This window comes from Gordionus sp. m RMFG-2023, chromosome 3, assembly GCF_954871325.1.
Source record: "Gordionus sp. m RMFG-2023 chromosome 3, tfGorSpeb1-WG-v2, whole genome shotgun sequence".
NCBI lineage: Eukaryota > Metazoa > Nematomorpha > Gordioida > Chordodea > Parachordodidae > Gordionus > Gordionus sp. m RMFG-2023.
The window spans coordinates 44,789,884-44,856,671 of NC_088777.1; the positions used below are offsets into that span (position 1 = coordinate 44,789,884).

Genomic DNA, 66,788 nt, shown 5'->3' on the forward strand with positions numbered 1-66,788 from the left:
GTCTATGACCTAAATATTAAATATATAATTTAAACTTTCGTAACTTAACCGAAGTTTTTCTCGAATTTATGAAAAAAGTTTATATAGTTGTGAAATTTTCACAGTAAGCTATATTAATTTATATTTTTTAAGTTATAATAAAAAATTGGCAGTTATATTAATCAAAATGGGATGGAGATGTTTCATAATTTTACAAAAGTTTTGAGGTTTTTTAAAATTTCTTTCATGTGCTTAACCAAGGGGTGAGTAATTTCCCTCCCTATCGAAAATTTGCCTTTTCTCATTTAAAAAAAAAAATTTCCCCTACAAATACATGATAAGTTCAAAATCTTCTAAAACTGTGCCCAAAACCATTTTAAAAAATTTCGATAAGTTTCAAAACTTTCTCAAATTTTTAATGAAATCGTAGTGTTAAATTTTATAGAATTCGGACATGTTTTTAATTTGATATTTAAAATTATGGCTTTCAATTTTATTAAAGTTTATCAAATTTAGTTTTTTTTTTATGATTTGGACACAGCCTAAAATAACGAATAGCGGTATTTTATTAAAAAAGTGAACCAAACCTAAAAAATTTAACTAAACCCCCCCCCCCCCCTCCCTTCCCCATAGGAAGATCTTAAATGGATACGCTTATGATTTCTATCTCCTTTTTTATTTTATTTCATTCATATTATAATTTATTGATATGGCTTTTATGATAATTTAAATTTCTCTTCTCCATATCATAAATTTTAAATGTAAATAAAATATAAAAATATCAACAATGGCAAAAATATTTATTAAAAATAAATAATTATAATAAAAAATAAAATAAAATAAAATAATGAAAAATAAAATACATTATAATTTTAAATAATAATAAAACAATTTTTAAAAGTGAATTTTTTTTATTAACGCCTCTTTTATGGCTGATAAATTTGAATATTTTTTTAATCAATTTTACGATTTCTTCAAATTTATCAATTTATAAACAATTTTTTATGATGTTAACTTTATAATTGATAACATCCTTCTAAATATCAAAGATAAATGGAGAAAAATATAAACTTAACGAAAATGCCTATATAATAGGCATAGGAAATAAAAATGCGATTTTCAGCTTACTTTAATATAGATGACACTATTTTCCTATTTATCCAAATCATATGTTTCTGCTTACAATTCTACGTTTCATCCATCAAAAATTTGGATCCGCTATATTCCTTTGATCTACGTGAGTTTTATTTCTTTCCAAATTGATTTTTTTTAAGAGAATTTTATTTTCATGCTATTACCAACCCCAAAATCATAAATAACACGTGCTTGAGATTAAACTTTTTTTTTAAATTATGAAGGGAAGATGTTTCTAAAATGTGAATTATAATTAGTTTTGTTAAACGGCTCGGTTTAAGCCGATTTTTAAAAATGGCTAACTCAATATTTTATCCAGAAAAATATTGTCCAAGCCTCAAGATTTCGTTAATTGATGTTCAAACCTTTGTGCCATCTTATGAGCAAAATCATAAGGCTTGCTTAATATTTTTCCTTATAAAATATTGAGTTAGCCTTTTTTTTTAAAAAAAATCGGCTCAAAATGAACCCTTTAACAACACTAATTAAGTATATAAATTACAAAATTAAAATGCTACTTATTCACGAATCCCATTTTAAAAAATGCCCAAGAATAAATATTATTGGGTAAAAATTGTGCAGTCGTTTTAGCTTTGTGGTACAAAGCGCTTAGTTGTTATATAAATGGTATTTTTTTTTTATATGTTTGAAAAAATAATATTAAAAAAGAAAAAACAAATTTTTTCGCCTTTTTAAGGCCATCTCCAAAATCTTTTTTAAAAAAATTCGAGGAGTTTTAAAATTTTGAAATCCTATCTTAAATTTTTAAAATTTTCTAGAATTATATTTTGGACATGTTTTTATTTTTATATAAAATAACTTATTTCTTTTTTTTTTCGATAAAGTTTAAAAAATTTTGAGAATCGAATTTTTATTTTGAACATAGTTTTAACAAAAAAAAAACAGGCGTAGCCAGGAATAGTGTTGTTAAACCACTCGATTTGAGTCTATTTTTAAAAATGGCTAACGCAATATTTTATCCAGAATAATATTACGCAAGCCTGAAGATTTTGCTCATAGATGGCGCAAAGGTCTAGACATTAATTAGCAAAATATCGAGGCTTATTTAATATTTTTCTAGCTAAAATTTTGAGTTAGCCGTTATTAAAAATCGGCTCAAAACGAGCCGTTTAACAACACTAGCCAGGAATTTTCTACAGGAGGGGATAATTTTCTTTATATTTGAAATGGTTTTTTTTGAAACATTAAAAATTTATTAGAACTAATCATAATATAAAATTTATTATATATCCAATCATATTTTAAATATCAATTTATAATACAAATAAAGAATATTGGGAAATACAAAAATATTAGAGCGCATATGATATTATTAAAAAAATTATAGATATATAAACAGGTATATCAGCGTAAAATATAGAATTAAACATTATCAGATTTAAAAAGTTAATCAAAATATCGTTTATAAATTAAAATTTAATCTTTTTTACCGATTATGCTAATATTTCAATATTTATTAGGGATTAAATCTCGATCTATTATTAAGCTATGATCCATTCAATTTATTTTATTGAAATTTATTAAATATCGAATTTCAAAAATAACAATTCTATAATATGAAAATAGATTGCAATTGTTAACAGTGAAAATATAATTTGTAGTATTAATCTAATAATTAAAATAACACTTCATTTAAAAATTTTTTATGTAGTCTTTAAATTTTTAAAAAATAATATCAAATCTATATGTTATACATAACAGAATTTTAAAAAATAATCGTTCTAAGGGTTTAGAAAGCCAATAAAAAATTTCGCTCAGGGAGTTATTCAAATTTTTCTGCTTGCACCACCTTAGACGCTACTGAATTAAAGGGTTTCAGATAAATTTATATTCTTCGAATAAAATTTAGCCAAAATGTTTATTTTTTCCTAAGATTTAATATATCCCCAGCAGAAGAATTTATAGGTAATAATATTAGTAAATTGGAGAGAGTTATTTGATGAATCAGAAATTTTTCATTGATATGAGGTAAAAATTTATCCAAAATTCAAAGTGAAAAACGGTTATTTTAGTAATCATCAATTGTCCCTTTTAATATTTGAAGGATTTGTTTGTCTAGGTGCAAATCGAAGCACTAATCTAAAAATCATATAATTTCGCTTTCGCCTCAACAATCACATAAATCTCGGGATATTCATCGTCTATTATCTCTTAATTTTCTAAGTTATAAGATAATAATATTCGCGATTCTCATTACCTCACTCAAATTCAGATGATTTTTTTGAAAAATACTGCATAAAATTGTGCAATTAAATAATTTATCAATACATTCAGATGCAAAAAAAAATAGGCTATCGATTTGTTTCTAATAACGTATCAGCTTCAAGTAAAATATATGGTTAAGGCCATTACGATATTTCCTTAAGGCACACAAAATAGTTTATTCTAGATCCAAAAATTCTGTAAAAGTTTTATGCCGACGTCTCCATCTTGTCTAGCATGTTTTTGCAATTTCTTTTTGTAGCACAAGAAGTCTTAGTAATAATTTTATTAAGCAAATTCCTTATCTTTGGATATCTGAACTTTTTACATACTATAAATTTTGCCTAATCATAAGTTATTCGAAGAGATAAATTAAATATAATTTTTTATAATAAAATCTTATATAGTTTTAAAAAATAGCAAGACAATGATATACTTTAAATTTTTATGGGATAAAATATTAATACACAAGGAAGAAATATTTTTAATTTTAACCTTTTGCTAAAATTAAAATTGAATACAACCTATTTGAAATCGAATATGCAATTTAAAATCCATAAATCTTTTTATATATATTCAAAACACCCCTCCCCTCTCCCTCACCACTGGCAATGCGCCTAGAAAAAAAACGATTCCATTTAAAATACATTAATTTGAAGAAAAAAACGCAAAATACAAACACCTTGATTTTGCTAGTGTTGGCAAAAGCCTTTATCAAGATTTTAGCCAATATTACTAAGCCTCGAGACTTCGCATTTAGATGTTAGAAAGATTTTAGCCAATATTACTAAGACTCGAAACTTCGAGAAAGATTTTAGCCAATATTAATAAGCTGAGACTTCGCATTTAGATGCCAGCCAAATCTTTAAGGCTTATGTAATATATTTATTTGGCTAAAAAATATGTCATTTATATTTGAATTAAAAAACAAAAACTTAGTATACATTTTAAATTAATAATTTTTAAAATTATGATTTATAAATTATAAAATTATGGGAGTAAAAAGTGCAAAACTAAAATTCTATTAGAAAAATTATAACCCGCCCATTAGTATTGTTAAACGGTCCAATTTGGATCGATTTTTAAAAACGCAAAATAATATTTTGTAAACCTTGAGATTTGGAAAATAGATGTTTAAACATTTCTGCCATATATGAGCAAAATCTCCAGGCTTATAAAATATTATTTTGACTAAAATCGTAATTACACTATCGTCCTTAGACCTGCAATAACTTGCATAAAGTTCTTCAATAAAATTTATATAGCAACATTTTGGCTCCCACATACATTATACTTGAATTTTTTTTATTCTAATTTCATTATGTATGAATATGATATGATAAGTAAAATATTTTTTTCAAACCAAACCAACTTTAATAAAAGAGAATGATTCGAATATGTACGTAATATTTAGCGCATCGTGTGTATGTTGTGTGAATTACTATGTTTGGTCTTTCGATTATTCCTATCTAATTGAGTTTAAAAATTTTAAATGGATGTACTGAGAAGAGGTAATCCACCTTTTTTGGACGGAATGCAACTACATGCACGCATATGTAATATAGACTAGCTCATAGTTAAAAATAACGAAAGTGTTCTTATTTTAAGTGGCTAGGAAAAAAATAGCCCGTACTCAAGAAAATATGGAAGCTTGTGTCATAAATAAAATGGTGGAGAGTGTACAAAAGTTAATTTTAAATATAGTTTATGGTATATTTGGACGGTACGTTGTTTTTTGCGAGGATATGAAGATAATAGTAAGTATGCCCTTATTTGTAGTATATTTCTAAATTTTTTTATATCCATTAATGAAATTTATGTAAATTTTTTATTGCCATATTCTACAAATCAAAAGCAATTGCTTCATTAGTTAGTATCCAATTGAATCTTTTTATATTTTAGTCATCGGGAGAGAGGGCTTAGCTTCATTGGCTTAGGCATCTTTTAGTCTTTAACATCAATTACAAATATTATAATAGTGCTTTAAATAAAAGCTTTCTAGTATCTTCAACTCATAAATCCCATTGGATCTCCGGTTTCCCACCATTTCAATTTGTTTTCCTGATATCTTTTAGGGTTAGTCATCAATTCTTTTGGGCCAATGGGCGAAGACATGATGTATGCTAGGGTCAGACTATACGAGATAGTGAGAGTTAAATTAAGGCTATATTTTTAATTTTTAAAAGATATTGAAAGTTCTATTGAATCTTATCAGCAATATAAGATGTGCAATCTAATTTTTAAATAGTTTAAATTCAAAAGTGGGTATAGCAATAAATTATTTTTCTGGCATCCCCTTCCTTTATATTCCTACAAGCGTCGTTCGATTGTATGATATAAAAATAGCAAGCCAAAAATCACGTTGCAAAAATCGATTACAAAATTAGAGATATTTCGAACGTTTATACATTAAAAATTTGTTATCATCTGCTTACTAAATGTATTAATTCCGAATAATTTCCACATTTTAAAGTAATAGGTGAATTTGAATATTTTATAATATGTTTAATATCGCAAACGCTATAATTTTTGGTATATCTATAGACTATATTTATTAATAAATAATATGATAGATATGCAAAGGTCTATTAATTTTCGGGGCCGGCCTGATTTTAGTTTTTTTTTCTTCTCCCATCCTATTTAATAAATGATTTATTCAATTTAAGTAACAATCTTTTATCCTGTTTTCCAACCATTGTAAAAAAAAGAAAAACGAATCAAACATAATTGTTTTGTATCCATGGATTAAGAAGAAAAATAAATCCTTATTTTTTGAAATAATTACACAAAGGCTCCATTAATTTTGAAATAATTAAACAATGACTTCATTATTTTTGAAATTAACATTGATTTTATCGCATCCAAGATTCAACAACATTAATTATCTTTCATCGTATATCTTAAATTTAATTTAAATTATACATAAATAAATTTGAAAAATGAAAGTAAAATTATGATAATTAATTTATTTTATAAAATAAAATTAAAGATTAACATAATTTTTGCAAAATATCGATTTATCATCAATTAATTCAATTTCAATTATTTAAAATTTATAATAAATGTAATTATTTAAAAAAAATGGTAAGTAGGTAAGATGAGAGGACTCATTGTTATCGTCATTAAAAATATGGACGCACGCGCAATTAGTATAATATATAAAACACGATTGGAAGATAGACATGCCATAATATTATTATGTAATGCTTTTATGGTCACTTTCAAAAAGTCCGCTACCATTTATTTGCTAAATAAAAAGCAGTGTAGATTCAATTCCTTGAAAATTTATATTGTCACCGCTGATACTCACTAGTTCCTATTTTCTTATGAAATCTCCTTCTATAAGATTGCCACTATTTCATTTCTAATTAGCTAAAGCTGAATGACAATCCCTGTAATATTACCTATCTTTACATGTTTGTTATTTATTATAGAAAAACTTTATATAACCTGTAAAGAAATTTGAATTATAACTAAACTACCATTTTTTAAGGAGAGCCTTAAGATTCTAACATTTTTATCTTGACGAATTTTCGATTGTAGTTAATTTCATTACACATCATAAACAGGGTTGTTAGATTCCCCCCCCCTCCGTCAGCGGGAGACTCCCGTAATTTTCATATTTCTCCCACAAAATTAAAAATTTTATCAAATTTCTTCCGTAATTTAAAAATTTTGGCCTGGCAATCCTTATCATAAACTATATTATATTCTGTTTTGCTATAATGTAATATACTTTATAATTGTGTTTACATACAAATTATCAATCTCGTGATAGTGATCACTTTTATTTCGACCTTTTATGATATTGAAGTTATAAATTTTAAACGATAAAAAGCACTCCTCTCCTCAAATCAATAATATTTAATATTAACTAAACAAATATCATAAAATTATTATGAAGGGGGGTAGGGGAGTAGATAATCTGCAATTTTGCGTAAAATATTAAACTGTTTGCCCTATTATAAAATTTATGATGTCCCATTATACAAAAATTATTAAAAAAATATATATTTTTTTTTGTGTATAGTTAAAATATAAAAGTTTTCAAACTATTAAAATTTTGTCTAACCATATCTTTTATTATACTTATACTCCAATGAGTATTAACAAATAGTTGTGAGAGAGAAATACAATAACTTAAAGATATAAAATAAACACTATGTTTTTGTTGTGTATAAATTTAAATTTGATATTAATATTAATATATATGATCATGAGCCCCCTTATCAAGACCTGGATCTTAAAAGTAAATAATTGTGGATTAAAAAATTTATGATCTTGTTTAAATTACAAACTTTAAAATATAAGTAGTATACTTGGTAGGAGATGGTGTATAGATTTTATTGATTAAATTTAGTGTACAATATGCGCCCGGGACAAAATGAAAGAAACTGGCTTTGTCCGAAATTCCATTCTTACATAGTTCCCACCCGCGCTAAATCATAACAAAATGTTATTGTTATCAGAAATTGGGAGGTACCCATTTTAAGACATACCCCTGATTTTAAAAAAATTTATCTGGATTTGAAATATTTTAGGTTCTGCCTGGACTTGTAAAATTTAATCATTCTAATTTTGTAAATGATTTCAAAAAAGGAAATATGAGAAGCTTATGATTATTAAATTTTTAGAGCTAGATAATCAAGCATAACGTCGTAATTTGCTGATTTTTAGATTTTTTCTTATATTCTACTAAAAAAAAGAGACAAATTTTAGGGCAATTTATATTAAATAGAGTAGGTCGGGAAAATGCTTTTTCCTACACGTCAAGTTCGATCCTTTGTATTTTGCAGGTCTCTAGCAGGGCTTTAATTTTGATTTGAATTTACTAATTTTGATTGAGGTAACATCTTCACCGGCTTAGCGGATGGTGCAGAAGTCCTTGGGGTTGGAAGCAACAGTCGTGCGGATTATGGCTAATACATATTAAACGATGAATGTTACTGCTTATTGCATATTAATAAAATTTGGGTATTTTTTAGCAAATTGTTATATGCTTACAGACGTCATATCTCATTGTTTTCGTTGCTCAAAAGTTTTATATTATGATATGTTTGGGTATTTTTTAGCAAATTGTTATATGCTTACAGACGTCATATCTCATTGTTTTCGTTGCTCAAAAGTTTTATATTATGATATGTTGACAATTTAATCGATTCTTAGAAAATAGGCCCAATCCATGTTCGAAATATATTGCGATTTTTTTACATTAAAAAAATTTTCGCGCTGAAATCACAAATATTTTTCAAAAAAAATATCCAATTATTTTGATCTTTAAAGAAATTTTGGATTTTTTTTAAAAAACTTTTTATTACCCATCAAATATGATGTTTATTTAATATTTAAATACACGTATTTATGAAGAGTTTCACTAAGATAATTTAATGAAATAATTATTGGAATAAAAAGTGAGAAAATATTTTACCGCGAAACAATTTTATGTTTTCTTCATCTTTTTTTTAAACTTTTATTTAGGGAATTAGGATTAAATTTCATAGATTATATCCTTAAATTTATGTTACATAGTGGAAAAAAGTAGTTCACTATTATAATGTGTTATGCGTATCAAAGATATTTGCCGCATTCGTGTATCTATAAATATGAGATAATTTAATATAAAGATTATTAAGTTTTATATATGTAAAAAATATACTATTTAATACAACACCACAATAAATCGAGATTATTTAAATAAAACGATTGATTTTCTTAAATAAATTAAAATTAATCATTCTTGCCATATTTTAGTTTTTGGATATCTTTGAAAACTAATTTACCAGATATTGAAAATGTAAAATAAATTGGTTATCGATCGGCGTTTTCTTTGAAAAGTGAACTTTAAAAAAAAAATTAAACTTATGGATAAGGCTAGCAATATTGTTCCTTTCGCGATAAGTAGCTTAAATTGTCAAATAGGAAATAACCAATTGACGCCAAGTATACACAAAGAAAAAAAAATCCCCCGGTTTTGACTTTTTAAAATTCTAATATAATTGATAATAAATCTCTTGTATTTTTCTGTATGAGAAAATTGTCACGATCACAATTTGTCTCATTCTTACTACTTATAATTTCTTATAAAATTTTATAAATCATAATTATTTTTTTTTGTAAACAAATTTATCGTAGTCCTTAGAAATATTAATATAACAAAGAACGAAAAGTACATATATATATTTAAAAAATTACGATTATGTTCTTTGAATTTTAAAGAAAGACACTTGTAAATTATTTTAATCTATGTATGTATGTAAATTTAAATAATATGTATAAAATAATACTATATTATCATTTTCAATTTCAACTCTCATTTTGTAAATTTTGTCCCATATATCTTAAAATTGAAATATTTTGTCATCTTGTACTTTTATAATTTAATTATTTAAAAAAAAACGAATAATTTCTCATTTTAATGCCTAATTCTGTGAAATTTATGTGACATATTTTATTCAAAGGGATACAATTTTTGATATGTATTTTAGAAACACTTAATATAATTGTTTCTTTTATATTATATTGGTTTTATTTTAGTATAATAATAATCTTAATAATTGTATATTTGTTTTGAGATCATTATAATTTTCTTTATATGTAATTAATTATCACCCCCACGAGGTATTCCTCATAATTTTTATTTAGTTTTTAAAAATTTATTACAATATATTAAATTTAAGATGATTATGCTGGGTATTATTTATGAACCTTATAGAAGAAATACTCATTTTTAGACCCTGCTCGGATTTAAATCTTATTTTATTTCAGGTAACCTTTAAATTAAAAAACGATAATTTAACGGCCTGGGGTTTAATGGTTTTAAAAGGAAAATCGGAAATATGAGAAGGGAATGATGCTTAAATATCTATCACCCGATTTTTTTAACGGTTAATTGATGATACAAACTCGAACTGGGGGCGGAATTTTTTTTACTCCCGAACCGTGTCGTGTTTGTAGGAACAGGGCAAATCGGGCTTATTGCACTCGCACTAAATGTTATGTATTATATAGTTTTCTGAATTGTAATATTTATGATAGATTAGGGAAAAAAAAGGCTAACACAATGTATATATGGTTTATTCTCAAAATATACTAAAACTTGTGTGTTATAATAAAAAAAAATCCTCAATTTTTATGATTACCGAATCGAATTGATTTAGCATGATAAATAAAACGTATTTTAATGGGAGGGAAAGGGGAAAGAAATTCGAAATGAGTTTAATTATCTCTTATTTCTTCCCTCAAATATATAAACTATATTTTTTTAGTGAACATGTGTGTTTTATTTTTATGGTCCAAAGCTGAAAAATAAATATATCTTACTTTTGTAAACGCGAGAATGCATTAAGAACCTTTCATTACTCTCGCGGGATCTATATGAGCTCAACCTTAAGCGTTTTAAAATTAATATTACTTGATGATATGGTTGGTTAATAAGTCATTTTCATTTGTGAGTGATTTAGGTTTGTCGAACCTAACAAAAGCACTTGCGTAAAATTTTTTGAAAATGTTTTTAGCTTAATCAAATTTTTTTCTACATTTTTATTCTATCCTCATGATTTCGAAGCGCGTAATGTTAAAAGATGGCTAGCCAAAAAGCGAGCATTTCAAAATATCATCTCCAAAAAATTTGGAATATTTTAAGCCTTTTGCGCATTAAAATTTTATGGTCTGCTTAGTAGTTATATTAATTTTCAAAGAATTCCCATATTTTTTTTAAAGTATTAGATAGGTATATACTATATAATATATTTTAGATATATTTTTTTATGATTACCAAAGGCTCAATTTCTCTAATGTTCAAACGCGAAAACGCTATAGTATGGCCCGAGCCTAAGGACTCGTTTATAGCAAGCGCATATCACTCAAGCGATGCGATACGCATCGTTTGCAAAAGCAAGCAAATAATAGGCAATAATGACTGCGCGATACCATAAAATGAATTAAATCGCTATAAATTATAACTTTAACCTATTTGCTTGCTCTAGGAAAATACACGCTCATTATAAACGAGATCTAAAATGCAATAGCCATAAGTTAATTGCCTTTTTTAGCTTTGGTTAATGGCAACGGCCTCTCGGTAATGTTGTTAAAAAGCCCTATACAGATCGATTTTTAAAAAACGGCCCGATTAAGATTATAATTAAAATAACATTATTGTACATCGCTGGCAGAAATGCTTGGATATCAATTTGCCAAATTTCAATGCTTATATAATATTATTTTAGCTAAAATCTTAATCGTTTTGAAAAATCGGGCTTTTTAACAATACTACATCTCAGTACATTATCGCTAATGCAAAATTTATAAGAAAAGAAAATTGATAATACGATACAAAAGTTGATTGTTCTCATCTCATAACTTAACCCATAAAAGGTGTGCATTTTTTATTTTCATAACTTTTGATTGAATTTTTAAATCATGGAATTTAATAATTACGATTACAACAAATGTAAATTAAAGAGGCTTTTAAACTATATAAAAAAATTGATAACAAAATGTCACATAAAATTTACTCTTTTTTTTCGGTATTTAATTTTTAAAAGTTTAAAAATAAAATTTAAAAAAAATAAAAATAATTAATTCATAATTATTTTTGAATAAAAAAAGTAGGTGAAAAATATTTTTTCCTTCATTTCAAATTATAATTATAGCATTAATAAAGTTTAAATACCGAAAAAAAATCATTATAATAATCTTCATTTTAGTTTCTCCATTCCCTCCTCTCCTCCCATCCCACTTTTTCTGATAATTATACGTTTTTTTATAACGGTGTGTGTTTGGCGTGTTAGCATTTATTTCCTTTTTTTTTAAAAAAAAATTATTATAAATATTGTCTTCTTTTTACATTGTGCAGGTCAATCCTTCAAAAGATTTTTGGGACAGAAAAATGACACCTTCCCAGAACCGTTCAAAATTTTGCTCGAAGAAAATGGCTTTTTCTATGTCGGAGGAAGGTATATACATGTTTTAGATTATTATCATAAATATTCGTTTTTTTAACAAACAAAATTAAAAATCTGAGATTTTTTTGAGAATGCTCAAATCAGATTTTTTTTACCTAAAATTCCAAGTTTTTTTTTGTAAAAACAATTTTTTTATGCAAAAAACAACTTTTTTGATGAAGACGATTCATTCATAAGAATGCATTTTAAAGCGTTGTTGAATGCAATTCAGTCGGAGATCACATGGTACTCCATTTTGGTAATCTATATAGGTTCCAGAATATTTTAAATTATTTGAATTTTGTCTGCTAAATACATATTTTCTTGTGAAATAACCTTGGAATAATTATGTGGTAGGATATTATTTTACTTTGCTTACATTAAATTTATATATATATATGATATGTTATGCTTAGTCAAAATGGCATCCTCAGCTGTTTTTCATTGATGTACACTTTTAATTAATTCATCGTTATTCTAGGTATTATTATAATCACAATAGATGGGAATCACAAAAAAATTAAAAAATCCTCAATTTTATGATTTATCATCTTCTGCTTTTTATATGAATTATAATTTACCAAAATTTAATTGCGAATTCATTCATTCATGTGTTAAAATAATTTAAGAAAATTACTCGCCTTAGTAAGAGATAGACATAAAACCAGTCAAGTCAAAAAATAATTTGTAATGCGTTTAAAAATAGGTGTTTCTTTCTTGGAAAAAAAAACAATTATTACACCTTTTTACACTTTTTATTTTATATTTCAAGGTAAAAATGGGGTATTTTGTAAACCAAAAAATATATAACTTACTATATAATATGTAAAAAATTGTTTAACTTGCCCTAAATATAAATTTATTTATATAAAGGCAAAGGTATATATTATATATAATTTCTTTTCTTTAAAAAAGAGGAGCCAATCATTCTTATAAATTTACCTTCATTTTTTTGTATTCATTTCATGGATGATAGCTATGATGTTTTATTGTAAATATATGAATTAATTTACTAATAATTTCGTAGTAGTGTCGTGTTCAACTTTAATTAAAAAAAACGAAAGTTGAAAAATGTTATTTTTCTCTCTCTTTAAACTTTTTAACTCGTCTGTTTTGTTGCGAATCTATATCTATTCTTCTAACCGCACACTTTTAAGAAAATCGTATTTATTTTGGTTACATGTAAGATCAGAATTATCACGTTCAAAAATTAAAGATTTTTGATCTCTGAAGATCATATTTTTTTATGAGAATGCCCAAGCAGAGTTTTTGGTCATCCCGCGAAAATAAATCTGCAAATGCCCATTCGAAGATCAAGTCCTATCCGCTCTTAAAAAAATCAGATAATTTTTTCCTTCAAAGATCCGAATTTTTAATTTTTATTTAATTTGACTGTTATGTATCCGATATTTCAGCGAAGACGGAAATATTCTAAGCTCTGAAGGGTAATAAAAAAAAATTGTTATTTTTCGCGAAAATAAGAATTTATAAAAATAATTAAAGAAAACAAAATAATTATATATTTTGTCGTCGAGGTTAGTCAGGCCCAAAATAAATTTTTTTTCTCGTGGATTTAAATTTAGGGAGTTTAAGATTTCCTGTAAAGGGTTTGATATTTATGGCCTATAAAACGAAGAGACAGACCCTTTGGACCAATCTGGCCAAGAGAAACAAGGGAGAACCTTCTTTCTGCCTTTTTTCCCCCGTTGAATCTTAAGCGTATCTGTAAAGCATTACATTTTTATTATAGCAAATTGTATCGAAATTTCGTATTGATTTGAAATTATTATAATGGATACAAACAATAATAATCTGAAGATGATATAGACAAATACATTTAAATATGGACGATTTATGTATACAATACACCTGGAGAGATAATGCATTTAATATTATGACAATATATTTATTTTTTTAAAAAAACTTAAAATTTTAATAAATAAATCTATAATCACTTAAATCATTTTAAATACTTCTTTTTTTAAAAAAAAAATAAAATATTTTCCTTATTTTATACCAACAATTTTAATCTATCTCGAAAAAATTAATTTTAAGGTATAATCTTTGACGATTATATGGTGACCAAAATATGCCAAGTATATAATATTTATATTATTAAATTAAATTAAAATAATCAGAGTTTTAAATGCTCTTCAAATAAAAAAATCTTCAAGGATTTGATTTTGATCTTTGAAAGATTTATTTTTGAAATTTTACCTAAAATTTTTTTTAAAGTAAATCCTTTCTGATTTTTATGCGTATTAAAAAAAAAATTTTTAAATTAAATTAGTTTTCACAAAATATGAATTTTAATGGGGATGGAAGATGTTTTTCGATTTTTAAAAATCGGATCTGATTGGCCCTTTTATTATTTTTAAGAGGTTAATAACCGACATATCAAAATGAAATCATTTGGGACCGCTACAGGTCTAGTTTCCATTTTAAAATGGGGTTCGGTTCAGGCATGCCTTACCGAAGAGGGTTCGGTTGAATTCATACTAGGCTCCTCATAATAAATAGAAATTAATTGTAAATTATACCCAATCAATTAATCAAATGAAATATGCTTTATTTTGTAAAAATATTGTGTAAAAGAAGATTAGAATCGCTATTTTTTTTCATTGGTCAAAATAAAATTTGAAGTTAGTAAAAACAAACAAAAATTATTGGATGTAATCTAATATTTTTTTTTGCCAGAAAATCAACATAACAGAGAAAAGATTGGACTAGCCCCGGGTTTATAAACCGAAATATTTTTGAGTACAGGTTTATATAAAATAGCTTGAACCCGAATTCGGCCAACTACCTTTTTTATCCAGATTCCTAACTGCTATTTTTTATAAAAATTATAGTGGGCACAAATTGAGCGTTTTAAACGAAAATAATGCATTTCAAATCCTCGTGCAAATTTGTCAAATTACTGTTTGGCGCTAGATATCATTTTAAAAAAAAACGCAAAATGGCTTCCTTCATTACTTTTTTCTTATAATTCAAGGTAGTGTTGTTAAACGACGCGACTAACTCAACATTTAGCCAGAAAAATATTGCCTAAGCCTCTAGACTTTGCTAATAGATGTCAAAACCTTTATGCCCGTCTAATAATTATTCTTTTCTGGGTAAGGTATTGATTGAGTTAACCGTTTTTAAAAATAGTCTCAAATGCCGTTTAACAAGACTAATTCATGGCTAACTTTTTTTTTGTTCCAAATAGCATAATTTTAAAAAATAAAATTATAAATCCCGCCTTAATTTAGATAAGGGATGCTTTACATTTTTTTCTAAATTAAGAAAGTACGGTAACGCAAAAGCCTAATTTGGGCTCACTATTATGAATTTTTTTAAAATTATAATTGAATATATGTTATGATGTTATCATATAAATAGGATATATATATATATATATCAGAGACTTGCAGAAGTACTATTTGCACAGCCTGTCCCAGATTTTTTAAAAATTAATATATTTATTTTTAATTTTTATAGCTAATAATGGCGATTTAAAATATACGGCCCGGCCCCTATTTAAAAAAAATTAGTTTTAGGCCCGGCCCGAGTATTTAATTAAAATTGGCCCGGCCTGTGTACCCAAGCTTAGGGTGAGGCCTGCAGGTCTCTGATATATATAATTTTTCATGTTCATCTGGATTTATCACATAGCTCAAATGACAACCTCCCACCCCCAATATATTAATAAAAATTGAACAATATTACAAATTTAATTTTTTTTAAAAAAATACAATCCTTGTTCTTTGTATTAATCGATGTTAGGAATTTACCTTTTTAACGGCAACTTTTGAATCTCGAAAAACTTGCCTTTAAATTTAAAATAAAAAATCATATTAAAAATAAAATCATTGGTGTTATTTCCAATATCCTTTTTTAATTTTTATATACTATGATTAACTTTACATAACATATAAATTACTTTGATTTTTTTATTTCCGAAATGCGTATCGATTTTCTTAGAATCATCCCCTATTAAAAGACCATACATTTCCATCTGGCTATTATTATTTTTTTTAATTTCCCGCAGGGATATAACTTAAGAAAGAAGAAATAATAATTTCGACCAATCATCCATAAAATTACTCGAGAAAAGTTAGTTTTCGTTGGTCATTTTTTTTATAAACCTACCCGAGTTCAACCGAATCCACCCATTTTGTAGAATATAATCGTAGAAGCTGGTCTTTTAGTTTGACCCCTATAGTTTACCATCTTTGAAAAAATAAAATAATTTATTCAACTTTATTATGTATACCATTATTTATAGGAATAGACTTTACAATTTGAGTGTGTCAGCTGATGATGGATCGATTCTGGAGCATAAGGTAAATAAAATATAATAAAATATTTAAAACTTAAAGCATATTATACCGACATATTTTATTTTTTTTAAAAAAAAATATCCGAGAATAAAGGAGTATTTATTGCTGAATTATTAATAAGGGAACGATTCAAACTTCCAAATATTATATCAACCCATTATAGTTCAAAAATAAAAATTAATTATAAAAGAATCCATAAAAGGCCTCAAATTTTTCGATAATATAAAGATTTTTAAATTATACCTAATTAGCCTAATAATCGTTTGATTGGTTATTAGGAAACTCTTTCGTTAGAGTTAGCATCATATGAGTTGATACCTAAAAATTTTGATCTATTGAAAAAAAAGAAGTTTATATTTGATCTTGGATGGGTTGGAATGAACCAAAAGAGATATTCTCATTTTTTTAAATATGATCACCTGAAGTCTCTTTTGACAAACTTCGAAAATAAATACTCGTCCCAACTCTGTAACCTGTTCACATTCTCGTGAACCCTCATTTAACAAATTGGAAAGTCAAGAAATGAATTATTTTACTAATACAAAATTCACCTTTATAAAAAAAAGAAACTTTTTGATTTTAATTAATTTACAATTGATTAAAAGGTAAATTTCCATTAAATTTTCTTACCTTCGTTAGATAAAAAAAACGTGATTATATTTGTTTTTCATTATTGCGAAATCATATCGCTTGTTTCTGTTTGTTGTACACTGTTTTATATTAATTATCTTTTTATTTTTTTTGAAAAAAAATATTCGATTCATTAAATTACAACAGAACTCTACTTGGGCACATGCTTAGATTCAATATAAATTTATTTTTTTTATTAACTAAAGAAAAAATTTCTGTTCTTATAAACTATCTATTTTTTTTTCAAACTTTTAAGCAGGCATGGAATTCCATTTTTTTAAATATTTTTGAATTAAAATATTTTACCCATCATTTTATAACAAGGGAGCAATATCATGAAGAATAAAAGAAAATTTTATTTATTTTATAAAGAAAAATGAGAAGAATATCACAATTTTCTCAAAAAAGGAACGCGAATTTGATTTTTAAACATGTGACCAGGGTAGAGTTTGAAATGTTAAAGTTCATCTTTTGTAGTTGATTTTTTTAAAAACTAATAAAAAATACGTGATTTATAGAGAGAGGAAAAAATATCCCTAACTTTTAAGACTTTCGATTTTAAACGATAAAAATTAAAAAATAAGTCTTTTTTTTTGTTTGTGTTTAAGGTGTTTTGTAATTTATTCGATTATTATTAATTTAAAATGTGCGAAACTTTAATTACAATAAAAATTGAAATTCGAAACGTCATTTTAACGGTATATATTTTTTTTAATATTAACTTTCGGGGGCGTATTGACCTTTTAGCAACTATTATTTATTTATATCGCATTATACACTAATATTCGTAATCACGATTGATTAAGTGTTGAGAGCGGGGTCCCAGAGACCTACTGTTGAGAGCGGGGTCCCAGAGACCTACCCACTCCGATGCCTAAAAAATTTTTAAAACTCGGACCCATCCACGTCAACTCACTCAGGGGGAAAAAATATATCATAATATAAATGGTTTTTAAAAACTGTGATATGGCGGAAAATTTTGCCCTTTTATTTTAGAATTCACTCACATCCAGGCCCCGATTGATAAAAATTTGTTCTTTCAAATAACGATTTTAAGACACCCTTCTTCACCTCACTTTTTAATTCTTCTACCTTATCCGGAATTTTTCAGACATCGCCTGCAGTAGTCTTAAGAGAAACAAATTTTCTCGGAAGTGGTTAAAGGGCCTGCACGTCTATGCCTGCCGCCTATCCTATTTTCCTATTTCCCAACGAGGAATAATTCTTATAGCTTCACAACAATCCTTATTTAAAAACTTATTAAAATCCAATTTATATGTTGGCGAATTCTTAGTTATTACTGACCTTTCGGAAAATTATACATTTGTAGTGCAGGACCATGCAGCTCTAGCTTAATTTATTCTTGAGATATTTGAAAATTAATGAAATGCATTTTGTCAAAAATGTACCATTTTTCTATTCTTCAAATGCCCATATTTAGCGACTAAGTGGTGTAAGGAAATACTTTTTTTTAGTAATAGTATATACTACAAATACACAAAATTAAAAAAAAAATCTGAAGGGGGTTGTGTTGATTTAATATGGAATTCACCATATATATTTTTTTTATCATTCATAATAAACGACCAAAATGAGGCAGATATAAAATGAATTTTAAAACAAAATTGAATTTAATCCTTGAGGATGCAAGCGAATTTGTTTTTTTTTTAAATTTTTATGACCATGTATAAATATATATATATTAGTTTGTTTATCGAAAATATATTTTAATGTGTCCTCTAAGTAATCAGGAAAATTATATCACAGATGGTTATCTCACCTTGTATAACCAAAAAAAAGGAATGTGTAAATAAGAGATTCACAAGTCCGGAATGCGGTCCAGAGCTGGCCATAAAATTCGTAACCGGGTCTAAAAATTTTACGAAGCCCGAATCCGACAGATTTTTAATATCTAATCATTTAACATTCATTTACTGATCATATTTTCAATTCCGTTTCCCTTTCTGAAAGAATGTACAAAATCTATAGCCAAAAATTTATTTAAAATATCAATTATCATTAAAATTTTACGGGGTGAGTAAAAAAATAATAATTACAGGCTAGTTCGGGCCACTTGGCCGATCTCGAAACTGATGATTTATATATATACACGATTAGATTAAGTGTCAATGCAAAGGAGTTAGTTGTAGGCTATTTTGTAGTTTGCACGTCGATTAAATGATATTAAGGTGCAATCATATAATGATAACTCTTAATTAATGAATCGTCAATCTAATAGTATGAATAAAAAATATTTTATATTTTTTTTATACATTTGTATTTGCAATTTAAGACCTAAAAAATGTAATCTTGCTAAAAAACAATTTTTTGAGAAAGTATACAAATACAAACCCCTCAACTAACAGGATTATTTTTTTTAGACCTTAAATTACAAATATTAATCTAGAAAATATTAATTGGGAACTTAAAGACAATTTTATTAGAAATTATGCAATATAGATATATTGAAAATATACAAATATGATCTAATTATTAGTATAATGAAGGTACTAAATATATACTTCACTAACATATGTAAAAATACTAGAACATCTCAAAATAACCTTTCATTAAAATTAATGTAAATTTCTTATTCACACCTCATATAAGACAAGTTGATTTGACATTCATAATAAAATAAAAAGCAAAATTCTGATTTACCCATCTTCAAATAAAGGAGATATGTATTATTTTCCGTCATTCTTGACGGGTTATCAGCTAGTATTATTATAAAAGATTATAAATTACCCTTTTTATATCTAAAAACTATCCTATAAGACCACTATGAAAAAATGATAGATATCAGGGCTGCCAGATGCTTCCGTTTAGTCAGGCCATCCGATTTGAGACATTTTTATATTGTTTAATACAAAACAGCTAAAATGGACTTTGACCGAGATATGATGTAAAAAAAATTTCGTTTAATAATTCCTGTTTTATTTAAACTGTAACTCTGTGACTTATTACCAATTAACCACTCACATTATCCGAACACAGAGCTCCCGTTAGTCAGCATTGCTGTTCACTCCCCATTGTGTGAAAGTTGGAGATAAATTAAGGAGCAAAGAGAAAGAAGAAATAAAAAAAATATAACAAGCTTTTATACTTTACGACTTGAAGGTCATAGATTTTCAACACACTTGCATTTTAGCCACACTGGTCTCCGAATGTCAACATCGGTATTTATAAAAATTTTACCTTTTAAAATATTATGCCAGGAACATTTCATATATTCCTTCTTTCCCAGCAATGTTAAGGGAAATGAAGCAATAAGACCTAGCTCATGTTGATGTAGCAATATCTAATAAAAATTGCCTTTGTTCGCTCAATAAAAAAATCATTTATTTTTTTAAACCTTTTTATTTGTAATTTATGATCTAAAAAATTTATTTTTTGTTAGATGAGAGCTTTGCATACCTTATTATCGAAGGCATACATACTTTGTCGATTATGGGAAAAAATAAAAGAGTAAAAAGTGACTTAAAATATTTTATTTTGAAAATATTAATTCACATAAAACAATTAAAGAATAGTGACGATGTGAAAAGAAACTTATTAAAAATGATTAAATATATCAGAGATCTGCAGATGAACTGCTCGATCCGGGTTTTATATTTTCACGCCTGCCCCAAAAAAAAAATTCGGCCTGGCCTTTATTTTTTTAAAATATATAACATGTATGTTTAATTTTTATAGCTAATATTGGCGATTTATTGGTTTTAAAATATACAGCCCAGCCAGGGTAATTTTTTTTTTAAAATTTCAGGCTCGGCCCGGGTTTAGTGCTAGGTCTGCTGGTTTCTGAAATATTAACTCATAAAATCCTTAAACCTTTAAGAGTCAATGGTAGGTTAGCTTGGTGTTGATTAATAGGACAAAAAATTTAATTATTATTCAGCCAAATGTTACTAAGAATATACTATAAATTAAAGGCCCATTTTTCTTTAAATATGATATCTATAAATTTTATCAAAATTTAATTGAGTTAGACTAATATATATAATCAATTTTTAAATGTAATTATAATTCAAGCAAGTGCAAACGCAAAGCGGGTCTTTCGATACTGGTAGATGGCAAAAAAACACTAGGCTATCTATACAGTCTTGAATTTTAATACTTTAAGATGATGATACGAAAACGATCATGTTTTGATTATGGAAATTATATACATTAGATAAATATTACTCTTCTTCTTTTTTATTACCTATTTTATAAATAAATATAATATTTAAAAAAGAAAATGAAGTTACATTAAAGGTAAAAAAAAATACCTAAAGGGTTTAAACTTTGCTTAATATTTTGCCTGTCATAATTATATTATTTTTTTTTGGTATCCCGCCTAAAATTTATGTGTTTTTCATCATGCATAAATATAAAAAGAAACATTTTTTTTAATTACCTTTAGTTTATTTAATAAAATAATTTTATAATAAAGGTGATATACATTTACAATTATATTGAGCCAATATATTTTTCTAATAATTCTAAAAAAAAATAATCGCAACTTTCTATATTATAAATAATGAATAATTTATGACTTTTTAAATAATGGCTAATCTAAAATTATGCAAATCTTGATATGAACACCCCCCCCCCCCCTTTCTTTCGCATAATTTATGCATAAAATTTTGTTAAAGCTCACTCTTTCATGGAAAAAAAGACGAATTTAAAATGATAGACTAACATATCCCAAATTTATTCATTTTAAAAGTAGATTGACCCTCCCAACTATCCATTTTCTAATCATTCAAATATAGGGTATTTCTATCTATCAGGGATCTTTTTTTTCCGATTACCCCTTTTATTCCTTTATCATTTATATTCTTTGTAATTGAACAGATTTAAATAAAAATATTACAACTGGAAGATCTTTTAAAAAAAAAATTAGAAAGAAAATTTTTTATTGCACAAAAATTGCAAAAAGAAAAAGAATTTGTAAAAAATTCTTTTAAGAATACATATTTTGAAGAGCATTACAAACCCTGGTAATAAATAAAGGTGAAATGGGTAAAATAAATTAATATATACACCTAATATAAACAAGAACATCATAATGGGTAGAGGGGAGGTAGCATGCTATGCCGAGAAAATTTACCTTTCTATTTATCATATTTATAAATATTATTTTAAAAAAATACGTTCTCACTATGAAGTATTGGAATAGTTTATATATTTTTTAAAGTAAACTGATTAAATGAGTTAACAAATTATTATGTTAACCGAAATATCGACAACAACAAAAAAAGATACTTTAAAAATTAAAGAAACTTTTATTATTAATGAAATTACTCCATAGTAAGAACATATTTTACTGATATAATTTGAAAATTTTTTAAGATAAATTTATATTAATACGCATACATACAATAAATTAGCATATAATTTGGGACGTGCCTAATGACAAAGTCGAAGACTGCGGTAAATACTATTCGATTAAAGATTGCCAAAATTACATCATGTTAATGGCCAAGTTGTCAGCCGATAAATTTATCGTCTGTGGAACTTACGCCTACGAACCAAAGTGCAGGAAATATCTATTAACAAACGTGAGTTATTGTTTTTTTATTGAACTTTCCAGGGACCTGGAACTGTACCTTCAGGAAAAACTGAACTTTAAGTATATTCACGAGAACGAGGAACAGTGATTCTAGGAACGGGGTAGGAACGCAAGGAAGCCAATGTTTCTGGTCTCTGGTTTTTTTCTATAGTCAATTTCGTAACCTGAGAATTAGATTATTCCATTTCCACTTTTTTAATTTTACAGGAGAGCAATTTTAAAAACTAAATTTCTATTGTTTTCAATAAGATGGTTTAACCTATCCGGCTATGTAAGAGAAAGAAGTCATTTTTAACAAAATATGGATTTATGAAATAACCTAATTCTCGGGCGAATGTTATATGATGTATACAATGTCACCTTATAAAGTGTATACTAGAGGTCTGCATTGGGCGGGTTTTTGGATAATATGCCCGCCCACTCAATGTTTAAAAAATGTTTTAACCCGCCCGCCCAGCCCGCTCATAGTTTTCAAAAAAATATACCCGCCCGCCCGCCCATTAGTCTAAAATTTCTTGCCCGCCCGCCCATTAGTCAGAAATTTTTTACCCGCCCGCCCATTATTTATAAATTTTTTTTTACCCAAGTCAGCTATTTTAAGCATCTAATGAAAATAGTTTCAACATTACATCTCTATAAGTTTTATAATTTAGGAAATTACTATATTAAGCTTAAAAAATATTCAATTTAAATTATGGATAAGTTATTTTATCAAATAAAATATTTATAAAATATAAATATAAAATAAATATTATAAGTAATTATAATGCAAAAATAATAATGAATCCACATTTTCGGGATTTAAACACGTTCTTCTTTGTTCTAAAAACCTTCCGGCAATGCTAAATCCTCTTTCAGAAGTAGCACTAGTTGCAGGAATTGCTAATATTTTTTTTGCTATTCTTGATAGCTTTGGCAAATTTTTTTCTTGTCGTTTCCACCAAAGTAGGACATCCTTTTGAAGTATATCCTCTTCCTCAATTGAAATCTTTAAAAAGTGAACCAATAATAATAAATTTATAAAAGTAATTTAAATTTATATTAATTGTAATATATGCATCTTAAAATTATGCTAAATTATACTTATCAAAAATTGTTACTTTAAGATTTAAATATTTTGTTATGTCATTATGTACGGTACTATTCTCAGTAACAACCTCACCCTCCCATCTGTTGGGGTTTAATTTTGATGTGGATGCTTATTTCAAATATTACATTTAATAAGTAGCTAAACGAATTTATAATTTATTAATACCTTTTAATTGGATTCTCTTTGCTTTTGGGGAAATAAGTAAAATCAAATTTTTATCTACGTCGATGTTACATTCTTCTATGCAAATCAAATCTAAGAAGTTTTCAATATGTTTTTTTATTTCATTAATTTCTTCCGACGACAACATCCTCATTTGTCGGAACTTTGGTATTAAAAATGTTGAAACTTTATGGAGCATATGAATTTTAAATTTTTCAATTATAAAATTTTTAGCTCTTTTCTTTATTATATCTATTTCTTTTTCGCATTTTGTTTTTCTCTCCATTATATTCATATTTATTTCATTCTCATGTAGAAGATTATACCTATTTTTATAAATAAAGAAAAAATGGGTATAAATCCTAAAATATTAATTTTCATACCATATAAGAACGTTCTGTAGTGTAGGCCTGCAATCACCCTCAAGAGCATTAGTTGCATCTTTATATGGTTCCAAATAATCTATCAGTGTTTTTAAATCTTCCTTTCCCATAGATCCCATTTTTTCAGTCATATCACGAGATTGTAAGAATAAAAAAATCTCATCTTACATTATATAAATGCTTTGTATTCCATCTTATATCAATATTTTGTAGTAACGTCTTGCTTAGATATTTTACGTTGCCACTTTGTTTGAAATAAGTCGTCAATGATTTTGCAGTTACCAAAATATTATTAATCTCGGGAGCATTTTCTAAAATAAAAGTTGACTGGAAGGTATTACGAAGTATTGTGTTCAGCATATGTGCTGAACAGTTTAGTCTATTAAAGCTAATATTTGAAAAAGTAAAAGGAAAATATAGTTCTTTAAATATGAATGTTTTTTCTTTAGGTGTATACAAAATCTCTCAGATTAATAATATCTACCTAATAATTAAATTTTATTTAATAAAAAATTTACCCTTCCAAAGCTTTTTTAATATTTGCTCCTTGATCCGTAACAAAGATGAGCTTGGAAAAATATTCTCGGGGAACACCAATTTTTAAAAAATTTTTTAATAATTCTTTAAGAATATTTTCTCCCGTCTTTTTTTCATCTTGAAATTTTGAAATAAAAAGAAATTTTTTTTCTAATTTCCAATTTTGTATATAATAGATTGATAGAGATATGTAATCGGTTTTGGTAAATTCTTCACACCACATATCAGTAGTACATAAGCAAATGGAATTTTTTATCATTTCTACAATTTTAGGAAATAATATTTCCTTAAGATCCTCAGTAACTTTGGATACGTTGCGGCTAACTGTTGTAGCACAAGGGATGATCTTATTAACATCCAATTTACCATATGTTGCCCCTAAGTCGGCAAATCTTTGTAAAATATTTATAAATCCAGGTCCTTGAACTGCTTGGAATGGCCTAAAAAAGATAAAAGAATAATTTATTAAATTAAAATACCTAATGTCTCTAGCGCAATATTCTACAAAATTCGCTATTAGACCAGATTTTATCGTTTTATTTAATTGAGAATTGTCTTTTTCAAAATATCCAGTTATTTTTTTTATTATCTATCAAATCTTCATAATTTGCAGATGAACATTGATGCCGAAGGAAGAAGGTGCCTGCTATTATATTTAAAGATGGACTCGCAATCATTGCAGCGAATCCAATCTAGCTTTTTGTCATTTTTATCAAAAATAATTTTAAATTGTTTCCATATAGACGATTTAAGTTTTTTATTATTATCTTCATTGTTTTTTAATTTATAAAAATTATTTTTTATTTTCTTAGCAATCAATTCTTTATTCATATTTTAAAATTAAATTAAAAAATATTATTTTGTTAAAATTATGTTATAAAAAATAAAATTTATATATTATATAAGAAAATGAAAATAAAAAGGGCAATATAAAGATAAACAATCATTACTAAAATAAAATAACACAATGGAGTAATTTCATTATTCCCAAAAAAAAAAATTTTAATTTTCAATATCTAAAAAATTATATATTTTAAGAAAAAAGTTTTATTTCATTACCATAAAAGGAGATTTTAATTTGTTTATAGAAAAAAGTTTGTTTTTATTTGTAGAAAAAGTTTTTTTAATTGAAGAAAAAAGTTGATTTATTTTATAAAAAGTTATACCAGAAAAAGGCTTTTTATTTTTTAAGTTCGTAAGAACAATTTTTTATTAATTAAAATAAAAATTTTTAATTTTTTTAACCCACCCGCCCGCCCATTGTTTGAATTTCTTAACCCGCCCGCCCACCCGCCTATTGTTAAAAATTTTTTTAACCCGCCCGCCTGCCCGTTCTTAAAAAAATTTACCCATTTAGATGGGCGGGCGGGCAGGAAACCCGACCAATGCAGACCACTAGTGTATACCGCCGATTTTTAGGCAGTAGATCCAATTGGTTATGTCAATATGAAGTTAATATCAACCAATCCGATATCACCATACATATTCTCCGTTTTAAATAATTTTGGCCAGGGCGGCTCATTCTTTTTTTAAAATTTGCCGTGTTTCCTGGCCGTACAATTATCTTATTTGTAATCTATCTTATATAGTAAAAGTAATTTAAATATTATAGCGGATCCTTTCAAAAAAATGGGCGATACATTTTTTCACCCTACTAAATTTTTTATAAAAACCTTGATTATTGAAATACAGGTACCAAATGGTGAAGGAAGTTACAACGTTCTTGAGTCAGAAATTACGGGCCTGGGATTCGTGCCTCTTAACCCTTACCAAAATTTTTCTTACACCGTAGCAGGTTATTTAATTATATATTTCATATCTGATCAGTAGTCATAATAAGTTCGCCCTATTTAAGCTTATCTTGAGTCACTTAATTTTTTTGAGAAAATTTTTATGGATTACTCCTATTCGTATTTTAACAAGCATAAATAAATGAAATGAGTCAATATACTATGATCAGATATACGCTCAAAACACTTTTGAAATATTTCCTAGACGTTATCAACTCCTTAGAGATGACTAAGGCTTTAACATTCTTTTCGTTTAAAAAAATTGTAATAGACAAAGATCACAAAATACTTTAGAAGATTTTTTACAAATTTTTTTTTAGTAATTTTAGATAAAATTTGAGCAAAAAATTATGTTTGATCATTCTCAAAATCTATTTGAAAAAAATAATATATATAACTTATTTTAACCTCGTAAATATTATTTTAAACTTATTTTGCGCATTCAAAAGTAATGTTTAAAATCAGACAGTATATTCTTTACAAATTCGAAAATAATACGCGTTTAGCAGAAGAATAACAGAACATACCCCTCCCCCCGTGGCGTAGGAATGCTTAAGTCATTTTTTCATAGATGCAGGACAGGCCTCTAATCATCAATAAGGGCCCCATAAAAAATATTTGTTTTACCTAGGGGGGGGGGGGGGGTGAGGGCATGAGACTCCTTTGGAAGGTAGAACATAACAAGTTTGACTTCAAGTTTAGAGGGATTTACAAGATTAATACTATATTCTTAATAATATTTTTAATTGCAAGCAGTAAAATATGAAGACTCAATATCTTTTTTTTTAAACCAAAAACACAAATTTATGTTTTAGGCGGCGAAATTTATTCCGCCACATTCGTGGATAAGTGGAGCGAACAGCCTATAATATATCGAGACCCGGTGCGTACGGTTCACGAATTCGCTCCGGCCCTCAACGGGCCTCAATTTATCCACAGTTTTACGCACGATGGGTACGCTTATTTTTTGTTCAACGAGTGGTCTATGCTTTCTCCAGACTATGGGAAAAAGGCACCCCTCCGGGTAGTGGAGGCTAGAATAGGAAGGGTAATATATTTATATTCGTCTAAATAATTTTTTGAGTGAAACCGTTCATCTTTTATGTATAGTATATATGCAATTTCATATAATAAATAAAAATCAATTTGACATATTTATACCCCTCATTCAGCGCGAATTATTTAAAATACTCTCCATTTTTGTATCTTCTGCTACGAATTCGCATAACTGTTAATGATGAGTTGCCCTGCATTCTCATTTAGCACAAATTCGTTGCGAAGTATACAAAATATGGTGTATTTTAATTCGCCACAAATTCGCGCTATGCGAATGTAGGGTTATTAGGCAAGAGAATGCCTTATTTTACTTAAGAATCATTTATTGAGCTCGTTTTTTTAAATAAATATTTGATTTTGCCGAAAATTGATTGCAGCACTTGTAGTTAGAATACCTATCTATCCTATCCATATTTTTAGAGAATTTAGCCACTAATCTTTGAATCATTTTTAATTTATCTTATAATATTTATTATCCTATAAAATTTATACCAGTTTTTATTGGGTATTAAAAACATCCACCATAAAATGACCCTTTTGTTTATTATTAAAAAAAATTAAATTTATATTTATCATTAATTTGGTTCGCACCGTCAGGTATGCATAGGAGACACTGGCTACTTGGATCTCATTTACGATAAACCTCTAATATGGAAAACATTTCTAAAAGTTAAGATGGTTTGTAAAGTGCCTAATGGGGATAACGAAGAAGATAGGATTAATGGTGCCTCTAAAAGTAAGGAATGAGATTATGAATCAGAATCTTAAATATAAATTTTTGTCTTATACACTACCCTTAGAGTGTCTACCTTCTTATCTATATTACTTTATATACCTATCCAAATAAACTAATCATATTTAATATCTCATAAATGTTATTGGAATTAAGGATTCCCATTAATTGGATTTATATTTTGGATGTATTATTATTATTTCATAATAAAAACCAGCCAGGGACTTGGATATTAATGAACAATATAAACGTTGAAGTTTATTAATATACTATACCTAAAAGACTGTATTATATAAGGAAAAAAACACTTCTATGCTTACTTGGTTTATATGAGCCAATTAATAAAAGATCGGATTTATGTTTTTTATTTGCTTGCCAGTATTTTAATCAGTATTTCTTTGAATTTATCTAAACAATTTTTGAAATTTCTAATAGATATTAGCATATCATTTATTCCTTCCAGTGAGTCTAGAACTGGTAATTTATATGAATCTTTATAATTTATTCTAATTTTCAATAAATTTATTTTCTAAAATAGGCGTGTTAATCTTGTGACGGGAGGCATTTTTCAAATTTAATCCAAAAAAAATTTGAATAAGTTAAATATACCTTTTTTTAAAAAAAATAAGGCACGCCCCATCACTATAGTGATTACGCGGACACTTTTCGCGCTCGTTATAATCCTAATCCTTCCCTCTCATTTGATCCCCGCGATCGTCGAGACATTACTGCCACTATTTTTGACTCCTTAGTCGCTTCTACAAGCCCTCAAAATATAAAGTTAGATACAGAATCAAACCCCGACCGATTTTATTCGGTCTTTACTGCCCCAAGTCCACTTGGTACTATACCAATTTCGGTTTTGTGTCGGTTTGATACCGATGAAATAGCTAAAATTTTTAAAACCGGTATTGATACTATGGACGAAAGGATGATCCGATCCGGTGTAAAAAGAGTCCCTCGTGGGTCAACCGGAAAGCCTGGAGAGTGCGGGTATTTAAATTAATAATATTTTTAGCATTAATAAATATGTTGTAACATGATTTTTTTTAAACTGATTAATGTCAAACAAATTTTATTTGATCCTCCGCAGATACGATTTAGTCGACCCTGGAGAAGCGGAATACTTACAAAAGTTTGCCCTTCTACACGGAAACGACGAGAACAAAGGGCTCGGAAACATTTTGGAAATAGAAGGAAAACCATTAAATGTATGGTCAGGGAGACGACCTTCTGCTATCACGGCGGTATATAACTATGAGAAAAGGGAAGGCGTAGAAACGGATCAAGTGTATCTAGGAACCAGCGAGGGTGAGGTTTACCGTATAAGCATCTCAACTCAACCTCGTTCGAACGCTCCTCACCAATATAAATCGGATTCTGTTGACACGATGATGAAAGGAAAAAGCTCGGCAAAGATAATTTCGATTATGGTAAATGAGAGACTGATAGTATCTAATAAAAGAGCAATCATTACGGGCCTTTACACTTTAGCTAAAGCTAAACGATTATTGGTAGCAATCGCCACTGGAAACGGTCGTTCTACTTCTATCCTTGCCAGTTTAGCGGGTAATCAATGTGGGAGACCTTATGGAAATTTTTCTTGTCACGGCTTGGAAGATTACAACAATAACGTATGGAGTAACGAAGAAATGGAGAGAGACGAGCAATTTAACGACAATGAAATGGAAGGAACAAACCAAGAGCCAAGTAAATACACCCCTTCCTCGTCCGCTCACTATATTAACACTTACCGAGACTCCAAAATAAAGCCACAAGGCGCTAGAGATTTGAATTACAACGATCCTTCTCATCCATCAAAATTTCCGCAAACTTCTCATAATTACAATAACGACGATAATCGAATAGATGATTCCCCTCGCTTTTACCAGTCTAGAGGCAACCCTGCTCACTGTCCTCAACAACCAATATCTAATTCTCAAGGAAATATGGCTGAACGTTTAAGCTTAGCTATAACATTTAGCGTGTGTATTGCCTCACTTTTGGGCTGTTGGATAGGGTTCAAGCTTAAAACTAGGTTAGATAGGTTGAGGAAAGACAGACATCTAGATTTAGGTAGTGGTGGTTGTCGCGACTTAATGGCCATCAATATGAGCTCGATTCGCAATATGAACAAAGATTCTGGCAAGGATTGTGTTAACGATAAGCTCGAAAGTGGAGGGGTAGATAAAGGACAAAGATTTCTTTCCTCATTTTCGCCTTTCGTGGACTACCGAGTAGGCGCTAACAAACAACCCCTAGATGACACTAACCTAAACCACAGCAATAATAATGGGAACAATTTTTTTTCCTTTTTTTTGCCAACCACTCCCATCAACAACGCGTTGAACTCTCATCCTCTTGAACAATCCGATCTTGATCAGGCTTCTCCCTTAAACGCTGTAGTAGTTCCGCCATATTTCGCTAACTTTCCCAATAACTTAAATAACTTAAATCCATTTGCCAACTTAACCCTACTTAAACATTCAAACGGTCAGCAATACCTATGCAATGCCTATGGGCCTCCTATCAATCTCCAACATCAGCCACCATTATCAGAACAACCCTCTCCGTCCATTTATGAGCCTCCTCCTCAACCACCCCTACCCAGACTACCTCCACCTGTTTATAATGTTAATAATTGCCCCGTAACTGGGACGGATAATACGATTAGAAGGGTGTACTACTTTCAACAACCAAACCATTACGATATAAATGATAACGCTAATAATTCTCAATTACCCGCTATAATCAACCAAAATAATATCCCGCATTTCAACGAATTTAAGGAATTCCACCCTAAGGAGAATATTAACACATCGATTAGCGATGGAACCGGAAGTTATGATGAAAATTGTTTAAACCGTAACAATAAAGGGGATTATATTGGTCGTAAACCTCTTCCGCCGCCTAGACCTAACTAAAATATATAAATATATATACATCTTTTTTATACTTTATAACTAAACGAATAAAAAATAAATTTTTAAAAAATATCGTAATGTTTGATGAAAACATCGCCAATTATTTTTTTTGACAGTGTTTTTGCTCAAAATGGAACAAAATATTATAAAATTATCCTATTATTTCGCGAATGTTTTGTTTTAAACATAACCGACTATGTATATAATTATGTCAATTATCAGAGATTTTACCGAATATGAATTATTTTCTTTTAGAAAAATTACGATATTAAAAAAATAATACCCCCATATAATATTAAATATAATATGTTATATAGATTACTAATTAATATATAAATCGTTATTTATAAATTATAGATCGAGATGCCAGATTATAATAAATTAAATTTACCCCTTTTAAACTTCAAATATTTGTTGAATTAAAGCGCCAAATCTAAAAGCATTTACAAATTTTATACTGCAGATGCGGAATATTTAATAAATTTTTATAAGATTATATCGTTTATAAATGTAAATATAATTGTATATATATAAACCTTTGTAAATATTATACCAAACTAGGTTAAAGAAATAAAATTGTAAAATTTGTTGAAATAATTTCCTATTTTAGTGAATGGATCTTTCCATTGATCTCGAAATATCATGTACAACACAAATTTCTCACATAATTTTAAGTGTTGCTAATTCCATTTCAAGCGTTTTAATTATAGTGTATCTTATTAATTTATATAACATAATACTAAATTTATATAAAAGATACTTTTCGGATGTATAAATCTGATATTCTAAAACGTCAAATGCGGTTTACTATTTTTAAAATTAATTACCATTTGATTAAAAAAGCTTAGTTTTTATATAATCCCTATCCATGTCTTGAATATTTAAAAAAATTTTGACAAAAACAACAAGAAAATATAGCCTATCAAATAAATACACATTCCGAAGTTTATAAAAATAATTGGTAAAGTTATTCGAGCGAACTTAAAGACATTGTATTCTCTGAATAATATACAGTATATTGTAAATTCTCCAGAATTATTAGAGGAAAAAAAAAATTGAACCCAGTTACAATAAAATAACACTTTTTTATAAAAAAAATGTTAAAACCCCAAATCAATTTAGAATCTAACTAATAGTGCCCCCATACCTAATAGGAATATCCTTGATATGCCTATGTATTTTTTTGTGAAGGCAGGAACCTATTTTCAATGTCGAGATTATTTTGAAAATTTTAATTCGTTGCTCCAACAAAATCTCATAAAGTCCTCAAAATTTTGAAAAAAGAACCCAACTAATAGTATCCCCTAGAGGTCTGCATGGCACAAGCCGGTCCCAAATATTTAAAAAATTTTAACCCGCCCATAGTTTTGAAAAAAATATACGCGCCCGCCCTTTAGAAAATTCTTTACCCGACCGGCCATTAGTCTAAAAAATTTTTACCAATTGCCGCCCATATAAAATATAAATATGCTCATTCTTTCAATTTTATTAAGCATCTAATAAAAAAAAAAGTGATTTAGTGTCAGCCCTAATATCCCTACAAAAAAGTTTCATAGTTTAGGAAATTACTAATGAAAAAAAACGGATAAGGTAAGGAATTTATTTAATCTAATAAAATATATATGTAATAATATAAAATTAATATTTATTGATACTAAAAATCTTCCAGCAATGCTAATTCCTCGTACAGAAGAAACACTGGTTGCTGGAATTGTCAATATTTTTCTAGCTAATCTTGATTTTGATAAATCATTTTCTTGCCATCTCTGTCAAAGTAGCATATCCGTTTGAAGAATATTCTCTACTCAAGTGAGATATTTAAATAAAAAGTGAAACCATTATTAATTAAAGTAGTTTATAAATTGTAAACTAAACTAAGCAGCTTAAAATCTTGCTAAATTATACAAACGCCTGTTACTTTAAGATATAAATATTTTGTTGTCATTAAGTAAAGCTCTTCTCTGTAACAGCCATATCTTCCCATTTGTTGTTTTAATTTCGACATGGATGCTATCTATTTCAAACATCGCATTTATAATTTAATAATCTTTAATTGAATTCTCTTTACCATTGGGGAAACGGGTAAAATCAGATTTTCATCCACGTTTGCTGTTATATTCCATGAAAATTAAATCCAACATGTTTTCGATATATTTTTTTAAACTTAATTAATTTCTTCAGCTGACAACATCCTCAGTTATCGGTACTTTGGTATTAAAAATATTGGAATATGCACTCGCCCACCAGGTGGGCTAAAATCCCGCCCGAACCTCTAGTGTCCCCTATCCAATGGGAATATCCTTGATATGCCTATCAGATAATTCCACTTAAAATAGATCAGGTTTCATGGATTTCTTTCAAATCGAATGAAACTCTACATGATTATATATGATATGAAGAAGACCTATGCAATTTAATTTTTTTAAAGTTCTAAAACTTAATTAGTTCTGGATATGGCGTTAAAGTTAATAAAATGGAGTCCTTCCTAATTTAGAAAAACCCGATAAAAATAAAGATCACTCAAAAAATATATATGATGGAGACTTATATTTTGTGTCATAGATAGCCCTTGAGTCCCTTTCTTAAACGTAATTAAAAAAAATTTTTGAAATCTAAGGTGTTTTTTCATTTCCGGAAAATATAAAGTTTAATTTTTTTTTAATAACTGCTTAAGCTTAAAACTTGTATGTATGTTTATTAAATCAATATAAATTTATATTTAAAAAAATTATATTGGGAAAACAGTTATTTATCTAGTTATTTAATATTTTATCGATAAAAAATGTTTATTATATAGATGGCAATGTTTTAATAAAAATCTAAATTTTAAATAAAATTAATATAAAACAATATTTTAATATTAAAATATAGTTCTCCCCTGAAGGAGGGGGGGGGGGTTACACCTGTCAGAGAAACAAACTTCTTATTTCTTCCAAGTTTACAAAATAGTTACTGGCGTAATCTACTAATTTATATTTTATGCTCAAAAAACCATTTTAACTAAAAATATTGATCAAATCTTGTATTTCCATCAAATCTATAATTAAAAAAATTCGACTTATATATTTTTTTAAATGTAATCAAGTGTGTTTTCATATTATTGGTATTTATATATCAATCCCTCATTTTAGATGACATTAGATATAATAAACAATGTTAAAGGATTTACTAAATTTAATGTTAATCAAAAAAATTAGGCTTAAAGAGTGTGCTCTAAATATGTATATAAAAATATGAGATTTACCCCTCACAGCTGACCATATTTTGTTGTTTGACAGGTGCTAAATTTTTATACATCCACTAATAAAATTTTACTTAAAGGATTTTTTTAAACATTAATTACAAAAGTATAAAATAAAAACCCATAAGTATAAATGTTTGTTTTGAAATTTCGCGGTTTTAAAAATAATGATCTAGTACTATCTTCACTTTTTTTACCTTTTTTATGGTATTCAAAATATTTAATAAAACTTTGGGTAATTAGTAATGATACTGTCATATTGTTTTATTGATAAATATAACCAAATATATTATGATTGTAAATTTAATAATAGTATTTATTTAAAATAAGAAACATCAGAATGTTGCATATACGCTACCTTATCTTTAATTATTACTTTAGTACCATATCTTCGATAAGAAATAATAAATATATTTTTAGAACAGGTATTATTACTATTTAAATATAATTTTGAAGATTATAAACAATGACTTTAATATTAAAAAAGACTTTTAAAATAACTTTATACTGAATAATTGATATAAATTCCATGGCAATATAATATTAACAGAAAATTTAGATGTTCAGAGACATATTAAATTAAAACTTTACATTAAAAACATTATATTATTGAGGTATTTATTTGAATATAAAATAATTTTTTAATATATAATCTGTACTTAATATTTTTTGGTCTGGAAGTGGAACTCTCCCCCCCCCCCGTGCCTACGACACTTGCCACTTGCTAATTATCTGAGTAATGAGAAATTATTAAATGGAATAAAAAAAATTTATATGTTTAATTGTAACTCAGTCACCCGAGTATATATTTGTCATGTCCACTATCTTATTCTCGATATTCCAGGATTATATTAGATTTAAAAAAATGATTCCACGTTAAACAATTCATTAATGGATTCAAATATAACGACCAAACACTGAGGTATTATAATATCAGATATCAATGTATGCAATGTAAACGTGTGTATAGGTCATAATAGGGTATAGAAACATGGGAGTTTGGAACTAGTGCTGTTGAATTACCTAACTTTGATCCTCTCTATTGTAGTTTAGTCAAGCTTTTAGCCTAAAAAATTGAATTAAGCCTCTAAGTTAAGTCTCAACTTGAAGACTTATTCGTTTTTGGATAAATACATAGCTACGCTGTTTTATAGTTGAATAAAGTTAGGTAATTTAACAACACTATTCGGAACTTCTTAATTTTAAATTTGTAAAAATCTCAGTTGACCAATAATGTGTGGTTTAACATGTGTAGAGCACATACACTGTTTAATTCAGACAATTTTGCTTTAAACATTTGAAATACTTAGTAAATTAAATATTTTGAATCCTAATGGGTTCCATAACTCGCAACGACATATATAATATAGTGAAATGAGTATTAACAGTTAAAAATGTTGACCCAGACATTTTATTTCATGGAAATGTAATTTATACCCAACTCAAAAGATCATCTGAACCAAATTTGTCAAAATTATGAGCAAAATTATATTTATAGAATAACTAACCTCATCAACAAATGGAAAAAAAAATTGGCCACTATAATATACAATGTAATTATTGTTATGGAGATTGAATAAAATTAACACCCGAAAATATAACAACGGAAAGAAAGTCCCAGATAAAAGAATCCCAGGCACGTCAGTAAAATCAAATAGATACATTAGAATGTGACAGCCACAAAAATACACTTGATTTTGCAGCTTCTTGGTCCAAACTAAAGCCGGATTAGAATTAAATATTGTTGCACGAGTATTTAGAAAAATAAAAAAAATGAGTGGTGTATTTCTTTGATAGGGTTTTTTTTCTTCTAATGATGTTTTTTTCCGGGAGACTTTCACCCGGGTAAGAGTTATAGTTACAATTAATATTTAATACTCAAAGTTAGATTCAATATTGATTAAATAATAAAAACTTTATAGAAGTAAAAAATATAAGTATAATATAAATCCAAATAATTTTCACAGAAAATAAATTTGACTTTATAATAACCCAGTCGAAATATTTTTTTTCTCTTTATAAAATAAAAAATAAAGGCCGTTCGTTTACTCTCCCATAAATATTCATTGAATAACTATTTGGATTTTTTTTTGACGAATTCGTGTACCGTTGTATCATTTTATTTTTTCTTAAAATATAATTTCTTTCAGGACAGTATTTCTTATTTGATAACATGATATTATATTTTTCTAAATATAATTATTACTTGATATCTTCAAAAATGATCACAAATATATTTTTTTATCATCATAAAATATTTATAACTATAGAGAATTGCAAAACTAGAAGATGTCGCAAAATGACAATATTTTTTTTTGTTCTACATTTTAAAATAATAATCTTTGATAAAACAATTTTTTTTTTCTTCTTTGAATTTATGAATCTGTTTTGCTGTAAATTTATAAATCCATAGAATAATTACACATATAAATTCATTTATTAAAACAAAAGATTAAAAATAAAGATATTTGAAATAAATTTAAAGTCTTTAAATACTATTTAATAATTTATAACTTTTTAATCACAGTCTTTTCAAATTCATACCTTGATTTTAAGAAAAATAATGTCCAGGGACATTACTAGACTTCTGCGAGGCTCCTTGTAAGCTATAAATAACTTAAAATTTTTAGGGGGGGGGGCTTCAAAATTTGACGAGTGTTTTTTTTCAAATACTAAATACTATTTTATATTTTCCTTATGGATATATGTTACATGAGCGTATTCTCTCAAAGGGTCGTCACAGTTTAAGAAAACTTTAAATATGGCATAAATTTCTAAAAAAACATTTCTTTCAATTCTAAATGTTTGATAACATGGTTCATTGAAATTACCTTAGTTTAATGTGGAGAGCCTCTAATCTCTAGTTTAATGTCGAGTTAATCCTCCTCCATCTCTTTCTGATTTTTCACACCTAAAGCATCATAAAAAAAAATTTTCATCTTCTTTATTCCTTTCAAAAATCGTTTCATATTTTTTTAAAACAACTGTTATTATAGATAGTTTTGGCCATTATCTAACTGTATAATTATTAAACCTTCCTTTCTCAACATCATCAAAACTTTTTTTAAAAAAAAGTCTACATCTCAATTATTTCTTCCTTATAAAAATATTTCGGGAAGGCCAAGAATAAATTAATAACGAGTCTCTTAAATATTAATTTAAAGTCATATTATAAAAGACAAAACTTTGATTAATTTAGTAAAAATATTTTTGATAGCCTTTTGCGGGGATTATCCCAATTTAATATTCCATTTTTTTTGGTTGAAAAAATAAACCATATCAAGCAAAAGCAATTGCATTTTGAAAAATAAAAAATTTCCTTTTTTTTTGGTTGAATTCATAGAGATTTATTAAACAATAAAAATATATTTTATTTTGGCAAATTTTTTTCTTCTCTAGATTTTTATTTTTACGAGAGAGGAGGGAATAAAATATTATTCCCCAACTTATATTTGCATTTATGATAGATTTTAAAAGTTAGATTTTTTTTTAGCATGACCTAAAACCTTTTAAATTTATCTAAATTATGAAATCATGATCTGCGATAACAAAAAACATTTCTGACCTATTAATCAGGGCTGTAAACCAGAATAGGGTTCAGGAATTTTAAACTCTTTATAGCGGAAATTTTGATAAGTGGAACTAAATCAAAACTGATTTTCTGAAAGGCTTGAATATTTCAGGTTCGATTGGTTGCCCATAAATCGGTCCATGCCCTGTTCTATGGTCTCAAAAGGTTCAACTAAACAATAACGTCGGCACCGGTTTAAAACCCTGCCCACTATACATCTATGTTATTTTTTTTTTATATCTTGGGAATTAAATTCAAAAAAATTAACTATATAAAAATTAATTTTACAAAATTTATTTCTTAGAGTTATTAAAGAAAAATGCCATCTAAAAATATATTGATAAACTTACACGCCTATATAGGTTTTTGAAGAAGTAACAGGTTTCTTTTAATTTTGTAACGAGAGCTAGTAAGCGCTACTTTACAAGGAATTAATTTATATAATTTATGATTAAGCTTAAATATGAAACTAATAAGTAACCCTTTCATTTTTCAAATAGAGTCCATTTACAATCTATTTTGCACGTTATGATAAAAAGAAAGAAAGAAGGCGAAACTATATAGGATATAATTTCGGAATATTAATTTATATTGGTTTAATAATATTTTTGGCCTTTTTTCGCGTTTATTGGGGAAAAAAAAATTATTAAAAAAAATACTAAAAAAGATATCAAAGTTCTGTGAGTTTATCGATAAATGTCCTTAATCTTGATTATTAAAATGGATTAAGTTTTATTTTAATTATTAACATATTTCTTATATCTTCGGAAATTGTTTGGATTCAAATATTTCGGGAAAGAACTAAAATTCCATCATCAAATTTAACTATAGAAATGAAGAGAGCATTTGAATGTCTAATTTAATTAATTAATAATTAAACTTGTAACATTATTTTACTCGGAAACTCCTTAATCGGATATTTCATTGTTCAAAGGAGATAATTTTATTATTTTTCAATGGAAAATTATGCTTATAAATCTCATTTAATCAGAATTAAAGATCTCCCAAGCCCATTTAGAGTCTGGTCCGTTAAGAATTTTTGCGCAAATTGCCATTTTCCTGGCCTGCTAATAATTACGAAAAGTCTGCCCTTGCCTATTAAATTTTTTTTATACGAATTTTCGGGGAATTACCTTTTTAATTTCCTTCTATTTAATTTTTCCCCAATGTCAGTAGCTCCCTCTTCTATGTCAATCTATTTTTACAGCGACCGTTTTATAAATCAATTGTATTTGATATGTTAAAATCTTTGTTTAACGTCTTTTCTTATTGAAAATATGATGGACAAATTTTTAAAAAGGTTCTCCTATAATGTTGGAAAAAAAAATGGATGACCGACTGATGTCTAAATATTTAATTTATAAAGTATCATATTTTGAAGATGGTTTCTGAAACATTGATGTCTGCTACACTCACAATATAATAATATAATCTTATCAAGTATATTACATTTTTATTTTATTATGGAATAAATTTAATTTTTACCTTTTATATTTTGTATATTACATAAGTTTTACAATATTTAGTCTTTTCAAATGTAATTATGACGATACAATCCATATAATGAGTATAACTGTAAGACCCTAAACATGAGAAATTAGTGTTTGTATTGTTGGTCCTGATTATAAAATAGAAAATTAAATATGGACAATTTTATTTTCCAAACCTTTCGAAGAAATACAGATGTTTAGTTAAATAGAAATATTTATTGGAAATAAAAATATGTACAATAAAGAAATAATGAATGGTATATTTTATGTCTTGTTTTCAATTTATTTTTTAAATTTGCATAACATTTCTTTGAAATCTACATTTAAATTTAATATTTTTTTTGAACTTTTATCACTTTGTGGATTTATAAAGAATTTATTAAAATTAAAAAATAGGTTTTAAACTGGACTAAAAAAAAATATGATAGATTAATTATTTTTTATGATATCATAAAGGCAGAGAGTAAAAAAAAAATACTTAAGGGAATTTAAAAAAAACAAATTTAAGTTAATTTTTGATTATATAATTATGATTTTTTAATCTTCATTCTCGTTATAACTGCGACTTATAGATTTCTGATTCTTCAAGCGTGTACGTAGTGCAAATGAATCGGTTCTTTTGCGTCCCATTATTTTCCAATATAAACGTAAAAATTCACTCTTAAATTTTTTCTGCAAATGAAAAAATTATCTTTTTATAAAACGAGTAAAAGTAAGAATTAATAAACCCAAAAGCGTAAAAAAGACCTATTAAATTTTTATGAAAAGCTATAAATGATAATTTATTCTCGCAAATTAGCGTTGTTAAATTATGTCGATTTTGGGTCGAATCTAAAATAATATAATGTAAGCATCGAGATTTGGCAAATAGATTTTCCAAGCATCGGCCAGCTATGCACAAAATCTTTAGGGTTACATAATGTTATTTTGAATAAAATCGACCTGAATCGGGCTTTTTAACAACATTACTCGCAATCAAAGATTTAGTAAGTTATTCCCATGTTTAATAATAAAAAGATCAATATCTTAGTTATTATCTTTATTTTTTTTTGGTTAAATGTAACTTTGCGGAAAAAAGAAGCAAAAAAAATGAAAATTATATTTTTTTAATGAAATTTGCATTTTATCGCATAAAAACAGTGTTTTATAGGATAAACTATAAATTATAACTTTAAGTTATTTACATTATAGAGTCCATAAACGAATGGATTCACGCAGGAATTACTCATGGCTATCCAATGACAGCAAAACCATATAATGTTGATAAATTGATATCTATAAAATAAAATAATTTTTTTTTTTATTATACTAAATAATATATATGAAAAGAAAAGTTAATTTTTTTTTTTAGAAAATGATAATTGTATTTAGAAATATTTCATTTGAATTTTGTTCATCTCACATTTTTAAAGAACAATTTACATAATGGTTTACGAAAATTTAGAATATGATATAAAACAGCTTTATATTACTTAATATGACTAAACCTGTGGACAAATCTTACAAAATTGGTTTAAGCCGCGTTATATATTCTTAAAAAAATTAATATACACTAGTTAAACATTTCATAGCCTTAGTGTTGTTAAACGGCTCTTTTTGAGCCGATTTTTAAAAAAGGCTAACTCAATATTTTAATCAGAAAAAAATTGCCTAAACCTCGAGATTTCGAAAATATATGTCTAGACCTTTGTTCCTTCTATGAGCAAAATCTTCAGGCTTGCCTAATATTTTTCTGGATGAAATATTGTGGCCGTTTTTAAAGGCTCAAAACAAGCCTTTTAACAAAACTACTTATTTATCATTGTTAATAGTAGAGTTATAGGTTTCTTTCCCATGCCTTACCCCTTAATAAATTTTATTGAAATCTATCCTTAATTATGTGTTTTTATATCTTTATCGCTGCTTTTAAAATGCTTTTAATATTAAAAGATAGAAGATAAAATTATCAGTTTTAACCTTTAACATTTTCAGGGTTTTAAAGGCAGCATTAAAGAAGTGGATCATGACGAGGCTTATGACAATTATTTTATCGAACAGTGGGTAACTAATTATTTGAAATCAATAAATAACATAAAGAGGATTCTGCTAAAAATCAAACTCAAAATAAATAATATAATATTTGTATATGTTTATTGAAAGTAATCTACACAAAGACAGTGAAAAGTTCTAAATGGTGAACTTGAAGTTTCTATATTTGCTTCAATGTCAAACTCAAAAAAGGGCTTAATTCATTAATCACTTAATTAGAAGATTAATATACATTCTCAATATTTTTAATAGCTTTTTGAATTTTACTTAGAAATATAAATATTGCCAACATAGCTCATGAACATTCTACACTATATGACATTATGAAACCTTAATAGTCAATATGAAAGCTTAATAGATATTTTAAACACTTTCTGTGAACATTATCCACTCTTAATATTTATATATTGATACGTTGTGATGGAATAAATCCTGAATTGAAGGCCATAACGACCTCATAAACGAGATTATTAACAACTTTTTATATATATTTTTAAAAAAAATAATGTCTAAGGAATGATCCATAAACCTTGTAAATTTTTAAAAGTAGGTAAATGAAAGTTAAATAAGTATTTTTTTAAAGATTGAAAGGAATAGCAGCGCAGCTTAATTGGTCTTTGACTTGGAGAAAATTGCCAATAATCGCGACGCTGAAAAAAAACTTAAATATTAAATAGAAAAAGCCCACAAATCTAGACATAACCCGCCCCTCTCCATAGATTGAAATTATCAGGAAGAAAATATTCTTTTATTTTAAATTTGATTGAACAAAAATATTTTATTATGAAATTATAGGATATAACGCGTTTGAAGGATTATTTACAAGCTATCTTGACCAATTCATCTTATAAATTATTTATTTAATGTACTATATAATTTACTCGTTAATGGCTGTTATGATTTCGCTTAACACATTATAACTTTGCAATGGTAGCCAACAGAAAGCAAACATGGATACAACTATGAGAAGCATCTTGATTATCTATATTTAGTTTGTTATTTTAAAGAATTAGGTTTAAATATGGTTAAATAAATTTTAAAATAATTATTTTATATAAGCAAATCAAACAGGTATAACTTTATCCAACTTAATGTTTATATTGAGTTAGTAGGTATGGAGTGACAATTAAATATTTTTAAAAGATCGGTTTGTATGTTATATTTTAATGTTTACTTTACTTTAGTGAATAAAATTATAATTTAGACAAAATATATTTTTTTGTAAAGTGCGATGTAGTCTATTTTTTAATGTAGTGAACCTTGAGCAAAGCAATTTCCTGTTAATTGCGATCTGAGACTATATATCCTATTGACCTCCAATCTCTTAAAAATGAATTCAATTATGTCATTTGAACAATAACTTTAAAAAAAATGATTATAAGTTTAATAAATTATTAAAATAATAATAATAATTTGTAATTTTTCAAAAAAAAAATAATATAGCGTGTATGGAATGATTTAAAAAATGGTGTAACCCAGTCAATATGACATATATAAGGGAACCTAACCATCAATAAAATTGTCCCCTGCCCTTTTAGATGCCAATTATCGATTGTCATATTGGGATAATTGCTAATACAAATGCTAAATTAGAAATTCTGTATACCCATTTATAGTGATTCTTTTAAGTACAAGTGCTTACCTAGTTCCCTAACATCTATTAATATTATTTCCAATATTACTTTAAAATATTTCTGGGAAATATGAGCAATATTCCTATAAAATTCCTCTTTTCAGCTAGTTTTGATTTTAGCGATTTAGATCGTGAATCATATTATACCAAATTAGAATAAACTATTAATTTTTGTTCACTATTTTTTAATAGTTTTATTATATAAAGTTAATTTTTACAGTTTTATTTATTATTACTATTTAGTAGGCAAATTATTATTATTTTCTTTTAACTATTAGTAACAGTTAATAAAAAAAAGGCAAAAACCATTGAATTTTAATTATGCTATAAATATGTATACGCATTTGTCAATTAATCTTAATTTTTTTTAACGACTTTCGACACGAAAATGTTAATTTAAATAAAATGTTTATGCTGGTGGTGGGTGTTATAAAAATTCGAAGAAATATTTATAAATCGAAATTTAAACATTTAATTTTATATACTAATAATAATATTTAATAAAAAAAAATATAGCCATAACTTTATAATTTGTATATTAAATTGAAATTATTTTTATATATGGCCATATTGGGATATAGAATCCATGGCTCAATCTCTTATAATCATTAAGTTAAGGCCATTTTTAAATTTGGAAAATAGGATGGCCGGAAATGTTTTCCAATACGTATGGGATACACATGAATATAGAACAATTTTATCCTTAAACATTTGAATCCATACTTAACTTATATTTTTCTTATAAATAGACTAATTCACAAAATTTAACGGCAAAAAATGCCTGAAATATATTATTTACTTTACATGTATATGCTGGAATACATTTTCGGTCAAATTAAATTTTCCAAATTTAAAAATAATCTTCAATAATTGATATAAAATTAAAACTGAGATATTTTGAATCCCAATGGATCATTTCTACGACATATATAATCTATCTTGAATATATTTTCCTTTTTTTCTTCCTCCATGACTGTTTGTTACTCTATTGGTCTCACTCACTACATCCACTCAATTATGATCTACATTAGAGGGAAGTCATCGAACAATCTTTATATTAAAGGGGGATAGGCTTCTAAGAGCTAAGGAGTATAAAATATTTTAAGACTAAAATGATGGTAGAATAAATCTTGCAGTGTTCTGTTCCAATTATATTTAATATTTAGGTCATCAAGAACATGCGCGTCATTGGCTTAGAATGGGTCTCGAAGACATTAGACGCATCAGATAAAAAGAAATTGGTTATGGAATGGGCATGTAACCAGAGTACCATCTGTAGCTCTTACATTGATATTTTAAAAAGTTATAAGAAATTGATAACCAAAAATGAGTAATTTATGACAAATTAAAAGTAGTCTTAAATTTTTCTGAGTTAACCACAATGCAAAATTATTTTTCAAACTTATAAAATTTAAACCAATCTTTTTTATGTTTGTGCGGTACGCCTAACTGGAATGATGGTGCTCTAGAAAAATAAATTTGAGATTATTTCTAACGGTTATGATGATATATGTTTAAGTATTTTGGCCAATTTTATGCTAAGTTTATAATTTCTGCAAGGTTTTACGTATTTTCATAATTAGGTTTAAACTCTTTTTTTATCACCGGGGTGGCCTAATGGGTTAGATGTATTCTCGGAAACAGAATGACGAAGAGGAAGCAGGTTCAATCCTGGTAAGGAGCATTTCCAAGTTTTTCTTCGATGACTGATGTGTAAAGACATATGGTAAGATAAATTTCGGAGCTTAGAGATGACAACCCGGTCACCGACTGGACAGCCGGGTGCTAAGGATCCCTGTCCAATAAACAAAATGAAGGAAACAAATGAAAATATTAATATGAAAGCTAGGGCGTTCCCTCTAAGCGACGCGCAGGGTGCAGACCTCCATCCTGCGAAAAGTAAAATAAAGGTCAAAGCAAAGAAGACAAGGTTAGCAAGTTTGAAGATTGGGACGCTTACAAGTAAAACGAGAGAATTGGCATCAATGTTGAACAAGAGAAAAGTTGATATAGCGTGCATACAAAAGACAAAATGGAAAGCCAGAAGTAATGATTGGAGATTGTTATATTTGAATATCGTATATATTCCAAAGGTTACGTTATATATTTTAAAAGAACGTTATATATTTTAAAAGGTCGTTATTTGTGTATTATATTATTATAACTTTCCGACATGTAATATATCGAGGTTAATCAATTGCATATAATTAGAAGTTAAATTGGATAATTATATAAATGTATATATACAAAAGATTTACAAATAAAATTCATTATTGTTTTTAAAATATAATCGATTTAATATTTGGCGACGAGGTAAAAAAGTCGCGCGGTTTTCGGTCTTCGGTCAAGTTAAATGTTATATAGAATTATAAAAAAAAATTCTGTTTATAAAAGAAAAAAGATTTGTTTAGAAATTATGGATAAAAGATGAGAAATAAATGGGCTATACGACTATAGACACATAAAATATCCTCAAAATTTTATATTGACGAGTATGAAAAAAAAAATTCCTCAAACTGACGTCACTTTGAAAAAATTATTTATAGCTTATGGAGGAATAAATATTAAAGGAAAAAAAAAGAATTAAGAAAATATGGGCAGATATATCAAAATTGCAAAACAACTTATAAAGATAAAACAACTGTTCTGGCATCAAGAATTGAATTCATTAGAGGGATATAAACGGAGCTCCGAAAGTAATCAAAAATAAAGATGTAAAATTGATAATAATGATAAAAGAAATAATGAATAGATGGAAGGAATATTTTCAGGAGCTTCTCAACTTTAATCCCCACTTACTACATTTAGATGAACACTCCCCATGTCAAAACCTTGTACAACCAATAACAAAATAAGCAAGCATATGAAAAACAACAAAGCTAGGGGACCAGATGATATTCCAATACCTTAAAGCACTAGGTGATGATGGAATACATTTCCTCACAAATCTATACAATAAAATACTTGGAAGGGAAAATTTACAGTTCAATAGTACAACCAACTATTCTATATAGTTCGGAAACATGGCCAACCAAAGAATCAAACTAGAGAAGTCTACAAACTGTGGAGATGAGAATGCTGAGGATGATTGCTGGTGTAACAAGAAAGGATAAAGTGCACAGTACAAGAATACTAAGTAGTTTAAAGGTAGTGCTCATTAAGACTAAGTTAAGAGTAAACTGACTTAGGTGGTATGGGCACACAATGAGAAGGCCTATAAACTACATAGGAAATAAGGTTGAGAGTTTGGAAGTGATGGGCAAACGTAAAAAAGGAAGGAGAAAACTTCAATGGGGCCATAAAGTGAGCTATAAAGAAGTATAAATTAGATAAAAGAGATTGTATGAATAACATCAAGTGGAGAGAGATGAAGGAGCTTACCACCAGAAAAGGTGAATGCTAAAAAGAAAAAAAAAGAAGCTATAACCTTTTTTTAGGGGTAACTCTCCCGCTTGTCGACCCGACCAAAAATTAATAAATGAACACTCCCTATAAGTCGACATTTCTATCATATAATCTCTACAGCTCAAGATTATGATGGATTTCCTCGTTTAAAATAGAATAATATAAAAAATTTACACATTATATATTAATATTGTTTAAAAAATTATCCCTTCATTGGTATAAAAAAATTCTTTAGCATAATGACAAAAACTGGTTAATGTTTTTATTTCCATAGTAAAACAAATATATATGCGACATATAAAAAAAGTATAGCAATTTTGCTTTATTTTTGTCTTTGCAAAAACCTCTTATTAAATTTTAATTTACAGTTAAATTTTCTAAATTTTTATACTTGGTAAAACCCGAATAAACAAACCATTAAATCTTTTTTTAAAGCGATTAACAAAATTAAATAACAAATAAAAAACAAAAGGAAAATGAAAATGAAAATATAATTAAATTAAATTACAATAAGTACTGGATTTTTATACCATTAGTTATATTTATTTCATTATATTTTTTTTAATGAAAAATTAATTATAATAATAAGATATAATATTTGATTTTGTTGAATAGTTTTAGATTTTTTTTTTCATTTTTAACCGGGGGGGGGGGTTTAAATCCATTCTAAAAGAAAGCGTCGGGTTTAGTGAAAATTTGAACTAGTTGGGGTCTGTCTTCTTTTTCACTACCATGAGTGTTAATCATCCTATAAATCAAAAAATACTACATAAAATTGCTAATGATATTCTATTTGCATTTATATATTAAATATCTTTATATTCGTTTTGGTCTTGTTATTTTATATCTATTTATCTTAATACGAGTTGTAAATTTTCTAGGTAATTTTGGTTGTCAATATATTTAAAATATGACGGAAAAAATAAGGAAATTAATATAAGATATCCGAAGAAATAAGACATATACTATGATATGTAAAATTTTAAATATGAATATTAAAAAGAATCTGTATCTGTATCTTTTGTCAAGAAAATGAAAAAGATATAAGATTCTTTTAATAATAAAGGATCTTAGATACAGATACTAGTATCTTATTAAAAATGTCAAAAAGATATTGAGTAAAAGATACAAATGGATTTTGTATTTTAGATACAAGTATTCGCGGTACTCCTCAACTCTGATGATACTAATTTAGACGTAAAATAAAAATATACAAATATATATTGCAGTATAAATAAACTATACTCACAATTTTAATAAACTCACTACCTTATCATATATATTTATTCCATCAATTGGTAGCACAGTTACCTTAATACCATCTCATATTTCATTGCTCTCTGTGCTACCGAGTGGAAGTGCAAAAGGAACGAATTGCAGCGCTCTGGGGTTTTAAATTCTATTTGGGAAACTATATTTGATATGTCTTATTTTATATGTATACAATACTAGGTGCAAGATGTATTGTAATGTAGATTTAAAAGTGAAATAAGTAATAATTTGATATGCAATTAATATTATTTTATATTTGTTATTGTATGAGCTTGTTAGATGAATATTTTTTTATATATGTAATTCTCAAAGTAAAATATGGGATTATCATTTATTATGAATCTTTTTTTAAAAAAAATAAAAATGTGATAACTGTCATATTGTAATCCATCGTAGAATTTTTGTTCAAAAATATAAGAAATAAGAAAAACATGTATAATATAAACAAGTCATAAAGAGGGTCCCGGCCGACGGGTAAAAGTTAGCCGAAGGCCTGCTAATGAAAGTATGGGACCGTACTCCCTACCCCCATAAAAATGAGGCCTAGGAAAACATTAGTCCGCCTCTGAGCCCTGATATTTTTGCTTTCATCTTTAGCCATTTATCCGAAAAGGCGAATTCCTTTCATCAATCAAAAAAAAAGGAACAATAAATATTTTATAAGAATGATATATTCACACTCATTATTATTATTTATTGTTATCATAATTTTGATATTAACACCAAAAAAAATAGATTAACTTCTTAAATCATTATCATAAGTTATCGTAATTTATCATTAATAAGAAAAAATGTTCATCTTTCTTAGAATATCGATTTTTCCAATAATCTTCGGTAAGTAATGATAAATAGATTATATACGTAATTATTATTATTCAGAAATGTTAATAGTACTATTTAAAAAATAAAATTAACATTTACAGAATCTTTATTTTTTTTGTCAATCTTAAATTGGTCATTTTATTAAAAATAATTTCTTAAATGTGAATAATTTTAGTTAAAAAAAACGGTTTAAATTTAGAAATAAAATACAATGTATAAATATATAAAAATGAAAGGAAATGTATTAAGAAAAATCAAATAAGAATTTATTAAAAATTATATGAAAATAAAATGTTTATATAAAAAAGCATTAAAAAGAACTTTAAAATAAGAGTGGTACATATCCCCCTAGAGAGTAGTGAATGTTTAGGAAATCCGCTGAGAATCTTTCTTTATGGTTGCCTGTAAACTGTCTCCCTTTTCTTGCCTATGGTTTTGATAAAAGTAAGGGCCATTAAAATATATTGTTTCATATTTTTTTTCCATTGCCTATAAAATTTATCCAATTTTATTGGGGACAAGTGACATGGTATAAATAAAATAGTTCCTTAAAAAAACTTCAAAATGAAAAAATTGGGAATAAATTATAAAACGCTTGATGCTAAATAGTCAGAAAAAAAAAATTAGTAAAAAAAAGGTATTTAAAATGAACCAAAAACATGTCCTGGGTCAAAAAGAATATAACATTAATCTACTTTCTTCTCCTCCTTTTACTTGTAAATAATGCTTATAACACCTTTAAATTAAGAAAAATACATTATCTAACATTTTCATAATAATACCCTATGTAGAATATCAGGATATATAATAATATTAAATTGGATTATACCTATGATTTGTTAATAAGACTATCTTTAAATTTAATTTGTTTAATAATTTTAAGAGGTTTTTTTAAAACATAACCGCTAATGCATACGCAGGAGCGGGCAGAGCAGTGTCCCTGGGCCACCCAAATTAGTCTACTTTAGGACCCGAATATTGATTTTCCTAAATTATATTTAATAATACCTAATTTAGATAAAAGCAGCTTATTCGCGAATTCCATTTTTACCTAGTTTGTTCGTCATCTGATTTTAAAAATGATTAAGGGGGTTTAGAAAAGGAAGAATATTTTAAAATATTACGGTTTAATATTGAAAATTGTAACTTAAGTCGCGAGTGATTCCTGTGAATTATATTAAAAAAGAGATATTCGATAAATACTGTCCTATCTAACCTTTCAGTATCGGTTTATCTATAGTCTGATTTTGACCCTCATTATCTGCAAGAATACAGGATAGGCAGTGTCATAATATACGGAAAGCTAAATATAAATTTTTTTTTAGCAGATCCAAATTCTGTCCTACAATAAAGGTTGAAGGTTTGAGTCATAAATTCTGTCTTACAATAAAGATATTTCTTTCTAATACTAATTTTGAATATGATATTAGACATGTGAAGTTTCACATCAGTGAAGTCAATCAGATCATTATGGCTGCCAGTTCCTTCGCCCAATAACATGATGCTTGTTCCCAACTATTAAAGAACAAACCAATTATCGATATGGCTATTTTCTAACCACATTCCCTGCAGCAGTTTGGTCATTCTACTTATATTGTTGATTAGAATTCTCTTCTAGGCTGTTCTTTTTATAAATTTTGAATCCTATGACTTTATAACTAATTTTTTTTATTTTTACTAACTAAACTTTTGATATTTATGAATGATTATTAAACATGGAAAAATGTATAAGGCTCTGATCCCCCACCCCCGCTTTATTTATATGGATTTCAGATTTTAGAATTCACTAAAATTTATTTAAAATCAGAGTTAGAGACTTACAGAAGTGAAGACTAGAGATTTGCAAATCCAAGAAACGACTCTAATATCTTTTATTTGTAGAATATTTTTTTATATTTAAGTAAATTCGAGCCGGGCTGGAAGACAAATAATTTTTATTTTATTTCGTAAAAAAAAAAGTTTCGTTCGGGATCGGACGGATTGAAAAATTAAGTCCGATGAAAATCACTAGTGGAGACCGTATAGGGTAACGTCAGTTGACTCAATTTATAACTAAGCTATTGTTCCCTAAGAGTGAAATTCAAACCCAGTATAGATTATTATGTAATAACCATTGACTAAATTTTTTTTTAGACCAACATATCCATAAGTATAAAAAAATTAAGATAAAAAAATAATTTTTTTAAATTAAGGTTCTAATAAAAAGTAATACCCTCTATAATATATATTAACTTGAATAGCCTATACTTTGAGGATTTTTATGGAAACATAATCTATAAATGTTATTGCAAATTTTTTTTTATGCATAATATATATAATTATAAATTTTTAAATATAATTATATGTATTTTAATTGGTAGAAAATATAAGTATTGGGAAAATAAATGTGTTTTTAAAAATGAAATGTTTAAGAACTAATGTTTATATCAAAGTTTCGAACCAAGCCAATAAACCGCTAACCGAAACAACCCGATATTATTTTAAGCGAACGGATATTAAAAAATTCAAATTCGAAACGACAAGTTATAAATACTTTAAAATACAAATATGTGGAATTCTATTAATTTATTAAATCTTATTCACTATGATCTACAATAAAATAAGGATATTCAACTTATTATCTTTAAAAATATTTTATAGATTATTTTTTTTTAATTTATAAAAAAATATCGATACTAAATTATTAGATATTAATTAAAAAATATATATTATGATTAATATAAAACTTAGAACAAATAATTGGAACAAACAGGAAATAAACCTAATATGAATTTATAAACTGGAATGAACCGCTATAAATTGGTTTGAGCGAAAAGGAACTGAACCTTTTCATTTAACGGTTTCAGAGATATTATGGTTTATAATTTTTATACATTTGACACCGGTATGGTCCGGCTTAGTAGCCCGTCAATAATTTTAAGAAAAATTTTTTGGCCCCGCACTCCATAAAAAATTTGTACAAGCTTTCCTGACTAGGTAGGTATTAATATTTTGTGAATGAATCGTAAATTTGCATTATTATTCAAGGATAAATAAAATTTTTACCGATGCAGGTTTAGAAATATATATTGCGCAAATGGCCGGGCTACTTTGCATGAGATTCATTGCTCATTTTTTAGCCCGATTTTGTTTGCCAGGATTTGGGTGTGCCTAGCCTTGGAGATTCTCTAATGCATATTTTTTCGCCGACATAGAATTTGTAAAAATTCGTTATAAAAAAAATCTTTATTTTATATCTTCCAAATTGAGGTTTTTGAAAATTTGTCCACGCGTTATTTACCATAGGCAATGGTATCGTATACGAATATATTTTTCTTATTAGGGGAGATGGGGTAATATCATGTAGCAAGGATTTATGCTTTTGAAATATTCTTTAATCAAAGGGTAAAATGATACGTGCATTTTTATAATTAGAATAAAAATCGTTAATTGCTTTAAATTCGAGAGAAATTCTAATAATCATTTTCTCTTTAAAAAAAAAAGAAAGGAAAAAAATCATCATTTTCTATTTTATTTTTTAGATTTTTCTTTTCATGTATTTAATATTTTACAATTGAATATTTGAAATTGAAACGCAAAAAGTATTTATATGAAATAGATATTAAATATAGTAATTTCAATAATAATTTTAATTTTTAAACAAAAAAAATTCCTAGAATTTACAAAGTTGCTAATAAAGAAAAATTCCAAGAATTTACACAGTTATAAAGTAAAATTTTAAATACTTATATAATTTTTTCTTACACACCATAGCCATTCAAGGTTAAAATTAAAACTCATTTTGATTTGCTTCCTTCTTAGAAAAAAATTTTGTCAATATTTTTTTTTAATTATCTTTTATATCATTTTTGCGTTGTTCGGTGCAGGGTTTCGAACCGTTTTGTATAACGGTTCGGTTCGTTCCGGTTTTTAGTTTAAAATTTTATAAAGGTTTTGTTCCATTTCGGTTTTTTTAAAAAAAAATCACATCGGTTCGGTTCGGTTTATAATTTATAACGGTTCTTTTCGGTTTGTTCCGGTTTTTATAAATTTAATTTAAAAAAAATTAATCATTAACCATGTATATATTAATTTTAGAGAAAAATCTTTTTAGTTTATAATTTCTTATTTAATTTATCCATGATAATCTAATAGATATTTTTATTAAATTTAGGAAATATAAATTAGACAAATTAGTTTTTTTTTATTTCATAAATAAATAAGATAAAAACAAACATGCGTAAATACAATAATGAATAAAATAATATGTATACTATACTATTTAGGTTTAAAAAGAGAATTCGAACGGATAACTAAATATTTTCTAATATTTCAGGATTTAATTTAGTTCTCTGCGCAGAGAGTATAAACTTAAGGCTTGAAAATGCTCTTTATACGGAGACCTGCATAGCTGGAACTGCTAGCACAGTTATAGCTAACTTATAAAGTTCTGGCATACTATTTTTTACATTTTCCCAATAATTCAAAAGATTAGTATCTTTTCTTCTAATCTCTCTATATTATCAAATGACCGAATTATATATTCTATTTCTATACATTTATTATAATTTTCGATGCCCTGAGAATTATTCTTATTAAGACTTTCATGCGACTTTAATAAATCTTCAAAATCATCATCTAAATTATCCTTCGAATAGGAACACGTAGGCATAGTATTTAGAATTTATTCTGATTATTTAGATTTTGTATCAAGTTCCAAGTTTTACAAAGATGTTTTCTGGCGATCTCTCTTTCTTCAAAAGTTAAAAATACATTATATCTAGGGTCGAGATAAATAGCAGAGCAAAAAACTTCATTTTTGAAATTTATTTCTCGTGCTTTCATCGTAGAAACTAAAAGTCTGGCAAATGGAGTGTCTACTTTACTCGTTTGCATGAGACATTTGATCCACGCAGCATAAAAATCGCCCATTGTCAATTGTTCACTTTGTAAATATTTTGTCAAAACATAAGCTGGATATAAAGCTTTTAATATGTCACTAATTATTTTAAGATATCTTATTTAATATTAACAGATAAATTGTCTAATCTATATAAATTAAGTATTTAAAGAAAAAACAACAAACCTGGTATTATTTGATATATAATGTTGATAATATAAAAATATTTTATTTGATATATAATGTTGATAATATAGAAATATTTAATTTGAAAAGAAATCACCAATTTAAAAAATGCCCCCAAGGAAAATTAAAATTTTAAATTTAGGTTAATAATTTAAAATTAATTATTTTTAAAACCGGTTTAAAATATTTATAACGGTTCGGTTCGCTCTTTTAATATTTTCTTCATAACGGTTCGGTTAAGGTTACGGTTCAGAAAATCATAACGGTTCATTCCGGTTTTGCGGTTCGGTTCGGTTCGAACCCCTGGTTCGGTTCGAACCCCTGGTTCGGTTCGAACCCCTGGTTCGGTTCGAACCCCTGGTTCGGTTCGAACCCCTGGTTCGGTGTATTATTAATAATTAAATCTATCTATCTATAAGAGAAGTGTTATTAATTTTATATTAATATCTAGAAAATTTCCCCTGCTTATAATAAGTTTCTTGTTTTACCGATAAAAATTAACATCATTATTGGTTTGTCTTTTTTTTCCCATAAACATTCAATTATCATGATAATATTAAAATTATAATTATTAAAAGGATTTGTCTCATTTTTTTATATTATTTAATCCTTAAAAAAACTAATCTTTTTTTGTTTGTTGATATTTTGCTTAAAGATTAAAGTCTGGTTTGCAGGGGATATAAGGCAAAAAAATTAGAAATTATAATATAAGAGGAAATTTATTTATCTATTTTTTTCTTTAAACTTAAATTTATGTTCCTTTTGGGGGGGGGGGGAGAAATGTCCAAAATGACACTTGTACTTTGCAATTATTTTAAATTAAAATGACAATAATACCCTTATTTAATATCACATAATAAATCATGATAAAATAAAAATGGAATATGATTTTAGAATAATAATAGAAAATTAAGATTTTAACATGGGAGACATTTATAAACCTTGTTTTAAAATATTATATTTAAAAAATAAATAAAAGGTATACGGTACCAGGGTTTCAAACGGGACCGCCAAACCGGAACGAACCGTTATAACTTTCTGAACCGCAACTTTTACTGAGGCATTATAAAGAAAATATAAAAAGAGCGAACCGAAAAATTTATAAATATAACCGGTTTAACCCGGTTCATAACGGTTTTTAAAAATAACTGATTTTAAATTAGTAATCCTAAATTTGAAATTTTAATTTTCCTTGGCGACAAATTTAAATTTGTGATTTCTTTTCAAATTAAAATTTTTTTACAATTAAATTGCCATTATCTTCATATCAATCAATACCAAGTTTATAGTTTTTACATCATATACTCAATTTAATAGAGAACAAGCAAATTACTAGTTAATTAGATAATAATTATTTATTATAGTTAAGTTAAATAAGGAATTATAAAAATATAAAAAGCTCTAAGATTAATATATGATTTCATATTAATTTTTTTTAAAACTCAAATATATAAAAACTGGAACTAACCTAGAAGAACCGTTATAAATTCTAACCGAACCCAAACAAGTATTTAAACTGAAATGGAACTTAACGGTTCGAAGCCCTTTATTGAACCGTAACTTGGAGAAAATTAGTGAAGAAAGAAATGGGAATGGTGATCCCGAGAGCATTGGCCTAATGGTTTCGAAACGTACCGAAAAATATCATTAGAATTGTATATTAACATAATTATTTATTTTCTACTTAATTCCAGTTTGCTTCATAGAGATCTCTAAAACCCGACTTGGCCCGGTGACTGTTAAGAATTTTTAAAAAAAATATCATAAATAACTTTCCCCTCTTCAGAAAAAAAGAAATTGTGGGTTTTTTTTCTGGGAAATTATTATCCGCTCACTACATTATATTTTTTCCAAATGTCAATTAAGAAGCTTTTATCTCTCCTCTATGGCTATCTATTTCTTCAACAACCGTTAAAATTAGGTTTAATATTTGTATTGTGTATTTGTAGTTGTATCGATCATATCATAAATGACTTGTTTATTTTATTTTTTTTTGTAAATTTACTATATTATTTATAGATTTAGTATTTTAGTCAGACAGGTCTTAAAATAAAAGAAATAAGCACATATTGTAAAATATTTTCAAATAGTATATTAATCCAAATATTAACTAGAAATTCAAAAAAATATATCAAACTTTTATTTTCCGCGCTGGCCGTCCTATAACAATTATATAATAAAAGTTTTAAATTTCAATGGATAAAGTGTTGAAAGGTGTGTCTCAACACACAAGTTAATGTTAGCACTACCGAACAAATATATATGATAATCATAGAAAATGTCCTATAATAGAGTAAATAAATGGGTATGTAATACAAATTGCGGGAATAAAATTAGATATTCTTTGGGATCGCGTAACGGAGCGTTCTGAATCATGAAAACGAAACATTTTTTTTAGCAGGAATGTGAACGTTACAGATACGCATCTGTAAAACACATTGTATTTGTATATGTCGGAGGGCGGAATTTTCGCAGATTTTTAAAATTTAAATAATTTATAAGGATAGCATTTTTAACATCATCCATTTTTACCAGAATCGTATTCTAGCATATATAGAGTATGCCTACTAACATCCGAATTTCTGATAAATTTCTCCTTGAATTTTTGTGAATTTATAGTTTTTTTAGGTCACATAACTACTTTTTAGAAACAGTTACTTTAAAAAAAAAATAATGTCCTTATCGAAATGGACACTATGTTGGCTAAAAAACGCTATTATTAAGGAAAGCTTAACGATAGATAAATAAGTTTCAAACTCTAGGAAACAAGTTTTCAAGTTATTTGGTAACTGCTGGGAAAACTACTTTATTGATCACCCATTTGATTCATTGAATTATCTCTGGTCCTCTTTAATTTATCCCCATTATCTCTATTTACATTTGACATGATAAGATTATTGCCAAAATTAATCATGAAGTGGTATCTTTAATTTTATTAAAAATCAAAGAAATCATCAATTAAGCTGTACTCTGGTTCGACTTAATTTTGATATTCTGGTTGGTTTTAACTAATTGATGGCATTGTTATTTTTTGTATTTTCTCGTTATTTTTTAGGCCATTTTTTTTTAATCTACGGGCTGCTTATTAATAAGTAGAACCAGGACACTGCTTAAGGGCTATAATTTTTATACTTATGGATTTCTTAATATTTTACCCAGATTATTAATCTTTTTTAGGTCAGGGAAAAGTAATTTTAAATACGGAATAAGGTTAGTGAAGGTTGGTCAAAATTTTTTAAGAAAACTCAGAAGATAGAGGAAAATAAAAAAAATTGCAGATCATTATCAAACAATTCAATAAAAAAGATGGAACCCATTGCCTCGATTTCAAAATATATTGTAATTATAAACAAAATTTGTAACCAAATAACTCTAACACCCCATATCTATCCCTTTTCCATCCCGCTAGATTATAATGGTCCCTTCTAATAATAATTTCGCTCGAAATCTATATCTACGCATGGCGATACACTAGTATATACTTCTGAGTTGTTTAAGCAATACTAAAGAATTTCGGCATTATCTACTTTCAATAGAGGCGAGAGTGAAAACCACTTTAAAGGGCTAATTGGAATCTAGACTAAAAAATTCTGATCCGATTTTGAATATTTTTAAAAGATAGTCATAATTGAAGTTTTAAATTGGTTCCTAGAAAAATTTAAAAAATTTTGATTTCCGGTTTTTATTCATGATGCATGGTTCGGAAGATTTATTTCGAGATTTCGGGTTCTTGTTCTAAACTTCCTTAATAACCAAAATAATCTTTCTTTTAAATCGAAAATGAACCAAAACCACCATTTTGATCAATATAGGAAATGAATTTAAATCTTATTAGAACTGGCTGATTTTAACTCGGACTCTGTCCAGAGGGGATTTAGATTTTGGCTACTATTCCTAGATTTGTTTGTTCTGATGGTTTTACAGATTCATATTTTATCTTGTTTCTGGTAGCATTAGGTTTGATGGCAATTATTTTAAAACTCATTTATATTTATATATAAAAAAATTATTGTATTGATTTTCTAAATAACTAAATCATTTTGCTACTCCATGATCATTAAACTCAGGGTCGAATTAGAGATAATGATGATAAAAATGGTTGGTTTTGGAATAAAAAAAATTAAAAAAAAACATTTTAATATTTATGAGAATATAATTTCAATTTGAGTATATAACCAAATTTCTTTACCCCCCCCCCTACCCTTAAATAAATTAAATGCTTCAGTGATACCTTTTTCTTATTCTGATTTATCAAGTTATCTCGAGCGTCTAAAGCATTTCCAGGCGCTTTTCTTCCCCAGATTTTAAACGCGATTCTGGAATAAACGCACAACATAAAGGATAATGGGAAAAAATATTGAATGAGGCTGAGATATATGAAGTAAATTTTGCGACTCATATCCGAGGGCCAAATAGGAACACATAAAATTCTGTATGAGGGATTAAATGATCGAGAAACAGCTGTGCCATAATTTAGTGTAGAACTATCTTTATCATAAGGTCTGCTCTGTAGATTATTTTCTTCGTATTTTGCTCCTCCTTGCGAGAAGGTTGTAATTAAGTAGCGGATTTGATCTTTCTTAAATAAGGGATTAATAATAAACTTTTTCGGATGAGTTTTATTTCGGCTAAATCGTTTTTTATAATGAATCATCTTGTGATAATTATGATGGTCTTGAATAAAATGGGATTTAATAGGAACGCTCTGGTTAGTGTAATCGTATTGAGGCAAAATATAAGTGTTTGACGTGAAAAAATGGCTTTTTAAATGATTGTGACGCTTTTTTATGTATATCTTTTTGGTTTGATATTTTGTCATTAAATTAATTTCAGGGTTGTCGGGGGAAAATAGTTTCAAATTTGGTTTCGAATAGTCGACTCGATTAAGAGATGCAAAATGTTTATCGCCGTGAATATGTTTGTGAGGTGAGTTTTTTGAAATGTAGAGTGGTGAATAATTTGTAAAGTCTGGGTTTGCCGACTTTAATCGGTTGAGCGTATAAAATGTGAAAGTTTCACTCGCGTTGACATTTAGGGCCGAATCCAGCATCTGTTTATTACTCAATTTAATGATCCTGAGAGTCAGGGCCATGGGTAAAGATGAGAGTAGGGACAGAATCCAAAATAAAATCAATATAATCTTGGCCGTATTCTTGGAAAGAAGCCTAGGCTTTAGGGGCCTCATAACTGCCGACCACCTATCTAATGCCACTATTGTCAGAGTCAAAACGCTAACGTTTACGCACAAGGTTTGGACGAAAGGGGCCAAGGGACACATTATGTTTGGCAGCACCCATCTCTGCAGCAAAGCGGCTTGAAACTGAAAGGGTACGCTGAACATACCGATCACCATATCGGCGATGGCCAGGTTAAGCAGAAAGTAGTTAGTCACGGTTCTCATTTTATGTCGACTGAGTATTATCCAAATAACGCAACCGTTTCCAATGATGGATGTCAGCGAAATCATTCCGTAAAGTATGGACATCAATACAAGAGGGCCGACGGAAAATTCGTAAAGAGCATCTTTGTCAACTTCATTTTCCCCCCATTTCCTAGTGTAAATGTGGTCTGGATAGGTGTTAAAATCGTAAAAATTACCATTTCCATGATGAGGCGGATCGAATTTGATGTTTGTGAACAGAAATTGATTAATCTTGTGGTGATTGCTTTCGGAGTAATGTTTATAAGAGATGTTTTGCAAACCGGAGGGTAGAAATTTTAGCATTTTTCTAAATTCTCCTTTCCTTTTTTCTTAAAACAAAAGAAGGATAGATGATGCGTATTGATATAAATGCAAGAATTTTCATTATTATTATATCCTGTTCCCCTTATAAATTAATAATCATTTTTATGCAAAAATAAATTAGTTTTTTTTAATAAAAAATGATAAATTAAAAATGACAAAAATTTCCTTCTTTTCTTAACTGTTCTACTTTTATATTATAATTAGAAGAATAGGTTAGAAATTTTAAGATTTTAGAAATATAAAATATAAATGATAAAAAATAAAATTATATAATAAAAACAACAAAGATGATTTTTTATATATATATTAAAATAATTGCAACTATATGAATTTATCACATTTTTGAATTATAAATACAATTTATTCTTTTTTAATATAATAATAATTAGTAAATACGATTCTAATGTTATTATTGGTGAATTATGTTATGACTTTAGGTATAATTTATATAATATAATAATTATTAATTAGTTTCTCTAGTAGATCTTTCTCTTTTTTAAATATAACTTGTAATTTATTTTTTGATAATTTTATATGCTCAATCGATAATGATGATATTACACATATACATAAGAAGGTTAATTGAAATTACTCAAACGAAGTAGATCTGTAGATTCATATTTGAGATTACATAATTTATGCGTATTTCATAACGGGGGGAGGGGGGTAGATCTGGAATTCTCACTTATCGGAATCTTTTAAAAGAGATGAGGATATTAGAATAATTATAAGCGCAACGTTTTAGACTGCTCATTAGTTAGCCGTTATGTTAATGAAAATCATAAAAATATATACAGCTTTCAATCTTTGAATGAACAAATTAAAAATTTATTATAGCTTTATTGAACAAATATTTTAATTTATAAAATTGGTTTTCAAAATTTCTCCCTAAGCATTAACTCCCGAAAGTATTGGGAAAACATTATACTTTTATTTAAAAATTCTGTGTAAATCTAGATCTAAAAAAACGATCCCTCTTTACTAAGTCTTACATCTTTATTAAAGATAGATTTAAAGATTTTATAATTTTAAATATTACAAACCATATTTACTATATAAAAAATTACAACTAAAATGAAAAATAATTCTTTGTGATATCTCTGAGACCACCCATTTAGCAACCTTTTCTGTCAAATTCTTCCCTTTAGACAGACTATTTTATGTATTAATGTTTCCTCGATAAACATTGCTAAATATAATATCACATCCTCTGACCTTTCTAGGCCTAATTCTTTTTCTATTAGACGAAGTTTTTCATACATTCGAAACATTCATTTTCAAAGGGTTAGATGGCTTCAATCTTTCTCTTTCACAACTTATTAGAAAACGCCAACTCTAATAAAAACGAATTATTTATGAGTCTACCCTTTTCGCAATTAAATTTTAACTGATACCCTCTCATTTTTGGTCAAGCTTTATTTTTTGGTACTGGTCTGGTTGCCTTAACAAATCCAGAGTGTGGAATATGCATTTTATTGTTGTCTGCCTGTTTATTCTTTCTTTATAGGATAGTCTTAAAGATAATCTAGATGATTAAACTCATTTTTCTTGTCACTTTCTCTCCTTGCTAAATTAGCTTTGCTATTATGTTGATTATACCAATTGCATTAGTATTTACTTCAATTCAAGTAGCGCCTTCAACACTATTAGGCGTTATTTTTTCTTTTCTGTTTTCTAATTCCTTTTTTCAACTTATTATCCTTTTCTTCTGTTACATGTATGTAACATTTCAATTTAAAGTTTTTTATTTATTATTGTCTTAAGCGTTATAATACATGTACATTTAAATAATTACTGTTTAAGGCAATAATGTAGATCATGATATTATGTAAATTGGATATTTAGTTATATTAAATGTTATTTAATTATATATATGTATAAGATATTATTTCAGAAAAAGATTATCATTAAATTTTTATATTATCGAATTTACTTATTTTATCAAACAAATAAAATCTTGTCATAATAAACATTAATTGTTAATTTATATGAAAGAAATCTGTGTTGATAAAAGTTAATAATAAAACATACATTCTCAATCAATACTACCGATTTAGAAGTTCTTATATTATCAAGCACTACTACCGGCCCAGCATGGTTGAGAATCTAACCTGTAATTTATCAATTACACCATAAATTCTCAATTGGGCGTTTAACAAGGAGACTTCCTGGAACTACTCCTATTTAATCTGAGTATCAATAACCTGATCTCTATTAAAAGATTGATTCAGTTATGATATTAATAATTGATCATTGGTGCCTGAGTGACGGTTTCCCTTAGCAGCAACAATATTTTAGACCTCATCACTAGTTTGAGCCTTTATCTGAATCGCAGCAAACTCGAGATTTTATCTCCCTCTTCATAAAATCTCTTGTTTCAAATCAGGGCACCCAAGGTTCTTATATTTTAGGGACTCCTATTAAAGGGGGGCTTTTTTTCATAATGAATTTCTTTATCACCTACAAAATTTTACTAATATTATTACCATTGATGACCTTCCACATCAATAAATATTTTATTCTTAAAAAAATATCTCGATCTTGCTAAAATGTCTTTCATATTTAGAACCCGTCGATCTTTGCTAATATTCCCTTGCTCATTGACTTCAAACTAAAGTTTAAACCATTACTAGATAAAGGTACTAATTTATTTTTTCAGAAAAAAAAATTAGCTGTTCGCCTCCCTTCCCCAAATGATGGAGGATTTATACCTCTTTTCCATGCGTCTCCGAGCTTTCTCTCTTTGGGTTAATTTTATTAGTTCAAAATATCGGAATTCATTAAATTTCCTGATTGCTTAGTAGAATTAGCTGGGCAAATAGACCGAGTTCTACCCCCCCCCCCAGCATACCGTCTTTTCCCTTGCTTCCCAGAAATTATTCTGCTTTGCCAAGAACTACACTAGTTATAGATAGAAGGAGAGGATTGGTCATTTCCGATACCTCAGTACAAGGTCGAACTGTAAGAGAATATCCCATTCAGTCCATTAATATTAATACCATTTCACACAATCAGTTAGATTGGAATTACATTATAGACGGAAGAGGATTAGCTATTTTCAACAAGGTCAAACTGTAGAAAAATACCCAATTTAGAAGATAAGTATCAATAGTATTTTATTTAACAAAACTCAAATTTAATTAATATCATAACATCTCTGTTTATCATCAGACTATAATTTATTTTTAAAATTGAACTCTTAATTGAATGCATTTTAAACACTCTCATTTCAGTATAAACTAAATCAAGCTCATCTGTCTATTGATAATTTTTTTATGGTAACTCAAAATTTGGTCAAATAATACTTTCCTATGTATTAATATTAAATATCATTATTTATAATAAGTTACCGTACTTGTATTTTTTTCGGTCAATGTGTCACTTTTTCATTGATTAGTTCTTTGTGGGCGTTTTATAAATTTAGGATTTGATTTACTGAAAATGATTTCAGCATGTAATTTTATCGTTAACCTTTCACCATTTGTAATTTATAAGAAGGATTCTTTGGAAAAAAGAATATAATTATATTATAACAAAGTTTATGGCAAGATTAAAATCACAGTATATCTTTTAGGAACATGCCAGAATGCATTTCTGGTGCAGATTTTTAAATTAAAAAAAAAGCCCATTAATATACTCTTCTTTTTTATCATGCTAATAACTTGTTGGGGTCTTTAAAACGTGTCCTATCTTTCCATAAAGCTCGGCCTTTGGTCATATTGACGACAATTTTCTTATCCAACATGTCCTTGCGGATTTGAAAAAACCAAGTTAATGGTGATCTGCCTCTAGTTCGTTTGCCATAACTACGTGAACTTGCCGATTCATGTCATGTTAGATGGACCATCTTAATTTTTGTGCGAAAATGTTGTTAGCCTGTTATGTGAGGAAGCTTATGGGAATACAAATACTAGATAGGGTAATTCAGGGTTATTGATGATGATAGAATCAACGCGTATTGATAGGTTAGAATCAAATTAAAGGACAATATAGTGGCTAAGAGTAAAACTATTTTTGGTAGTTAAAATAATGCATATACTGCTAGTTAAAAGTTATGAATTTTATTTTTTCAAAGTCAAGATGAGGACATATAGCATATCTTTTAATAGAGATCTCTTATATATGTTCTAGTACTTTTAGGTATAACATGTAAGGTTTTTTGTTGCAAAGAATGTTACAATATTATCCTTGCCTCAAGAAAGGTGCAATAAAGAATTATGAAGAAATGTCTTGCCTAAATCACCAGGATCATATAGATACCTACTCGATTGTCTTCTACTATTACCGATTCTCGCGAACAATTAGCACAAAAGATCATATCAATCCTAAGTAGAATGATATCCTCAGATAAAAAAACTTCTGCCAGAATTATAATGCTTAATGCAAAGGGATTTATATCATGAATAAGAATGTCTAAGTTTCATATGATAATAGGATTATAGGCAAGATTTGGTAACCTCTTTTCATTGCAATCTTTCTAAAGCATAAAATTCTGCAAATCGAAAATCAACATTATTTTGCCATAATAATTAAGAAGATTGTTGATATATCTATGACCTGAGAATATCAGAAACTAGTGCGCAAATTGGCCAAAAAATGTATAGTCATGAACGGGAATCTGGCTAGGCAACCATCCCGAGCCGTCAAAATATGACTATTTTAAGGGTGGCGAAATTTTGTTAATTAACCATTAAAATTAAAATAAATATCTAATTCTAAAATTACAATTCTCATACACTCTTTCATTTCATAGCTTCTCCACCTCCATGCTAACTCTAATAAGGGCAGACCCGATCTCATGCAATGAGACCTATTAGTTTAGAGTTATTTATAAATTAGGCACTTGAATCCATTCCCGTGTCATTTACACACACCATGATGCAGTCTTAGCTAAAAGTATAATTTAAAAAAAATAATGAAATACTTTGTAATAATACCATATCGATTATTCCCAATTTTAGGTTTTTAAAAAAAAAAGATGTGTATACGTTCCTTATATTTGAATGCACGTATAATTATTAAATATGATGTTAAAATAACATTTTATATCTTGAAGAATAAAAATTGAATAAAGGACTAAATTATTTTTTGTTGCCAAACTTAACTTCATAATTGAAATTTTTATTTATTTATTAACATCACTATTTTATTTTTTTTATTTAAGAATAATGAAGAAAGAGACCATCGAATAAATTATATTTATAATGTTATTAATTGATTATAAATTGATTAAACACGAATATAACATTGATATTTGAGGATCAATGAGATGAATATTATAGTAAAGAAAGTGTTTTGAGATAAAATTATTTAATTGATTCTTTTAAAATAAAATATAATTTTAAAATGATTTATTTTGTTTGATTTGAATTATTTTAAATTTATTATTTTTTTAAAAATGAATTCCAATGTTTTCTTGCAGAGGCGTCATTGGTTTTATTTATCATGCCTGCCTGCTTGATATAAAATTTATTTTTTTTGAAACTCTTTATATTTTTTTTTCCGAAAAAGTTTTGTAAATTTAAAAGCTATAAGAAGGCAAAGTTAAATTATTAGAAAAAAATTTATTTAAAAATATAATTTTCAGAATTCATCTGTATCTATTTATAAAAATATTTTGGTGTTGTTTGCCTCTAGGGGCAATTATCTGATTGATCTAGGTCGTAGATTATACTGTTTCCGCGTGCATGATCATATATATAAATATATCAATGACTTCTTATTTATTAAAGCAAATAATGTCCTTTCTAGCTTTGCCTTTACTTTTATGAATATCACAAACCGTTGTAAATAGATTACAATGTAATTTTTGTATGTAATACATTCATTCATATTTTATCCTTGATAACATAATTATAGCTCGTGATATTCACCTCTAGGTAATTTTTTAGTTAACAATAAACATTAAGCTAAAACTTGTAATAACTGAAATAAGGAGTATCATTAAAAGTTAGAGAGATATGGGGATATTTACTAAAGAAAAATTTGCTAAACGCAAATACTCTAAAAAAATCTGAATAAAAAAAAATTAAAAATATGTTCGAAAAAAAGAAAAATCGATATATATACATGTGATCACAATGCTGCTCATTTATTGGGTCCCACACTATCAAGTAATACAAGAATTAGCCATTTTCCAAGGTGGTGATGATCAAAATATTTCAAATGATATCTTAAATTTCAGAAGTAAAAGGGGCAGGTTTAATAAGAAATTATGCGAAAAGCAGTAACTTCCATAATAAACAATCAGATCCCGGTATCAAGTTAGTGGGATGGACATTGCTCCTTACCAAGCATAGTAAGAAAAGTAACATTTTACTAACAATTCCCAGTTCTACTTCTTTTTCAGAAAGAAATTGGTCGATTTGGGTTAATATACTTACTAAAACACAAATCGAAAGAAGATCTCAAAAACAGGACAATTGATTGAAAAAATTAAAAAATGATAATATTGAATATAAATCAGAACAAGACTCTGCTATGGAATGGGAAACATTTGTTACTTGAATGACAATGATTTTAAAAAATATTATAAATTCATTTTACTGTTATATACAAAATAAAGTTAACATTTTCTAAAAAAAACATTAATTTTAATTTGACCATATTTGACCGATCACCCTGTTAAAAATATTAAAGGAAATGATAATATTGAAATCTACTTATATATAAAATATAAAATTAATATTCTCTTAAAACCCATTTATTTGTATATGACCATATTGTAACCCTAGCAATAGTGACCATGCGGTGATGAATAATCGCGATATTGAATACTTAAACTTAGTAAGAAAATTTTTTTTTAAATGTAAAAATAATTACGTTTTTAACCTTCCTAATAAAAGAAATCATATATATGCACCAAGGCATCTGAATAATGACCAAATTACTGAAATGCAATTAGGATCCTTTTTTTAAATTATATATCAATAGATCTCCAAATCATGCCATATCCCGCAGGGTTATCTTCAGAAAAATCGGATTCCGCTTGAGATCGGTTCCAGGTCGAAACTAATAGTGATTCCTTAATCAGCGTCTGAGCCATACACG

The 66,788-nt window shown here is 27.1% G+C and overlaps 2 protein-coding genes across 2 annotated transcripts; one reads left to right on the forward strand and one right to left on the reverse strand.

The window, feature by feature from the left end:
- The first annotated feature begins 1,010 nt into the window (after window positions 1-1,010).
- Window positions 1,011-31,918, forward strand: LOC135925961 (uncharacterized). Its single transcript, XM_065461563.1, has 9 exons — window positions 1,011-1,216; window positions 12,191-12,290; window positions 16,549-16,606; window positions 22,609-22,779; window positions 26,655-26,757; window positions 27,568-27,800; window positions 28,406-28,544; window positions 29,171-29,534; window positions 29,635-31,918. Exons 1-9 carry the CDS (start codon window positions 1,090-1,092, stop codon window positions 31,463-31,465), a joined length of 3,126 nt encoding a protein of 1,041 aa, XP_065317635.1. The 5' UTR covers window positions 1,011-1,089; the 3' UTR covers window positions 31,466-31,918.
- An 8,215-nt stretch (window positions 31,919-40,133) lies between these two features.
- Window positions 40,134-59,822, reverse strand: LOC135927022 (tachykinin-like peptides receptor 99D). Its single transcript, XM_065462958.1, has 4 exons — window positions 58,224-59,822; window positions 42,677-42,777; window positions 40,952-41,042; window positions 40,134-40,439 (listed from the first exon to the last, which is right to left on the reverse strand). Exons 1-4 carry the CDS (start codon window positions 59,715-59,717, stop codon window positions 40,305-40,307), a joined length of 1,821 nt encoding a protein of 606 aa, XP_065319030.1. The 5' UTR covers window positions 59,718-59,822; the 3' UTR covers window positions 40,134-40,304.
- Window positions 59,823-66,788: the final 6,966 nt, after the last annotated feature.

Excerpts from the sequence above, each read along its gene's own strand:
- LOC135925961 (XM_065461563.1), top strand. The coding sequence starts at position 1,090 with ATGCGATTTTCAGCTTACTTTAATATAGATGACACTATTTTCCTATTT. Across the intron at positions 26,758-27,567 it reads TTTTTCTTACACCGTAGCAG|GCGGCGAAATTTATTCCGCC; the intron begins GTTATTTAATTA and ends TTTATGTTTTAG. Across the intron at positions 29,535-29,634 it reads GGAAAGCCTGGAGAGTGCGG|ATACGATTTAGTCGACCCTG; the intron begins GTATTTAAATTA and ends GATCCTCCGCAG.
- LOC135927022 (XM_065462958.1), bottom strand. The coding sequence starts at position 59,717 with ATGCTAAAATTTCTACCCTCCGGTTTGCAAAACATCTCTTATAAACAT. Across the intron at positions 42,778-58,223 it reads TAAATCAGAATAAGAAAAAG|ATAATCAAGATGCTTCTCAT; the intron begins GTATCACTGAAG and ends AACTAAATATAG. Across the intron at positions 41,043-42,676 it reads ATCATAACAGCCATTAACGA|ATATCAATTTATCAACATTA; the intron begins GTAAATTATATA and ends TTTATTTTATAG.